Source organism: Lynx rufus, unplaced genomic scaffold (genome assembly GCF_022079265.1).
Source record: "Lynx rufus isolate CCGP_SWC_20201006 ecotype Redwood Valley unplaced genomic scaffold, mLynRuf1.p SCAF_12, whole genome shotgun sequence".
Taxonomy (NCBI): Eukaryota; Metazoa; Chordata; class Mammalia; order Carnivora; family Felidae; genus Lynx; species Lynx rufus.
Genome location: NW_025814826.1, coordinates 28,022,586 through 28,094,674, shown reverse-complemented (window position 1 = coordinate 28,094,674; position 72,089 = coordinate 28,022,586). Strand labels below are relative to the sequence as shown.

Sequence of the window (72,089 nt, the reverse complement as noted above, 5' to 3'; positions counted from 1 at the left end):
AATTGAGAACATAAAAATGAAGATGTGGCTGCTGCAATCACAGAGCTTACAGTCTAAAAGACAATAAAAGGCACACAAACAAATAAATATTGTAAATGGCTTAGTGGATGTTCTGGACTTAGAAGGGCATAAGTAGAAAGCAACTTTCTTCTTCCCCACCTGTGTGTTCACATCAGCTTCCCTGTTGGCTTTTCTGGCTTACAACTGGATGAAATTGTAGGCAATTTAATAATCTATTCATTCAAGCTCAGATAAATAAGTCAGTTTAGTCTAATTATTAAATAAGTTTTGAAATAACTCGTAAGAGCTGACAGTGAAATGAAATGCACATGCATCAGAGGGTTTACATCATTTCAAGTTTTACTAGTCATTTCAAGAGGATTAAACAACCACAAGACACAAAGCAGAGAGAGGCCTGCAAAGTGAGAGTGTCTCCTCATGTCCTTTCCTGCATCGAACATACATCTCTGGCTTGGAATAATGGAAGAGGTCTCTAATATACAGCAGGGAGCACTTAGATTATGAAATATTGTCATTTTTTTGTCCCAGAAGGTTGTATAGCTTACATGAAATTCTTCATGGAGACATGCCTCACAAATTCATGGATTCCAGATTTATTTATTATAAGTGAACAACTCTGTGGGCTAATTCTTTTCTTGCCACTGATGACACTTGAAGCAAATCTTATATCTTTTGGTCTTAGAAAATTAATAGTCCTGTCATCATTTTTTCATATTAACAGTCTCATGTTGCTAATTAAAATGTCCAATCCAGGGTAATAGTCAAAATTCTGAACTGTCAGCAATTGGCTTTTTCCCTCACCTAGATTAGTGCTACCAAACAAGTCAGAAAGTTTGCAAAGGGAGAGGTCTTTACCTAGCCATATGCTTTACTGACTGCACTCCCAAGTCACAGGATCCAGATCCTCCAAAATGAGATGCCAGGGGAAAGGACAGTGGGAAATGACGCCCTCTCCCTAGGCTTCTAAGGCTGGTCAGAACGGTCACTATATAGTACTGCTGTACTCTGGGTTTTGTATGCTCATTTAACTCTTTCTTTTGGCAGGTTTAGTGGGTTTCTCAGAGATTAGCCCATCAGATATCTCCAATTGCAGTCTCCATGATGCAGACAATGACTCTACTCCCTCCGGCAATTTAAACCTGGAATCCCAACCCCCAGGACTTCTGGTAGTCTGGTACTCCTCCAGGTGACTCCACCCCTCCCCTGTCCACCAGCTGCTGCTGGGACCTTCATGGGTGAAATCCTTTTCAAGGATTACCCTGATTACTCTCCCATGGGTCTACTTGACTCTCAGGAAAAACTCACATAAACTCTACCCAACTATGAAGGTGCAGTTTGCTTGCACAACAGTCTTCTTTCTCTGCATCTACTGTCAATCAGATGTTTTACCTACAGTCTCCAGCCTTTAAAATTCTCTTGTGAACAATCAGACACCACCTGTTCCTTAAACTTCAGAGATGGATGCAAATAAACCTTGAAGTTGTACTTACTGGCCTCAGTAAGAGTAAAACATCATACTCCCTTTCCCTACTGAAGAATAAATCTCTCTGAAGGTAACCTCTGCCAATCCTTCAACTCCATCCAATAAATTAGAAATGGCGAACATTTAGCATGGCTGCTTTCCCAAATTCTTAGTTTGTCCAGGATGTGTATGAAGGTAAGGCTAGTTGGTAAGGATTACATAGTTCTTGATCTCTGGAACCCCGGATAATTCTAAGAAAGAATGAGTTCCAAGACAACACATACACACACACACACACACACACACACACACACACACACACACAACTTTTAATATTTGGTTACACTATTAAACAAGGTAGAATCTGATAATTGTCAAAAAAAGAAGTATGATTTCAGTGCCAAGGGAACATGGGTAAAGATAAAGAAATGGTCATTTATTTTTAAATATTCCCACAACATGGATGTATCCATATATTATTACGTTGTTTCATCTTGCAGACCCTTTAATAGAATGTGATTTCTTGATACTGGGCTAACCTATGCCTCTATACCTCTCAGTGTTTCTGGTTCTACCCTTGGAAATCACAGGAAACAAGTTGACATTTCATCCATAAGACTGTCCTTCAAAATATGTATCATATTTCTATAAGTATTTATCTTTTTGAACTAAATACCACCCCCCCAGTACTTTCAGTCATTTCTCAAAGTTATGGTTCTCACTTCCCTCAACATACTGTGCACACACCTCTAAATCTATTATGTTCTGCCAATGTTTCTAAAAATAATGTGTCTGAAACTGGAGAAGTATTTAACCTGACAGAATTGTTCTGAATACTACATTTCTAAAATGAAATAAAAATTACACCATCATTTTTTGTTATATACATAATGCAGATGACTTTTTTGAGCTCTCAGTTAATGAAGTCCCCTCAAGTTATTTTATAAAATGTTGTTTATTAAAACATTTCAAAAATACTAATTCTATTTAATAAAGATAATGTTAAAATATGCAGTATTAAATATCCATGTGACTTTGAGTTTCGCTGTCCAATGTTTTTGCACTGGTAAAACAATATAATAAAACCTCCTAATACATACTTTTAAAATAAAATATTGAGGAAGGGCAGGTATTTCACCAGTTGACACTTCCCTACCTGGAAGCCGCAGCATCCAATCTTGAACCATTGTGCAGTATTTCAGAAAAGAGAAGTCAAAATTTAAAAAAAATAATGGTTTTGAGGATAAAAGCTGGAACTAAAATATGAAACTGATATGAAACTAAAATATAGCAGCAGGGTTACCTGTTATATCAACCCACATTATATACAAATTAATATATACATATGGGAATACAAAACTCCTAAGACACTTCCCACAAGAAACTTACATTGTTTTTTGAGAGGAAAGAATATTTGCATCTAAGACCATGTATAATAAAATCATGCATTGGTAATTTTGTCAAATGAGTGAAAGGAGGTCTTTAGAGATTAAAAAAAAAAAGAGAGGTGGAACTTGAGTTGAACTGAAGAATGACTAAAACTCAGATCAATGGTGATGATGAAGGTTTTCATTCTAAGTGAAGTAAATCCTGTGTGCAAAGGTCAAGAAAATGTGTAAGGCATACTGGGGCATTACAAATGAATTACTGTATTTGGAAAGAGGGAATCGTGTGTGATATGTGGGAAAAGATGGGGTGGGGCCAGAATATATGAGATTTTAAATGATGAGTAAGGAGTATGGTCTCCAATATATTAGGCAGAGATAGTCATGGGTGGTTTTGATCCATACAGTGGCAAGCATACAGCAATGTTTTAAGAGAAATAATCTAGCTGAAGGACAGGAACACCTCAGAAATATTGCAGGTTTGGTTCCAGACAATAAATAACACAATAACGTGAGTCATATGAGTTTTTTGGCTTTCCAGTGCATATAAAAGTTATGTTTACACCACACCATAGTCTACAAAGTGTGCCATAGTATTATATCTAAAAAAATGTACACACCTTAATTAAAATGTTCTTCATTACTTAAAAATGATAACCATCATCTGAATCTTCAGCAAATCATAATCACTGATCAAAGATCACCATAACAAATATAATAATGATGAAAAATTTGAAATATTGTGAGAATTACCAAAATGTAACACAGAAACAAGAGGCAGTCAAATGTAGGAAAAGTAGTGCCGATAGATGTGCTCCACGCAGGGTTGCCACAAACCTTCAATTAAAACAAAAATAAAGAAACGCAGTATCTGCGAAGCACAATAAAAGTGCAAAAAACAAGGTATGCCTGTAGTCCCTCTTTATCTTTAGGAATACAGTAGAAGACCCCTGTGGATGCCTGAAATCATGAATAGTACCGAACCATATACATACTGTGTTTTTCTTATACATACGTACCTATGATAAAGTTTAATTTATAAATTAGGCACATAAAATTTTAATAATGAATAAAAATAGAACAATTATAACAACATACTATAATAAAAATAATGTGAATGTGGTCTTTCTCTCTCAAAATATCTTATTCTACAGTACTCACCCCTTTATTTGTGATGATGTGGATGACAAAATGCCTACTGTGAGGTGAACAGAGGGCAATGCCATAGGCATTATGAGGTAAAGTTAGGTTGCTATTGACTTCTGACAATTCGTCAGAAGGAGCACAGATAGTTTACTTTCGGTGGTGGTTGGCTGTGAGTAACTGAAACTTCACAAAGCAAAAGAGCAGAAGCAATAACAAAAGAGAGACTTCAGGGGTGCCTGGGTGGCTAAGCATCCAACTCTTAGTTTTGGCTCAGATCATAATCTCACAGCTCATGAGATGGAGCCCGGGGCCAGGCTCCGTGCTGACACTGCAGAGCCTGCTTGGGATTCTCTCTCTCCCAGTCTCTCTCTGCCCTTCCCCTGCTCCCTCTTGCGTGCACTCTCTCAAAATAAATAAGTAAACTTTAAAGAAACAACAACAAAAGAAGAGAAACATAATATATATTTGTTGTGATGAGTTAGAATTAAGTTTGCTTGGTGAGCTAGAATTAAGTCAATGGATGAGGTGAAATAAGCAAGGACTGTTAAGAACTGACAAATCTTGCTATGGGTTGACGGGGGCGGGGGGGGGGGGGGGGAGATGGGCTAGATGGTAGATGGGTACTAACGAGGGCACTTGTTGTGATGAGCACTGGGTGTTGTATGTAAGTGATGAATCACTGAATTAACTCCAGAAATCAATATTGCCTGGCATGTTAACTAAAATTTAAATTACAAAAAAACGAACTCACATATCTGAGAGAAATTATAAAAGTAGCAATCTAGTAATAGCTTTTTTTAAGAAATTCTTTTTTTTTTTTTTTTTTAGTTTATTTATTTTGAGACAGAGAGAGTGAGAGGGGGAGGGGTAGAGAGAGAAGGAGGGAGAGAGAATCCCAAGCAGGCTCCACACTGCCAACATAGGGCCTAGCACAGGGCTCAATCTCATGGACCGTACCGTGAGATCATGACCTGAGCCAAAATCAAGAGTTGAACGCTTAACTGACCGAGCCCCTCAGGCACCCCATAGTAACAGCTTTAATGCGGAACAAGAGAACACTATAGACAGATTACGAAGAAAATACTGTTGTCATTAGCAATGATACAAAAGAACGGGAAGTAGGTAAAACCTATTAATTTAAGATGAGGGTGGAACACCCCCAAAAAACAAGTCAGGCAAGTAGTTTTAAATGTGGCTTGGAAGCTCAGAAGACAGACCAAAGCGGATATAGATTCAGTTGTAAAGAAGCAACTGAAACCATGAGCCATGGCGATATGATGAAGGAGGGAAATAAGAAGTGCATTAGTCAAGCTTATGAAACAGGAAGTAGAGCCAATGGAGGGGGCAGAGCACCCCAAAGAAGGAATAAAACAGGAAGAAATATATTACCTTGGCCCCTTTCAAGCCAGGGCACGAGGGCAGAAAGGGCCCAGCCTACTAGATAGCTTCTGGGGCAGTTCATGACAAAGTTTTTGAGACCAGTCTAGAAGTCAACTACTATGTGATCAAATGCAAAAGCCATAATCAATGAGGTAAACTGGTGGAGGCGAGTCACTGTAAGACAGTCTTGAGGCTTGGTTATGAGAATTCCTACTGAGAAGTGACAGTGCTGTTTTAATGTTGCCAGAGAGAATGTGGTGCCATAGGATCCAGAAAAGGTGAGTATTTAAGAAAGAGACAGCGTTTAGCAGTGCTAGAGCCTTAAGGAAATGGAGGGAGATAGCCTATTAGTGACCATTCTAAGCAAAATTACTACATATAGAAGAGTGTTTCCAGATCATTTCAAGTTTGTTCTATTATTTAGCTTAATGTTTCCATCAGGATTCAATTTTTGTGATTCCACAAAACTGTTGTGAACTTCATCCAAGTCCTAGTCAAATAAACAACAATGCTGAACTGGTGAAGTAGAAATTCATGATAATTTGCTCAAATAGAAGTACAGCATGGCTTCAGTGGAGTTTTAATTGAATAACAATTTCAATATTTAGACAGTTACTAAAACTGGTATTTTTAAGGTAGAAATACATCTATTAACATGCTACCTTTCAATATTTGGGAAAATTGTACTTACATCTTAATAAATAGGTGTCAGAATATATTAACTATAGGATGGAATATGCCGTCAAATACCATCAAAGTAAAATTGAATGACATACTTTCTAATTGTTTTCATAATTTCACAGAGTTCATATAATTTCATAAACTGCAGAATAGAGAAAGATAATTACTGGTTTTTTCCCTTGCTCTGCCAAGGGATAGTATAATAATCTTAAGAAAGTTGGATAATGCAAACAAATAATCTGATTAATTCACACTTTTCTGTTTTGTTATGTATGAATGACCACAGAAAATCTTTTCCATTATTTTATTTCTTACAAGTGCCATTGTATTATTTTTCTTATGAATTCAAAATAAATCCATATGAATTCCTTGATTTCTTTACTTCAGAATACTTGGTATATACCAACAAAGACTTAAGGGAGACTCAAGACTTAGGGGAACGATATTTAAAATTAGGTGAACTATTATCAAATACCATGAACTAATATAACAATAAAAAGAATCCTATAAACAATAAAATAATGGCCACCCTCTGACCAAGTTGCTAGACAAGTTACTTAAGCAATTATCAGAGAAAAAAAGATTCAGAAAATGATATATAATTGCTGTATTATGGGGAAAAAACATATTAGACTCTGCAGACAATTTGTTTTAGACTTATGAAAAACAAAACTTTCATTTATAAAGGAAAATGTATATTTAATGAGAATAACTATTGTTATTAGAGAATATATGTACATATTAAAAATGTATACTTGGAATCCGTGATAAAAATGTATTTTACTTAGTGTGATGGTTCATTTTATGTGTCACCTTCACTGAGCCATGGGGTATCCAGATATTAGTTTAAACATTATCCTGGGCAAATCTATAAGGATGTTTCTGTATGAGATTAACTTTTTTTTTTTTTTTAATTTTTTTTTCAACGTTTTTATTTATTTTTGGGACAGAGAGAGACAGAGCATGAACGGGGGAGGGGCAGAGAGAGAGGGAGACACAGAATCGAAACAGGCTCCAGGCTCCGAGCCATCCGCCCAGAGCCTGACGCGGGGCTCGAACTCACGGACCGCGAGATCGTGACCTGGCTGAAGTCGGACGCTTAACCGACTGCGCCACCCAGGCGCCCCATGAGATTAACTTTTAAGTTAGTAGACTGTATAAAGAAGAATGCCCTCCCCCATGTGTGTGGGCCTCATTCAATCTACTGAAGGCCTAAATAATAAAAGGCTGAGCAAGAAAGTATTTACTCTCTGTACATGGTGGCCTTCAAACTAGACCTCTTATTCTGCCTTTGGACTCAAACTCAGACTGAAATTTACATACAGGCTCTCTTGGTTCTTGGGCCCCAGACTTGGGCTGGAACTATACCATCAGTTCTCTGGTATTCCAGCTTGCCAACTGTGGATTCTGAAACTTCTTAGCCTCCATAAAAACATGAGTCAGTTCCTATAATAAATCTCTCTAAATGCTAGAAAGATAGATGATTGATAGATAGATAGATAGATAGATAGATAGATAGATAGATAGATAGAGCGAGCTATATATCTCCTATTGTTTCTGTTTCTCTGAAGAACCCAGACTAAGACACCTAGTAATACCATTTCCCTTCATTACCGTTTTAGTAATCCTTTTAAAAGAAATTTTAAAGAAATTTCTCCCTGATTACTGCATAGTTCAAGAAAATATTGCCAATGTTGTTGTCTCGATTCCTGAAGTCATCAACTAAAGTGAAAACTGAGATGCCATTCAGAAAGGAAGAGTGGAAATATCATGTAACGTGGAGCTGGGATTCTGCTGACCTGAAGTCCAGTCCTAACTACTTTATTATTAACTTTCCTGAGTTTCAATTACTGCATCTGTAAATTAATGACTTTGGACCAAGTGGATGTTTTTCAAGCTTCTCTTAGCAACACAACACTTTCTCAAAATGAAAATCGTGTGGAAAAGCAATATATTTTACATGCCCATAAACAAATAAAGCAGTGAAAGTGTCTATCCAATAATCAAGCACCATGGGAGGCAAATTGAAAAGTGCTGAACCAGCTGGTGCCACCCAATCCTACCACTGGGGAATCCTCAAACTGATGATGTTTTATTAATCATAAAAGCAACATTTATTGACAACTGGGCTCCACACTTTATATACTTTACTTCATTTATTCATCTAACACTAGATGGAAAATGAGGTCCACTTCATTAATTTGCCCAGTCATCACACAGCTAGTAAATGATAGAGCCAGAATTCAAACCCAGGACAATTCAATGCCAAAGCCCATATTGAATTTCACAACTGTCACCATTTGTTAAATATTTACTATGTACTAGGCGCTGTGCTTGATTAAGACTCATAATTATCTTATAATTTGAATATATATATATATATTTTAATTTGAATATATTAAACCCATTTTGCAGCTATGAAAAACTGTCTTATATAGGTCATGTCTCTCTTTTCTTTGACATCAGTAAACTATTCCCCAGCAACTTTTAGTATTTCAAGCCCACCTACATTCTGTCACTGTTAACAATAAACACTATTCCCAGAGGTTGGATATGCATTACGAATATTTCATTGTGTGTGTGCTGATATGTGTTTGTATATGTGTGTATATGTATATGTTTCAAAAGCGAGGCACTGTGGTGTCTTGTAGGGCTATAAAACAAACACAGTTCTTCCCTTTCAGGAACATTTAGTCTCATTCCTTTGTAACAGTATTTATAGACTGCTCAAGAGTTTAAAGATAATCATTATTATTACTCCGAGTCTGTAAATAAATTAACCCCACTGAGAATAAAAAATGATCACCCAATGACTGGAAACATTTAATATGAATTAGCATTTTTAAAAAATTAGTAGACATTTAAACTTTATTCCAAATTTTTAATAAATATATGGAAATAATATATAGTCCCATCTTCTATATTCTAAACATTGAATATTAACATTCTAAGCCCACAAGTAACAGCCTGAATAAAGAATGTTCAAACCTCCAAGAATAAACAAACAGGTCAGACAATCAGATAAATTATTTTTAGCATTCATAAATCAAAGAACACTTGGTTTCAGATTTTTCCTAAGTTAGAGCCTCTTCAGTTTCTTACAAATAGAACATAAAGAGAAAGTGATTTTAAAGAGATATTGAGCCTCATATATTAAAAATAAAGTGCTGGATTTCATCCAGAAGCAAAGCGGTAATTGTATTAAAATGTAGATGCTGAAATCTCTCCCTGAGCTGCCTCTTGAAGTTGACCAGGTCATGCTAGCAATTGCCAAAAATCCAAAATTGGCACTTCTGAAGTCAGTGTATCATGGTGGGCCAGCTGGAAAATTGCCTGAGGAGTTCCAATAATTTGAAAATCATCATCATAAATTTTCTCCCTAAAAAGAATGCTTCTTCTGGGGAAACTGAACCACTATTCCAGAAGGCTGTTGACACACAGGTACTTTACCAACAGCACATCCAGGTATTGGCCTGAATTTATGCTTACACGTCCAAAATTGACACCCACTTGGAAAGAATGCAAAAGAGTACAGTCTCATGTTTTAGGAAACAAGGAATCCTAGTTAAAAAAAAAAAGTCCATATTAATGTTTGAAATGAATCTTAATTTTGGGTAAGAGTTCTCTATCCGTGGTAGAATCTTTCCCCAATGGTTCTTAACAATAGCTTTTGGTGGAAAAGCACAGTGATTTCTGGTATAATTGAGAGTGGAGTTGGGGAGTTCACTTTTGCCTAACAAAGTTGCCATTCACTCTGCCAAAAAGACTTTACCAAGAGTAACTTCATGTTACCTGGTTGAAATGCACTGTACAGTATATTAAACACTAGCCAAGAAGATCTTTACAAAGACTTTAGAGGGTAGCCAAGATTCTTATCATTCAACTTGTGGAATGCTTTATCTCTGAAATCAAGTTATGTAACCTATCAATGGAACAATATTTCAGGGCACTCTGATCAGCTTATTCTCTCCTATCAGAGAATTTTTAATACAAAAATAAGCTTCTTTTTGAGCAGGGGGCTTGTTTTTATTTGCTCTGTGATATTTTGAACTCCAAGAAGTCATTTAAATGAGGTGGATGATAATCATCAAAAATTTCTAAAACATTTCCATGGAAGACACAGCCAGCCAAAGTGATGACAATCAGCTAAGGAGACAAAAATCTAAGAATTATTACTTGTATTCCCTCACAAACTGCATTTTAAAGGAATGCTAGCAAATGCTCTTTGTTTAATGTTAGATATGCACTGAATTAACTAGCAATGGAAAACAGTGAAGAATGAATGCCAGCATACCTATTTAATAAACTATGGCACCAGTGCATTAAAATTTTCTACAAACCTAGAGAAAGATAAAATAATGCTTTGTGATAATATAACATTTTCACATAAATCATGGCAATTGATTCGTATATTGGTGCTTTGAGTGAATAGGAAGGAGTTGTCCAAATTTATAGATGAAGAATAAGTAGAGATGTTTAATTGTGAATATGGAGGGGTGAGTTACACGGATGAGGTCAGCGAGGATGATAACACTAACAGTGTTGGAAAGGAAGAGAACAGGGAGGCGGCTAAAGCAGACAGACTGGGGAGGAGTGGCCAGAAGTAGAAGCCACAGCACTTACATCTGTGGCTAATTTTAAGTGCTCTATTTATGACGAAATTCTACTTTTTCAAATGTCTAGTTCATTTAAAAAGCTGACAGATTGAGTTATCATTCTGCCTGATGCCCAAACATATAACTTGATTGGATCATGAAAATCCTTTGTATATAGATTTAGAGCGATTTAAGCTGCTGAGCATATTTTACTTTTGACGTTAGGGTGTAAAATGAATTTAAAGATGAATCAAAAAATAAGTAAGCGAGCAAATGCATCCATTCAGTAAACACGTATTGAATGTTCTTTGCATAACTTGCCCCTCTCATCATGCAGGGTCATGTCAAGTGTTGCTCTTCAAATATACCATACCTGTCTAGCCAACATCATCAGCCCTGCCCCCTTGCGGTCTCTAGCTCATTATCCCGTTTAATGTCCTTCATAACACTTATAAATGTCTGAAATTATCTTATCTACTTGTTTACATGTTTATTTTCTGTCCCTGCCTGCCATCCACCTCCAACCAGAAGCTCTTTGAAAGCAGCGAGTGTGTCCATTTTCAGCAATGCACCCTCCACAGTGCCTTGAGAAGTATCTAGGTACTGTATGTACTCAATATATATTTAAGGAGAAATAAAGATCTGCCAAATTTTACATAATGTTTTATACAAAGTATAAATTTTATGCAAAGCAGTCATTTTACATACATCGTTGCAATTCTCAGAAAAGTACTATGAGTGGCTGCAGTTAGCCTACATGTTTCAGGAACATCCTCCTACACTTTCTCCAGCTCATAGTTCATACAAGAGAAAATCAGTGTTCACAGACTGTAATTGCTGAAAGACACCCATGCTCTCAAGATGTCTTCAGTACCATACACTCACCAGATTGAGTTCCATGTGCCTTGTTTATTCTATGTTCCAGATGTAGGAGGAAGCACCGACCTCACATAAACTTTCAGTGACGTTTTGTTTCCTAAACAGGATAAAGCACTGGCAACTACTAGAAAAATCCACCCACTTTGCTCCTCCAATTAGCCCAACTATGTGCAGATGCTAAGGCACGTTTCCACACATTAGGCTAAAAACAATTAGATCTACCAGGGAAAAACCTCTCTATGTTTTAAAAACCACTGATACACCCTAGTTAATTCTATTGTTAATTTTTCTTTAAGACAGGGTGCACATTATATATTTAGAATCTGGTTGTTTCAAATTATAACATTGTTGCTAGATTGCTCTTTTTTGTCAAAATACACTAAATGTTCTTCTACTATACACAGCTAGATTTCATTTCCTAGCTCCACAGTGAAGTGAGAATATGTGTCTGAGATCTGGCCTGAGGATGATGCATGGTTATGGGCAAACACATTAGGAAGCAACACTAATGGACTGAACTCAGAGGACGTCAGTGAAGGTGGAGCGTGGGAGCCCTGAATGATCACAAACAGGCACATCCAGCAAGGTTCACCTCACTGGACTATGACTTAAATGAGATATAAAATTTCTATTATATTAAGCCAGTGAGATCTTAGAGATGTTCTGCTACTTGGCTAATGTTACTTTCCATCATATTGTTTATGGTAGAAATTTTAAAAATACAAAAATATATTGCCTTTTCTCTCATGGGTTATTATTCTAGGTGATCTTCAGAATGATTTTGTTAGGATTTTAATTAGAATTGCAATTAATATATATGTTAATTGGAATATAGCATTACAGTTGTAACACTAGATATTGTCATCCAGAATAAGGCACACATACCCACTTATTCAAATCACATTCTGCATTTAGGAACTGCATATTTCTTGTTACATTTATTCTGAGGTATTTGGCTTATTATTTGCAATGATATTTTTATTATTTGTAATGACAATAGGAATACTTTCCCCTAAGCCACATTTTTGCTTATGGGTTTATCAAAGTTGCTTTACATATTTCATGACCAGTCACGCCTGAATCTTCTATTCTTTCTAATAGTACTTTTTCCTATCGATTCTCTTGGGTTTTTCAATTACGCAACCACATCATCTATAAATAATGTTAATATTGCCCCTTCTTTTCCAATGTATATAATCATTATTTCACTCCTTTGTCTAATTTAATTATCTGTAGCATTTCTAACAAATACTAAATAATAATGGGGAAACTAGGCACATCTGCCTTACTCCTGAGTTTACTGGAGATGCTTGAAGTGTTTCATTGCCAAGAATGATGCTAGCAACCGGTTTAAGAAATATGTATAATTTTTCTTACAGTAGTATCATTCCCTTCCTATTTTTTAACATATTTTTCTTCTTTGACCTGTACTCAATTGTACAAGAGATTTCATATTATTAAACATTTTTGCCTTCTTGAAATAAACCTCACTTGGTCATGGCATATTGTAGTATAGCGCTGGATTTTATTTACCGTTTTGCACTAATATTCATAAGTGAGATGATTCATCATTTTCTATTTTGTGATATCTTTGTCAGATTTTGGAGTTAATATCATACTAGTTTGGGTTTATTTTTTTAAGAATTGGATGGCTCTATTTTCTATGCCTGAAACAATTTAAATTGCATAGGAATTACCTGTTCTTTGAAGGTTTGAAAACATCCATGAAATTCTTTCATATTTTCGCATGCAAGGCCCTAATTTAACAACATAATTAATTCCTTCCATGATCATTGTTTTATTTAGTATATCTATATATTTTCAGTCAATTTTGGTTATTTGCTATTCTTTGGAAAATTTAGAAATGTGTTCCTGACTTTTTAAGTTGGCTACATATTGTGTAATATTGGTGTAAAAAAGTGGAAATTCAATATTTTTTTCAAAAAGGTTTTATAAAGGAGATATTCTTAAAAGTATGTTTCAAGGATGTTAATAGAATAATATAAAAAGAGGATCCATGGTCAATATAACTGGGAAATGCTTTAAAACAAATTTTCTTTTCTATAGGACTTCTCAGAGTCCTTAATATTATTATGAGCATTTTCTTTTTAAACGAGGCATTGGGCATAATGTATACAACACTGCCCATACTTAATTGTGTAACCTTCCCCCCTCCCCCACTATTTTCTTTCAAAGAGAATCTCATGAGACTTCTGTTCTCTGGTCTCACTTTGGGAAAGAAGTCTAAAGAAATCCAAATAACAACTGTATTATTGTAGAACTATTTTCAGGACCTATGAGACTAGAATGTTCTGGAATACAATCCCTTATAGAAAACGCATAACAATACAATAAAAATATCTAAACTTCAATGGCTCAGAAAGACTCTAGTTTTTATTTGACTCAAACATTTTTCATGGTCATACCTTTGCTTGCAAAGCACTCTGAGAATTTCTGAAGACCTTAAATTAAATACTGTGTAAAAGATGAAGCTGCAATTATTTGAATATTTTTAAATATTTAAATAAACTTAGCTTAAGTAATGAGGGATTCTGCACAATTTTTATATATATTAACTAAAATATTTATTTAAGCAGGGGGTATTTGGGGCGCCTGGGTGGCGCAGTCGGCTAAGCGTCCGACTTCAGCCAGGTCACGATCTCGCGGTCCGGGAGTTCGAGCCCCGCGTCGGGCTCTGGGCTGATGGCTCAGAGCCTGGAGCCTGTTTCCGATTCTGTGTCTCCCTCTCTCTCTGCCCCTCCCCCGTTCATGCTCTGTCTCTCTCTGTCCCAAAAATAAATAAACGTTGAAAAAAAAAAAATTTTAAGCAGGGGGTATTTTACATATCATAGATATTGGCCATAAAATCAAGGTTGTTTCCACAATGTTATGTTGTCTCCAACTTACAGATGAGGCAATGTCTTATTCTATCTAAGCAAAGCCTTTGTGTAACTCTTCAGGGACTTGATCTTTAGGAACAAGCCTATAATGACATCTGGAAAATTTTCAAAAAGCTGAAGAAAGAAAAGTAAGCGCTAATGTGTGACTGACTACACCTTGTCAATTACAGATGTAGGTTCAAACCAGCACATGCTCAGAGACTGATACTTCCTCCTTTTCTGAGACCTATCAAGGAAAACAGAATATGGGCCCCAATTTAAGAGCTATACTTAAGCAGTCAAGAAACAGAATGGATCAGTAAAGCATTCTTGCATTTGGAAATTTTAACATTATTTTTATAAAATTATTACAACCTCAGGCCTCGTTAGCAATAAACAAACAATCTTGAACTCCATTGCCTATAATTGCTTGAGGAAATTCACAGAGAGAAAAGAAGACAGTATATACAGTTAAAGCAATCTGCCTCACATATAATGACTCCTTTTATCATTTTGTTAAAAGTATCTAAATCAAAACAGTAAGTAAGCTTCTCCTGGAAATCTACAGAAGCATAAGAGTCTGGCAGTGGTGTGCTAGAGCTGGCTTGTATAGCTCTCAAGAGTCCATTGTGCACGTCCTTCCTAACTCTGCATTTGGTAATCCCACATTGTGGTAGGATGGGGAAGCATTTACATCATGAGAACTGACAAACTTTAAAATCAGAACTTTTTTCCCCAGAAAGTTGGTTACGAAACATTTACCAGCATAGTACTGTTAATTATCCAAAACATATTAATAATGTCAATATCAGTAACTGAATTATGCGGTTTGTGATAAATATGAAATATACAATAAACCATGAATTCACTCATTCTAAGAGTTTCAAAAAATTACATGTGCACACCATACATTTTATTAGTTTAACATACTGCAAATTCTACTACAATTGATACATATTGAAATTATGATAGATAATGTTATAGACTTGTTTCATTATTATTTATAAAACTTTGAAACAGATTCTAATATTTAACATAAATAGCTAGCTGTCTTTGGTGTGAAAACCAAATTTATCAAACGTTAGGACTTATGTGACTGGTTTGGCACATGTTTTTTATTTATTCTTTTTCCTTATGGTAATGAATTTGCACATCTCAATTTTTCCCAAGTTTCCCAGTGATCTAGTTCACAGAACTTAGACTTCAGAGTTTAGCACATTTGATTTATTATTTGATCTAGATGTTTAATTAGATATTTATAGGAGCCATAGATGATGTTTCTGTCAAGAAAATTAAAGTTTACAGAATTAAATATTATAATTATTCAAGATACTCACATTTCTGTACACTGATTTTAATTACAAATTTCAAAAAGGATAAAATGTGTTCTCTCGGTGCTATAATGATCTTTCTTTTGTGTAAAAACTTTCTTACAAATGTAATGGTAATATTAGTTATTTTGCACCATGTTAGAAAACTTTGGTAATCTGATATGCCTGTAAGTATCAAAAAGTGTCAAGGAAGGTATTGTTATTTTTGAAATAGTGCCTGTTGAAATAATTTATCTACCTCTTTCTATACACACACACACACACACACACACACACACACACACAATTTAGTTTTAAAAATCACATAATCTGAAGTTAATAATGTAAACTCAAGATACAGGAAGATAAATACTTCGAATACACCAACAATGAGGGTAAGTATAGCTAAAAACTTTTGTTCTCATACTTGACCCTGCCCTTCCCAATAGCCAAAGAAAAAGGCAGAGAGAAGGCATGAGAGTTGTGTGTGCCTTACGATTGGAAAAATTAAAATTTTACTTTTTCCAGAGAGACAGTACTTTCTCCTGCTTAATTCATTTAATAAATTCATCCAATAAATATTGATCAATTGCCGACTACATGTTAGGCACTACACTGAAGCTGAGCATACAGAAATTAAGCAGCTGTGGAGGTGGATATAAAAATCAAATAAGTAGAAATAAGTATAATGTGTGCCTTGCTGTAATGGATGTAGAACACTGTGGGGCACCAAACGAGTGAGTAATATATTTAATCTAGGGGGGTGACCATAAAAGTTTTCACAGAGACTTTTCCCAGAAAGATTTTAAAATTAAATGTATCTTTGTATGACAGGCATTTCAAGTAGAGAGTGTCACAAGCAAAGGAACAAAAACCCATAACAGCAGGGCACATTCAGGGAACTTCCAGTACTTTTAGTTCTGTTGGAGTATAGAGTTTGGGGAGACGGAGAGAGATTGAAGGTCACGGCGCACAGAGAGTAACGGATAATAGGAGAAGAGAATTGGGGATATTGACAGTGTCTACTCTGAGAGAAAATAAGCCTAAACCATAGGCGGTAAAGAAGGGAGGCTAATAGGGCGAAAGAAGAGATTTCTAGACAGAGTTCTCCATGAGTGAGTTAGGAAACAGAGACAGTGGTGAGAATGTGATAGTATAAGTAGACTTTCAGAAGTAGAGAAATTCGAAATTCTTCCAGACTCAGAGAATTTCTGCGGAGTGGGATGACCCTGATAAAATAGGAGTGATGGTAACTGGAAATGAGGAGCTCAAGAAATTGAGAGTCTAAGATCTGGTTCAAATACCCAATTTAATGGTAGGAACTGGATAAAATAGGAACTGGGAAATAGGAAGCCATAACCTACCTACCTATGCTTCTTCTGACTTTTAAAATATTGCAAATTATTTACTATTTAAATTCTTTAACTCCCCCCTCCCCCACCCCTGTCCCAGGCATTTTTGCATAACAATGGTGCTGGAGGATGGTATGCCTTATTTATCCTTTTACTTATCATTTATGACAAATTGTCACATCCCCTTGGGTGTACATACATGTATGTATGCATGAGTGCATGCGTGTGTGTGTGTGTGTGTGTGTGGTGGCATGCTCCAGCTTGAGATATACAAAGTATGGATAGAAGAAAAAAGGGTGGCATTTGCAACCAGCAGTGTTCATTATTTTCCAGGAATGGGTTTAGATCCAATTGTTATCACTGTTTTTCTGGTAAGGAAACTAAGACTTAGCAAGCTTAAATAAATCAGTAAGAAGCAGAACCGTGACTCAAATCTATACTATCTGACAAAGCCTCCATTCTCAGTATTACACTGGGCTAATTAATTAATCATTTAAATAGGAATAACATCTACCTCATAGAGATAGATAAAAGATTAAAAGTAGAGATTCAAAGTGGTTGCGTTGTTAACTCCTTTTGCCTGGAAGTAAGATTTGCTTATGAATGTGTGCATGTATTTATGTTTTTATGTAATGATTTATTTCCCAGCCCATTCAGAAAAAACTCCGTAAGTGTTCAATGAGTATGTAGTACATTGAACTACAATAACTGAATTTGATAATGCATAGGCACAAAAATAATTATATTCAGAAATATACACTTTCAAAAATATTTTATTCAAAAAACCAGCACTTTTTATGTATAGAGCAAAGTTCTAAGTAGATCATCTATGACTTCATTAACTAATTACTATTCATTTTAATATTATTAACATTAACATTACCAAAGAATCAATCAATATGAACAATAAGGACCCCCGAGCTTTTTTCATAAGAATTTTCTCTACTATTTACCTGGAGTATTACGGTTGACAATAAGTGGAATGAAGAGAGAATGTGAAAGTTGGGCCTGCTAATTGTTAGTGGATATTTCTACATCATGGAAGAAGAGTTATGGAAAAGGAGGAATACATTGTGCTGATAAAAATTATTCAATGTTTAACAAGATCTAATACAGCAAACAATGTCCAATCAATATCTCATTTTTTGCAACATTCCAAAGTTAGACAATCAGGTTTCAACTGTATCTATTTTCTTTTAATTACATGAGTCTTTTAAAAATTCCTTTTAGGTTTTTTATCTAATGTAGTGGACTACAAAGCCATTGTTTTTGTCTATGTAGAACAATTTCCCCACATTGCCCTTATTCTGGTAGCAGATAGGCTTTCCTGGTTAAAGAGATTGGACAGGTAAGCCATGCCTGGCCAATCATGATCTCCTAAACTTTTTGGCTAACTGATAACATAGTATACAAACAACAAGAAATTGCTTTATTTTCAAGTTTTTCATGAAGTTGGTAAGCCAGGAACACATGGCTCTGTGGCTACTTATGAACATCTTTATCAGCAGCATGAATGAGGGTAGTTTCCATTGAAAGAAAACAGGCCACCAAAGAGAGAAGCTGATTCTGGAGATGGAGAAAGAAAGACAGTTCAATGAAACTAAAACTATTGGTATTCACAGATCAAGCATTAATTGCAGTCTACCCACTTATTAATGCCATGAAATCCTGAATTGTTTTCTGTTTCTTAGTATTCAAAAGGTCATGGCTAACACTACAGACTTAGATCAAAAGCTGGTTTCTAATTCCAACTAGTTGGACAATCTTGGGGAAATCACATTGTGGCTTATTTCTTTTCCCCCTGGGTGTGAGACTCCTTACTCAATGATTGATATGAACTTAATCCCTTGGTCTTTGTTCTAATTTTCCATGATTCTATAACCTAAAGATACTATTAAATTAAAATGACTCTTTCACACTCTATCCTAGTTTTGCTCATATATCATTCCTTCTATAACCATTTCTCTGATTCCTACCCTGTATTAGTCCTACATAGTGGAACTGAAAGAGAAGAGAGTACAAAAAGAAAGTATAACCAGCGGTATTTTGCAGGGTTTAATTTTTGATTTGGCACTGTTTTCATGAATTGTATGATCTACAATATGAATTGTAGATAAGTTACTTAAATGAAAATTATTCATTCTCTATGGAAATAATCCAAATATGTTTATGTTTATTACTAAATATTTTATGTTAGAACTTATAATCTAAACTTAAAACCATAATAAAGTCTATACTAATCAGATTTTATTCAGAAAAGTTTATTAGACACTTTGAAAAAATGAAAAAGTACTTTACATATCACCCAAACTGGGTCTCTTTGGGTCTCATGCTTAGCGCTTTGCTCTACACATTAAACACTCAATAAATGTTTGTAAATTAAATTAAATTAAAGGAGTTGCTTTTACTGCAGCTCACATGCCCTCCCATGATTAATGAATCATCACTAAGTGAGAAATTAATGAGTATGCTTTGTGCATCAGGAAAGAAAAAATGTGTTCTGTTTTAGAGAGGGACAAAATTTCACAGCAGGGGAAGGAGAGAAGCAACTCCAGGAATTAACAAGAAAGAAGCTTGCAATTATAGCTACTGACATGTGGATAAACTCAAAATAGGTACTAACATCACTACCTATGAGCTGACATACACACTACTTCATATTAATCAAGACTCGACAAATCTCTTCTCCACACAATTTGGAAAGAACAGAAGGCGGAAGAATCTACCCAGGAGAGCTTCAAACAGAAACAACTCCAAAGTTAAGATTTCTCATGGCTGCCTACAACTTTCTACCTATTTCCCATAATCAAAGAACCAGAACACACAGGGACGATCAGACAGTAAAACTAGGCAACCCGAATGAAAAGAGAAAGCCAGTGGGGATGGACCCCAAAACTGGAAAAGGGGGTAATTCTGAATCCACGTGTAGGTATGTTAGAGAATTGCAGCAAATACAGAAATCTAAGCTGTCAGGCAGACAACTAGTATCTGGAAGATCCCTGTATAGAGCAGCTGATCCTGAAGGTCGAACATAATCATCAATGGGGAACAGCAACAGGCAATAAGAAGTCTGAATAAGCAAGCAAACAGGAAAGGATGCAAAGGCATGGAGGAGCCTGGGGTTCGGTAAAATTGGGCAAGATTCAGGGTTCAGGAGAGCAAGTCATGTAGAAAGTAAGTAGGAGACAGGGAAAGGTCACATTTTTGGTCAAAGGCTTGACAACACCACTTACTGCAACTGGGGCATAAGCAAGGGGCATCCCTTACAAAGGGATGGCCTGATGTTGAGTCAGCAAGTTATTGTCCCAAGGCCCATTAATATTTCTCAACTATGAACTGAATTGGTCTTGGGCCTGGACCAGCAGTAAATTGGTTGAGATAGTGTATGCCAAGTGTCAAACAGAAAAGAAACACTTCACTAACACCGTTTCCTTTTTAATTTTCTTTCAATTATTTTATTTTGGGGCCAGAAACAGAAAAATCACACAACTAAAATACTCACTCTACCTCTGCAATGTATCCTCAGTCCCATCACCATCTGAACACTGGGATTCTTAGGATAGCACTTCTATTATTTGTTTTACTGCTACTGATAGCACTATGCTCTTATGAAATAGTATGTGCTGTGAACAGAGGTAATGCAAGGAAGAAATAAGCAAGAGAATCTTGCCAGGATTTCAGAATCCTGGCAAAGTAGAGGGGTGCCAGGGTGGCTCAGTGGGTTAAGCATCTGACTTTGGCTCAGGTCATGATCTCGCAGTTGGTGGGTTTGAGCCCTGTTTTGGGCTCTGTGCTGACAGCTCAGAGCCTGAAGCCTCCTTCAGATTCTGTGTCTTCCTCTCTCTCTGCCCCTCCCCTGCTCATCCTCTCTCTCCCTCTCTCTCTGCCAAAAATAAATAAACATTAAAAAATTAAAAAAAAAAAAAAAAAGAATCCTGGCAAAGTAGCTTCAGGCCCTCTCAGTACATTTAAGGATCTCCACATGCAGGAAGGAGCCCACCGTTACTTCTCATGAACTCCACAATGGCTGCTGAGTGTGGTTATTGGAAATGAAACACTGGTTTTCATTCAGAATTACTTGCTGATGTATATAGATAAGGAGAGTAAAAGAACTGATTAGAAAATTATACCAGTGTCTCCTTTATGACTATTCAATTCCAAAATTTTTGTATCAAAACCCTACTTCCCCCCCTCCCTTTTAGATCTGATAAAATATAACACTAAATAATTTCCTTTGGAATTCTGTAGTCACTTGATATCAGTGCCCAATAAATACAAGTGGTTGCATTTTTTGGTTAAGAGATGTATGGGGGTGGACTATAGTTTTCAGATTTGACACTGACTAACATTGACATTGCAGTATAATGGCAATTAAGCATAATTCTGAAAAATAGAGAGAATAATGATCTACTGAAACAAATTCCTCCTACCCTTGTCAATTAATTTTAGTCTAACAAGTTTCTCCCTTGCTACAAAGTTATATCCACCCACAGTAATCTTTGCATAGATATAGAGTTTTCAGTATTTGAAAGTTTAGAAATCCATGTGAACTAGTTTTCTTCAAATATATTGGGATTTACTTATCCTTTCTAGTAAGATGCAGTCACCAAAGCATTTTTAAAAGCTATCTTTATTCTTTACTGACTAGGAACTTGATTTGGTTAAAATTATTATGACATGTTAATTTTATGCCCCTCAACTAAAAATGATGCAGAAATTTAAATCTACACTTTTTTTAAAAATACAGACTTGATATGTGATTAAAGAAAACTTATTAAATTTTACATCAAAATAACTGCTAAAAAGAAACTATGAACACATTTAATATAGGACGTTGTAACAATTAGTGTTCACTCCTGCCAACAGGTTATTTTCTCCATTTATGATTTTAGGTTTTACAATGTAATCATCAGGCCAGTAATAGCTAATCATGGCATAAAATAAAGTTAAAATGTTTTCCCAGTCTTATAAACATTTGCTCTCCTAGACTTTTCACTAGTTGAAAGCAAGGAGACAGCCTGTTAGGTAGCTGAATATAGAGTATATTGGAATTGCGCCATATGCTGTTTCAAAGAAACATCTGACTTAGCTAAGAACATGCTTTTGATTTATTAGTTGACTTCTGTGCAGACATATGTGATTTCTTGATTCTTTTATTCGTGTCACACTTTTGATGCAATCAACCCTCATGTTCTCTTCTCCTTTTCTTCAATTTCTGGGAGAAAATACAATCAATCACTGAGGAAATGTGGTAGGGTAAGAGCCCTTTTTCTAATACAATTTTCCTTTTTTTATCCTGCTGTTTTAAAAAATATGTTTTTGAAAGAGAAAATAAATGAGGTGATTTAGTGGTGATCTTCCTCTCTGCACATTTTCAAATTTGGCCTGCCTTGATTTGTCAATTTTGATATTGGAAATTGATAGAAAATGATAAAATTCCTCTTACTTTTATACTAATTTGTTCCTAAAAGAAGAAAAAAAAAACAGTTATAGTTTGTCATCTCTTCCAGTACCTAGAATTCTAAAATAAAAATGGGGTTTTAAAGACCAGACAGGCAACTGGTATATGCCTCAGATGCAGTGGCAAGCCCACTGCTAAAGGTAAAGGAAGTGCATTTTATTATCACTTAGCACTTGTTGAGAACATACTAGATGCTGAGGAATATCAATACCCTTTACCTGGATTATCACAAGTAATGTTCCCCACAGTTCATAATTCAAGTATCGGCCTTTGCCCCATTTTGCAGTTAAAGTAACAGAGTCTCGGGACTTCTAAGTTACTGTCCAAGGTCACACTGCTGCACATTCAAACAGAGGTCACTTGACTTCATGGCTTGCAATACTAAATTGCCCTCTTTCTTATCAACTTTAAAACACAGTAAAGCACCTAGACTCTCTTAGCTTTTGTTTTCTATTCTATTCTCTAAAGCATGAGTGATATCCCACCCCTTCAGACATTTGGGAAGAATAAGTTGATTAAAAAAAAATGCGTGGGCTCTGGGCTGATGGCTCAGAGCCTGGAGCCTGTTTCCGATTCTGTGTCTCCCTCTCTCTCTTCCCCCGTTCATGCTCTGTCTCTCTCTGTCCCAAAAATAAATAAACATTGAAAAAAAATTTAAAAAAAAATGCGTGAAGAGTTGAGAACAGTAAGGCATAGACTTCTATGGATGTGAGGAAACCATAAAGACTCTTTGGAGAGATTACATTTTCTTAAGTCATCTGCCCAGATAGTTTTACAACTAAGAACCTTTGCTGAATCACACAACTATTTTAGAATCGGGGCTCAAACCCAACTGCGCAACCAACTATACACTTTTCCCAACCATCTTGAAATGGAACCTGATAATTTCTGCACCTTAAATACTGGTCTGAGCAGTCATTTGATATAATAGGAAAACAAACCCACTGAATTGAAAGGATGGAACAAACTGTTACCATCACTAAAACTACTGAGGGCTAACCTTCATGCTAAGTGGTGAGGTGAAATACAGACATGGTTTCAGGGATTCTACAAACGGACCAGACCAATGGATGAGAGGGGGACAAAGTACTAAAATACATGTAATTATTCCCATTCTCCCACTTTCTGAGAAGGAAAGATACTCTGGCTACTGGTTTGGTTAATTCCAACTGAGATGGGTGTTAGTCACCAGTTACCTGTGTGGCTAAAGCAAATGGTCAATTTTCAGTCTACATCTGGCTTAACTTTTCAACAACCCTGAGAACAACTGCTATTTTCCACTTGGCATCCCTTTTCTTGCTTTCTCTCCTCCCTAACGGTTTCTCCTTCTCATTCTCCCCAACTGGATCTTCCTCTTCTCTCTGATACTTAAATGTTGGAGTGTCTCAAGGCCAGTCCTTTCTCTCCTTTTCTTAGGCATTGTGGCAGAAACAAAAATAACAAAAATATGAGCGAGTTTCTAGCAGGGAAAAGCTAAGGCAAATAGGCAAAAGTGAGGAGCTGGCCTAGATATCTGGCTTGTTTGTTGACATTTTGAAAATGCATGAGAGGAAAAATAAAGATATGGAACCCAACAATGGCTGAATGTCCAATTAAGAGGATTGTGTGCAACATGGTACTTCTAACACACAAAATGATCTAGTAATGATATTGCAAGGAGGAGGTAAAGGCCAAAAGGAGCCCAAGAACTAGAAAAATGAAAAACTGAGCAAACAGAATGAGGGTCCGTATGGGATCATGTGAGCAAATGCTCTGTGGCAGAATGAAGTAAAATCTTTAAGTTGGTCAAAATGGCTCAGAGAAAGACATCTAAAGAAGTAGCTCTCCCCTAGAAGAATGTACACCTAAGTTACCAGCAATTAAGTCTAGAGAAAGAGACATGTCTCAAAAGAGTCATGGGTGTGACTATTGGCCAAGAGAGCTAACCAGAATTAAAGATGCAAAGCTATGTTTTTGTGAGAGTCATACTGTCTGCAGCCTGGACTACAAGAGGATTGTGACCATTTGTTACTTAACGTGTCCACTGGTCTCCTAACATTCAGAAGCAGGAAGCAGAGGCTGAAAAAATTACTCAGTCCCCAGAGAAAGCATAGTTTCTAAAGCCTTCCTCAGGTGTAGTCAAGGAAGATGACACAGATGGAAGGGGACAGAACTAAGGATCATGGAAAACAGTAGAAAACTAGAAAGTAATCAAAGAACGTTTCTGCATACCTAGGGTAGAGGGTTATGTAAGTCTAGGTCCTCCAGATGCCAAGACAGGATTAAACATGGAACAATTTTATTAGGGAAAAATCCTATGTAAAAAGGGACGGATCCAGATGTAGCTGAGAGAGCCATCAGACCATGATACAAGTCTGTCCGTGACTGAAGGGGAGAAAGGGAGAATATCGGGAAGCATTCTCGACTGCTGTGCAGTTGAAGCAAAGTCTAACAAAGCCACAAGGGTACTACCAAGTCAACCCACTCATAATTCAAATTTGGGCTTTTTCTTCCTCCTTCCATACATAAATATTGTCAATTGTTCCATATGAATGTGAACTGTTTCTGGTCCTCTTTTATCAATGGAATGGAAAATAATGCATTTTACAAGGCAGCACCCATATCTTTATCCCTGAGGCCTTATTGAAATATTTTAGCAATAATACGATATCTAGCACAGCAGATTCAATTGGGGTTACTACTTGGTTAGACCTACAGTAGTTTATAGCGATTTTCCTGCATCCATCTGGTCTCTGCAGGGGCCAGACTGGGCAAATAACTTGATATATAATAGAGACCACCACCCCTGCATCATTTAGGTCTTAAATAGTGACACTAATCTCCACCATCCCCCCTGGGATAAAATACTGTTTTGATTTTCTATCTTGGCTGGGGGTTAGTGGGGATTAGTTTTCGAGGTTTCCATTTGGTCTTCTTCATTATAATATTACTTACTCCATAGGCCAAGGACCACTGTGGCAGTTAATCCTATTCCAAGTATGTATCAATTCTGATTATGTTCTCAGGACTGGGGAAATGACCACTGGGTGGGTTCATGGAACAAGTGGACACATCGTGAGCTGGATTTTAGTCAGGACTTTATTCACTACCTGGTCTCTATAGCCCCACTCCAACAGGAGGCCAGGAGGACATGTTGGTCTCTGGTTATCAATGTCAACTCAGAGTTGAGTCCAGTAGTCCTCCTAACTCTTGTTATTCTCCTTTCCCCAGTGTACTCTTACCCAGATAAATGACTGTAAGTCTCCTTGGGGAAGGCAGCTGGTGGTTAAGCACTACCACCTGGCCTCTACCACTGATGGGCCCCACAGGACATCAATTCATGAAATGAGCACAGCTCTTTGACCCCTACCATCGTCACTGGCCTACATCTCTCTCACCAGCACATTCCTGATGACTTTGGTGAGTGATCTGCCCTCTCAAGTATTTCATGGAACATAATCTCGTTGTGGATTTTTTGGCCTTACATAATATATCCACTCCAGCATGCCCACTTTTCTCAAGCATTTTTGCCCTTTCTCTACCACCTGCTGGGCCAACTCAGGCATTCCTAACTTACTGAGAGTTGGCCATTATTTTTCCAGGTTTCTAAGAGCCACCACAGGAACACATTGTCCCCTGCTCGGGTCTTTGCTATGGTGGTCACCCTTATTTCCCAGGAAAGTGCTCCCAAGTTAATATATCCTGATGTATTCAGACTTGCACTCTGGCCCCTTGACCAAGTACTCTTAAAAAATCCCATCCCTAGTTATTGGTCTGACAGCCAGGAGAGGTGAGGAGGGTAATGTGAACAGGGCACCAGTTGCCCCGCAGGGAGAGGCTTCTGCAGCATCATCCAGCACAGCTGAAGTGCCAGTCCTTTCTACAGAAGGGAAGGGTGGTCCCCTCCACATATCTAGAGGGTCTGGAGGGATTATAGACTGAACATCCTCAGATCTCTATACCACTTCTTAGGATCCCTATGTTTTCCCTACTAGGCCGCTGACTTTCCCATAACAGATCTACCTTGGCTGAGAATGCAACATCCCTATGCTTCTGCAAATCTCACAATTAGTTCTCCTCTCTGCCATTTGAGTATACTTGCCTTTCAATATGCGAAAACCACCCCAGCTTCCTAGTTTTCACACTTAGTCATTAACCATCCATTAATGGGAGGCAAACTTCCATTATCTTTTTCCACTGCCTCATTTTAATATAGCAGGTAGCCAGCCAGCTCCACTGTCTTTGTAGGTATGGTTGCCTGTTTTGGTCACCTGTGGCCATACCTAACTCTTTTGGCCAATGACTTCTGTCTTTAGTACAATGTTTGAGATGTTTGTGGTTGACTGGAAAAATAATTTCAGTTCAGTCCAGCTTCAATCTATGTGACCTGTGCAGAGCCCTGCACTCAGAAGGGCTCTGCTATTTGCATCATGAAATTCTCAATGATTTCATATTGGAACTTGTGTTTTGTAAGTAAAGTCCAGTGAGACAATGGTACATGTGAGCAGAGGAGATAAAGCAAATGCATGTCACCCTGTTTTCTTTCCTCCCTCCCAATTTAGATGTATGCTCATAAGGTCCACGAGCACAGGATTCCAGTGTGCCCACAATAAGTTAAAGTTTCGAGAGGCTCAAATTAAGTGCACAGTAAGTATGTTATGTCTACAACTGAGTAAGCAAGGACACCAATAGCCGCAAGTGGCTATGCTTTCTGTTCAAACCAGAATTGCTTCAAACACAGAAAGAAAACAATGGTGTTTTAAGAAATGTGAACAACCAAGAAACTTTATATTCTTTCTTACTCATATCAGTTTCCTGTATTAGTAAACTATTTTACATTTAAAATTATGACAGAGAAGGAAAGGAAAAGCAGGACAACCCATATTCCCTTCTCTTTTTAGTCCTTCCTTACTCTCCAGGGAGCCAGAGGTGGAAAGTGTTGGTAAAATGTGTGTGTATCAAGAAGTAAAATAAAAACAGTTGAGTTAGTTTTGTGTATTTTTCACTGTTCTGATAAGGAAAAAAGAAGATATTCAAATACAAGCTAAAAAAAAAGATATTCAAGTACAATTTTGGTGATTCCACATACAAATCAAATGTTCTTATATTTGCATTTAAAAGAGATATTGCACAATACAAAGATGAATGGCAAAATTCATGCTAGTATTTTAAACTTTTAATTTTCTTTTACTTAGAACACTGAATGGCAAATTAAAAAATTCCATGACAAGAGAGACCACGAAGGAAAGGTAAAGGCTTCATATTTTAGTAGCTTTAATGATACTTTTTTCCTTACTTTTTTAATAGGAGGCTCCAAATTTTCAATTTGAAGTTACTTCTGCAAATTATGTAGCCAGCCCTGGCCAGCAGCTAGTTATTTGACTTCTCCCTACCTCACTTATTTATTATTGATGGATTCAGTGAAAAACAGGTTGTGGCTGCTCAGGTCCCAGAATGCAGCTCCAGGCCTCAAAATGAGGGGAACTGATGTGCAGGCTGATTTGCTGGGAGGAAGCATGTCATAGTAATTAAGAACGCACGTGCCAGAGCTGAGAAAGCAAGTGCAAATTCTGACCTATTGCCTTTATGATCTGGGCCAATTTACTTATCTGTCTGTGCCTCATTATTTTTATCTGTAAAATGGGATTATGATTATAATAATGCCTACTATATACAGTTAGGAATATTAAGTGAGCTAATATAGGTAAAACACTTAGAATACTGTCTGGCAGATAATCGGTACTACATAAATATTAGTCATTATTTCACAAAATAGAGGGAAATAGCCTAACCTTAAGGAGAACTATGAGCCGTCTATACTTTATTATAAATTAGTACTGTATCATATACGTTAGCATTATTTTTAAAAATTACACATTAGAAACATTTTCCTTCATTAATACTACTTACACATACATGGATACGGTATAAGATTTTGATAGGTGAGCAGAAATCCATGATGATTACCCCAAAATGTATCTGGTCATCTTAAGCTTATGAGTAGTGCTCAGACACTCCTTCAGGTAGCCAGTCTATAGATAACCAGATGCATTACTGCTGCATTGTGTCTAAGCTACAATTACTTGGGGATGAGGAGAAATTTATGAAATTTTAAGTTCAATGTTTATTTGGTAATTCACTAACCACACAGAAAAAAATAACTCACAACAAAGCTAGCTGAAACACACTGGCCTTGATGTATCCTAGAGACTCCCCAATGTTTGGATGTTCCAGCACACACGGATCATATATTATATTGAAGTAACACAACTTGGAAGGTTCAGTACTACAGAGAATAGAGCCTGAATTTAGCTAGAACTGGGAAGTAATGTTTGTAATTAGAGAGACCTAAGTTCTCATTTCTCTAAACAGCTATGAAACTCTTCCATGTTCCAAATCCCTTTGGAAATATGTGAATGTAAGAAGGAAATAAGTGCCCAGCCTCAATAATTAAAAATACCACTGCAACATTTATCTTAAAAGAGACAGTTGCATGCTGGGAAAAGAAACATTTCAACCTGATTACTAAGTAAAATAATCTTTAACAAAGTATTCACACAATTATTTTATTTAAAAAAAAACAAAGCATGCATTTTCCCTTTTAAGTTAATTCCATTCTCCTGCAAAATGTGCCAGACATTTTGATTCTTTTGCTGTTGTTCATATTTTTATTTCTTTGTGCTTTTCTCCTCTCCTAGTATACAAGCTACCTAAGGGCAAGCACTTTCTCTTAAGTGTTTAAAACCTTCCAAAGTGATTAATATTGCATCAGATAAGCTGTAAAATTCTCATTTCATTATCATTGGATAAGTGAATTTTAAGATTTTCTAACAAAGATAATTTTAAAATGACAGAATTTGAAAGGAGTAAATACAGAAATCATAGATTTTATGCTATCTTTCTGTAATAATGGCTGAAAAGAACACTTTGAAGTTATTAAATCTCTGTAACTCGAATATTATAAAACAAAACACTTAAAAATGGTATAGCAATAGCAGGCCTAACTCGCTTGCCAATTCTCAGGGCTACTTTTCTCCTCAGAAGTTTGTGGAATCAAAGTGGATTAAAGCTGGGTTTCTATAACTCTGGATAATGTCAAAGCCTACCTAAGCACACCACCCTTTGACATTCACTCACCTCGGTATCTGGGTCTAATCCAAAGTGTCTAGAGGCATGTGGCAGCTGACGTTTAGAATGGCATACAAATTAGAACTAGAAAGGTTCTCAAAATTTATCCAGCCCATGCTTTTCATTTTCACATGTGGTACTGAGGCCCTTGGGAGTTCTATCATTTTCCCAAGGGCATTCAGCTCAAGAGTGATGGTGGATACAAGAGATCAAGTCTCCTTAACTCCAAGCCAGCTCTTTTCACCTGACAGCACTGCCTTATCCAACTTTCGGGGGATTTCTGTGACCCAGAGATAATCAGGAGCAATGTTTAGTTATTAGATCCTTCTAAAATGAGTCACGGGAGAAACAATGCACAAGTTCAGAAACCCAAGAGAATCAGGACTTCTGGATGCTTCCCAGACTGTTTAGAAATCATGTGAAATCCCCATGCACCTATATAAATCTTCATTCTACTTCCTACATTTTTGAGGTATATAAGAATATTGACTGCAGACTGGTCCTGAACCTCTAATGTAAAGAGTGAACAGTTCTTGTTTGGAACACCTTATCATGGTTTCCAAGGCTTCTTTTTGAAGAAGTTCCCTGACTCTAAGAGTCACTGAAATCCTCCAGGGTTGGGAGTTGGGCTGGGGATAGACGATATACTAGATGCTGAGGTTGCAGAGTTTAATGGTGTCAGGTTGAATTATTGCCATATTTTTTTCTTTTACTGACTTCCTCTGTTATAGGAGTAAGATATACAGTACAAATACTCAAATAGATGAAGAAAAGGGAGAGATTTTACAAGGAAATGACTTCAAGCTTATTCCTCTAGGGCTGGTATAGAATTTGTCTGCCTGAGAGGTAGAGGGAGTATCCTCTCCTAAATTATGAGATCAAAAACAACAAAAGGAGCCAAATTGGGACTAGGCTAAGAATTTAGGACTTAGCCTCTCTTATGGATGTAATTATGTTATTGCAGAAAATTTGCAGACATAGAAAAGATGGCTTCAAAAAATACACAGAGCAGCATAGAGGCCTACATGTTTAAGTGTAGAACTGGCTTGAAACTGCAGGCATACAGAATTGTCCTTCCGAATCCTAATCCATGAAAACAAAAAGAAATCTTAGAGGACATGTCAAACGGATGAGAGATTAAGAAACTGAGACTCATGACAGTTAAGAGACCATCCAAAGGTCACACAACAGTCAGAGACAAATCAAAGCCAGGTCTCTCTATGCTTTTCATATTTGCAATCACCTGCTTAATACTGTTGTGAAACAGAAGTTCAACCCCAAAATTTAAGAATCAAAATGTAATCTTCTTAAATCTATGGATTGGAGAGTTCTGAGACATGTCAAGGACACCAAGAGACTATGTGGAAAGAGAACACATATTTTCCTTTTGTCATTATTCAATGAGCAGTCCGTTCCTCCATGGCCACTGCTTTTGGCTAGGTATGAGCTATGGAAACATTTTTCCTGGATTCATCTATTCCCTGGAAAGGAAACTCAATCTGGCTTAAGAGAAAAAGTTTCTCTCCAAGTAATGATAAATTGTCTAAATTGAAAGCTCACACTATAAACAAATTTGAACAGTACAGACATCTCACAAAATTAAATTTCCATCTAGTGAACTTGAGTGATGTTTTGAGAAAAAGAGAGAATATTTTCAGCCGTGTTTTATATGACTTTCTTCCACGGTACTGTTTTTCAGGTCCACTCCCAGGTAATTGAAAACACAATCATAATGACCCCTTTTTTTTTTTTTATTTCTATGTGCTCTATTTTTAGTGAAATACTTAACGTGCTTTGAATGTAACCACTAACAGTTTTATTTTTACAAGGAAATAAAAAGGTTTGCAAATGTTGATATTCATGCAGTTTTACTGAAACCAAATACAAACTGAACACATATTTGAATGTGTTAAGAAATTTAATCACCCAAAATGTTCTGTGTGCATTCCTATTTTTTTTTTCATTTCATTGGAACTAAATTTCCTATTTTCATACAATCCAATCAGATTCTCTGGATTTCAAACTCACCAGCATATTATCTCTATAATAGTTCGGTTGTATAGTTTAAACTAAAGTGTAGTTGATTTCAACTACTAATCAAAAACCTCAAGAATCATTTTTTTACAGAAAATATTCATAATCTTGTACAGAACTGTAAGCAGGCTCCAAATTACCTTTCTAATGCGTCTCCCACTACTCCTCATCCTGCCTCAGCTCTAGACACTCCGGTGGTGTTTTCTCATCTGTCTCATGCTTTTCCACCTCTTTTGCTCAACTGATATACTCCTTCCTCTAACAGCCACAAACCTAAATCCTACCCAGCCTACAGGAGTCAGATCAGATGGCTCCCCAGCAGCCTAGTGTTTCCTAGCACCCTGATCAGGATTGACCTCACTGCTGATAAACCCTTGGAGCCCTTCCCTCTCTTCCTGCTACATCCATAGCCTTTTGCCTTATAACACAGATCTTGAAGGAATAATTTATAAACAGTCCCTGACTCACAACAGTTTAAACTTACGAGTTTTGACTTCATGATGGTGGGACAGCATTAGACATTCAGTAGAAACCATACTTCGAATTTTGAATTTGGATGTTTCCCTGGGCTGGTGACCTAAAGTACAATCCTCTTTCATGAAGCTGGGCAGCAGCAGTGAGTCACAGCTCCCAGTCAGTCAGGCAATCACGAGGGTAAACAGCCAACACATCTGTGACCATTCTACACCCACCCAACCATTCTGTTGTTCACTTTCAATACAGTATTCAATAAATTATATGAGATATCCATACTTCATTTTAAATTTTTTGTTTACATTTATTTATTTTTGAGAGACAGAGATAGAGCACGAGTAGGGGAGGGGCAGAGAGAGAGAGGGAGACACAGAATCTGAAGCAGGTTCCAGGCTCCGAGCTGTCAGCACAGAGCCCGATGCGGGGCTCAAACCCACCAACCGCGAGATCATGACCTGAGCCGAAGTCGGAGGCTTAACTGACTGAGCCACCCAGGCGCCTCCATACTTCATTATAAAACAGAGTTTGTGTTGGATGATTTTGCCTAACTGTGGGCTGGACACATTTAAGGCAGGCTAGGCAAAGCTATGATGTTTGGTAGGTTACATGTATTAAATGCATCTTTGACTTAGGATAATTGAAACTTACAATGTTTTTATCAGGACAGATCTCTATTGGAAGTTGAGGATCTGTAGTACCGTGGTTAAGAATGAAAATTCTGGAGTCATATGACCTGGGTTCACATTCTACCAAAATGTTAACTGGGGATCTTGGGATGTCCTTTAACCCCTCCATGCTCCAATCTCATTAGTTATAAAATGAGATAATCATAGTACCTATCTCATAGAGTTGATGTAATAATGTAAGAAGACATACAAAAAATTATTTTAGGCACACTAGATGTGCCTAACATCTAGTGAGTACTCAATAAATGTAAGTTACTACCAATATTCTAACTTTAATGTTACCATCATCATTATTTGTGGTAAAAAGAGCTTTCATTAACAACAGGGAGACCTACAAAGTTGCCTTATCATGTCAATTCTTTTTTCCGCATCTGTACTAAAACAGTATTAATATCTTAGTACAGTTATGTATTGATGCATAACAAATTACCCCAAAACTTAATGGCTTAAAGAAATATCTCTTATCACTTAAGTTCCCCAGGTCAGGAATCTGGGGATGGTGTAGCAGTGCTCTCTGGCTCGGGCCCATTGCACCAGCCTGCAATCAAAGTGTTCACTGGGGTTGCTGTCATCTCCAGGCTCAATTAAAGAAGGTCCACTTCTAAATTTGCTCTGGTTCTTAGTAGAATTCAGTAGGGGCGCCTGGGTGGCACAGTCGGTTAAGCGTCCGACTTCAGCCAGGTCACGATCTCGCGGTCCGCGAGTTTGAGCCCCGCGTCGGGCTCTGGGCTGATGGCTCAGAGCCTGGAGCCTGTTTCCGATTCTGTGTCTCCCTCTCTCTCTGCCCCTCCCCCGTTCATGCTCTGTCTCTCTCTGTCCCAAAAATAAACATTGAAAAAAAAAATTAAAAAAAAAAAGAATTCAGTTACTCACATGCTATTGGACCAAAGGCCTTGGTTACTTCCTGCCTATTGGCTGGAGGGCACCCTTGGATCCTCGACATGTTAGCCTCACTATCAGGCAATATACCACACTGTAGCTTTGTTCATCAAAACAAGCTGGTGAAAGGGAAACAGCCTATAAGCAAGACAGAACTCACTGTCTTCTGTAACCTAATCCCCAAAATAATATCTTATTGCCATCGTCCTGCTCCGTTTATTGAGAGCTCTCATTTATTGAGAGTCCACAGGTCCAGCCCACATTCAAAGAAACAGATTACCCAAGGTCATGAATGCTAGTGGTGGGGATCATCGAGGGTCATCTTAAGGCTGCCTACCATATGTTATAAAGTTACTGTGGAAATTAAATGGGACTAATGTATCTGAAATGCATTATAGAGTGCTTAGCCTCTAGCAGATATTCAAATATACGAGTTTACTTACTAAATAAAAGTCCTTGAAAACAAGGACATTGATCAGTGATACCGCAGTACCTTAACTCTGCTAAGCAGATATGGCTCTCACCAACCACTGAGGAATAAATGATAAATGATACCAACACAACTGCTCACATTTTAGTTAATACTGTCTCCGTTTTCAGAAAGTACAACCTATATACCCTTTAGCAGTAATTCATTTTACAGTACTAGGGTATGGTAGGCAGAATAATGGTCCCCTAAAAATGCCCTTACCTGAACCCCTGCCCCCAGAACCTGTGAATAAATTACATGGCAAAACACAGGACTTTGCAAATGTAATTAACTTAAAGACCTTGAGATGGGAGATTGCCCCAGATTATCCATGTGGACCTAATTCTTACCACAGAAATCCTTAAAAGCAGAAAGACTTCCCTGTCTGCAGTCAGAGAAAGAGGTTTGACTGCAGATTGGTCACAGATACAACACTGGTGGCTTTGAAGATGGAGAAAAAGGACCACTAGCTAATGAATGAGGACACTCCCTTACTAGCTGGAAAAGACAAGAAAAAGACTCTGAGAGTCTCAAGAAAGGAATGCAGTTCTGCTGACAACTTGATCTTAGCCTGGTGAGATTAGTGTTGGATTTTGGATCTACTGAACCATAAGATAATAAATGTGTATTATTTTAAGGCATGAGTTTGTGATAGTTTGTTACATTATAGCAGGTCATAGAAAAATAATACAAAGAGAAAATATGTGAAGTATTCATGAGAGGAATTATACACAGTGATCTCTAAATGGTTAATGAATATATATGGTCATTCTATAAGGTAAGATATTAAAAATCATTGAAAGTTAAAACATCTCTAAACATCACAATCACAAAACTCTGGGCTACTTTTTTTTTAAATCACTGTATTATAAAGAGATTAGCTATTATCAAAAGCAGTGAGAATATAAACTATGGTATTTATTCTGCAAACATTTCTAGAATATTTACTATGTGGTAGACACTATTATAGACACTTTAGAAACATTAAATCATTGATCTTCTAACCCCAAGAGATGGCTACTATTGCCATCCCTGTTTTACCAAGAAGATACAGGGTTCACTAGATGCCCAAGAGTATATAGGGAGTAAGTGGTAGAGCCACAAATCAAAGCTAGGGACTCTGGCTCCAGAGTCCATGTTTTAACCACCAGTTATGTTTCTTCTAAAATCATATCCTTATATATTCCCAGTAAGTTGCTTTGTACACTGTTTTAGGCTTAGGCAGAATTTTTCAATTGTAGGTCTTCTGAATTCTTTTCCCTTTGTATCCATTCAACAATTACTAACCACCTCCTCTAAAGAAATAGATAAAACAATGAGCTTCCCCTTCAAGAACTCACAGTTTAGTGACAAGAAACAGACATGTAAATAGATAATGACAAAATAATATAATATATTCATTCAAGCAAAACCATCTCCTATTCCCTGTCAATGAGTTTCATGATTTAGAAGTAAAGTGCTTAAATAAACAATTGTGATACCTTAAATGCTACAGTAGAAGCACCGAACTGGTGTTAAGAGACATAGAAAAAGGAATAATATTTGCAGGAACAGGGGTATGCGGGAGACACTGAAGGGTTTGAAGAAGGAGAGCAACAGAGTAACACGTGGAGTTGAGTACTTTAGAAAGATGACTCTAAGTGAGTAGGGAAGAGAGTAGTAAGCCTGAAGGGAGGTAGGGCTGGAAGCCACAGATCTGCTGGGAGATGACTTAAAGTGCAGAGATGATGAGGGCTTGAATTACCGCAACGGCAGCAGAGATTATTAGAAGACAGGGTGAGGTTTGGAGTGGTATTAGAAGACCTTATGGCCAGGGGCCCAGGATATGCCACAGGCCTCCCTTGAGAAATAATAGCGAAAGAGAACAGCGAGAAGTTAGCAATGATGGCTGTGTAAGTAGGAGGCAGAGGAATGGCAAGAGGGAAAATTTCAAGTTTGTGTCTGCTGCCTTTCTAAGTCATTTGGACATTAACCTGGGCAAGCAGAGTCTGGACAAAGTGTTTAAAGTGTACAATCAGATAACGCCAGAAAATAACAGTGTTAGAAAGATGCAATCTAGACTGGAGTGGGGAGAAATCAGTGGCTGAGAAAGGAGATAACACAGAGGTATATTAAAAGAAAACGTTTAATTATAATTTTTTTTTATTTTAATGAAATTTAAAAAATTGCATTTCATAAAGAGATTCAAGTTACCTAAAGGAAACATTTCTTGTTACAGTGAACTACTGTTTTTTAGGTTGAAATTGTCAGGGCTCCTGGGTGGCTCAGTGGGTTCAGCATCTGACTCTTGATTTAGGCTCATGTCATTATCTTATAGTTTGTTAGATCGAGCCCTGCATGGGGCTCTGTGCTGACAGTGTGGAGCCTGCTTAGGATTATCTCTCTCCACACCCTCCCCGCCCCCCCCCCTTCTCTTTGCCTCTCGGTCATTCATGTGCATGTGCATGGTGCACACATCCCCTCTCTCTCAAATAAATACACTTAAAAAAAAAGAAGTTAAATCATCACCAATAATTATAGCTAGCAATAGCTTATTATGTGGAGGTGCTGTTCTAAGTATTTCACATATAGGGCCTCATTTAATTCTCAAGCATTATTATTAATTCAGTTTATTGTTAAGTGAGATGCCAGAGGTTGAGTAACTTGTCCAGGGTCATCCAGTAACCAGTAAGGGTAGAATTTGAATCCAGATATTGTGACATGAAATCCTGCGCTCATTATTATATCACTAAGCATGTTTAGTAAATGCAGACATTCAGAAATTATTTTTACTATGTTGTGGTTCAAAGCACAAAGAGGCTCTGGACCAGACCGTGTAAGTTCAAATCCTCATTTCACCACTTAACAGCTGTGAGATGAGACATTACACAAGCGACTTCCTCACTCCACAACTGTTTTCCTATCTAAAAATGGGGATAATAATAGTGCATGTCTCCTAGGGCATTTCTGAGCCCTAAATGAGTAAATGCAGAAAAGGTTTAGAGTAGTGCCTAGAACATACTACACATCCCATAAAATTTACCTGTTATTATAAACATTATTCAATCCTAAATGCTGAGAATACTGGTAAGTAATGCTGTATATACTGCATGGCCCCAGTTAAGACCTGCAGTAGGCAGAATAATGGCCCCCAAAATGTCCATGCCCTAATCCCTGGAACCTATAAATATGCCACCAAACAATGGCAAAACGGACTTGCCAGCTGTGATTAAGGTTATGGACCTTGAGATGGAGAGATTATCCAAGATTATCTAGGTAGCCCAATCTAATTAGATTCTTAAAAGACGGCAATTAGAGAGAAAGCAACGTAAGAAAAGGTAACAGAAATCAGAAGGAGGAGAGGCTTCCAAACCAGCAGTGCTGGCTTTGAAGAGGGAGAGAAATGACCACAACCCAAAGAACACGGATGGCTTACAGAAGCTGGGAACATGTCCTCAGCTGACAGCCAGCAATGAACCAGGAACCTACCACAGCAAGGAACTGAATTCGGCCAACCTAAATGAACAAAACACCAAATTCTTCCCTATACCTTATAGGAAGAAACACAGACCTGTGGATAAACTGATTTGGGCCCAGTGAAATCTGAGATGGACCTGTGACTACAGAACTGTTTGACCATACATTGGTGTGGTTTTGAGCTGCTAACTTTGTGGCAGTTGTTACAGCAGCAGTAGTAAACATAAGATCCATGCTTAACTTTTTCTTAATAGACTCAAAAATATTGATTTAAGAACTATGTAATATGCTAAAATGGATTTAACTTTTTAAAGTCAGCAATTTTAAACTGTTAGGGGCATAAATCAATGTCTCCTTTACATTTCTATTATTAAATTCCTTAGAACCTAAAAGTTCCTGAAAGGCTAGAAGAAAGTCATAAATAAGATGATATTATAATTCTTTTCATCTTCTCTTTATATTTAAAGAAATATTCTATTTTTTTCTTAAGTTCTCATAATTAATGGATGAATTCATTATACTTTGATTTTTTACTAATACATTTTAAGCCCATAGCCAAATCCTAGTAAGACTCTTCATTAACATGTTGGCAGGGATTTATAAATTCTAGGTTTAAACAATTAACATGCTGAATTTACAGAGCTAAAACACTTACATGCCAAATACACTATGCCTGGGTTATCTAATTTTTCACTGTCTCTGAATTGGTACTCATTAGCTCCAAGAAAGTAAGGGCCATGTCTGGGTGTTCACCTTTATATGAAAACTGCTTAGCAAAACTCCTGGCCCCCAGCAGGATTCTGGTAAATAAATGAATGAAAAACAAATATATTTTTAAAGAAAGTATAGAAAGTGGGAAATAAAGCTTCCCTGAAACCTCAGCTTACTAGCTCCCTGGCAAATTAAAGAGGTATACTATATCTAGAGGTTAAATGATACAAATTGGAGCTTATTTTAAACATTTTCAACAAAAATCTTACATGTTCTACAGTTTGATATCCTTAATCAGATTCAGTAAACATAATTCAAGTATCTTGATAGCTTGGTACATATATTTATTATTAACAGCTCATGCGATGTTCACATGACATACATAAAGTTCCATGAATTAGAACCTGCTCTGAACATGTCATCTATATTATGGGGGGGGGGGGTGTATGTTTTTCCCATTTCCATAAAAATTGAATGAAGCACAGTGTATCTGCTGGTCTACCTGAGAAGTACAACATGGTTGTCTTCCTTCACAGGTGCTAAATGAAAGCCTTGGTCTTCTTGAAAAAGACTTTCTTATCCTCCAGAACAGCACCATTCAACATAAATATAACACAGGGAACATATGTAATTTTAAATTTTCACACACATTCTCATTTCAACATGTAATCAGCATAAACTGAAACAGTTTGCATCCTTTCCTTTTCATACTAGAACCTAGAAATCCCGGGTGCATTTTACACAGACCTCCATTCGACCTACCCCGCATTTCAGGTGGCTGGGAGCAACTACATTGGCCAACTGGAGCTCTAGAAAAACCTCCCCTCCCATGCCTAAGTGAGCTGCATACCCTGTGAACTTGTAGCTCCTACTCTAGCTCATCTGTACTGTTGGTTTATGTGGTAGAAAGGACTTTTTCGTCTTTGTTTTAACTAATTCAGGAAACCATCAACATCATCCTCCTTAGGACTGTTTTTTTCCGAGATCTCCTTAGTGTATGGAAGACAATAAATATTGCCGGTATAAATGATGTTAAATTGTACACCTTGAATGCAAAGATGAATTTGAACACTATTAAAATCCGTTAATAAACGTTCTTTTGTCCACGTTTCATCCTGAGTAATGCCTGTTTCACAGAAAAGTTATTTAAAAAAAAATAAAAATCTTTCTTGTAACGCTCCTTTAGAGGGTAAGCTCTAAACATGTAACAATACAGTTGTCGTGGGAGTGTGCGCTCCTGGGGAAGAGAGGTGAGGCAACAACTGAAACGTACTTAAGACCTACTATGTGCAGGAAGGTTCACCTACCTGTCTTCAGCTAAAGCAAACCCTCCAGCCGAGACATTGCTATCCACACCACAGAATCAGTAGGCAGTGGAAATTCACGCAGCTACACATAACTGCCTGGTGAAGCTCAAAAAATACCTTCCCTCAGGCCCTAGTCTTAGAAAGTCAAACTCAGCTACCCAGGGGTGGGCGACCTCGCCTTTCCGCGGTTTTCAGAGCTCCTGGATGTTTCAGACGGACCCCACGGCCAGGTGCTCGCTCCCCGCGGAAAGCGCGAGCGCGTCCGGCCCGCCGGCAGGGCCTCTCGGGCCGCGGCTGCGCAGGACTGACGGCCAACGAGACGGGGTTCCCGGCCTTCCTAAGCCTGCAGGGGTCAACACGCTACCCACCCTCGGCACGCACGCGCCACAAATCTGCCCCAGCCCCGAAGCTGCCGCCCTCGCCCACCCCGTCCCGGGACTTTCCTCCCCAAGAGGCCATCCCGCAGCGAGCCCTCCACCCTGGGCTTGCGAGAGCCCGGCAGGCGCGGAGGCGCCCCGCTGCCACTCGGCGGCGCTTGTCCGGCGGAACGCCGCGGCGTCCGAGGACAGGGAAACCCTGCCCTCGGAGAGCGCCGACTCCTCCGCGGCCTCTTGACACAGCGGACTCTTCACCCACGAGGCCCCGACCCGGGGCTGACGGGCTCGCGACTGTCTTGCCAATCAGATACGTTCTTCTCCGGATGGCCAGCCGACCAATCACCGCGCGCGGGTGTCTTCTTCGGCTCTTCGGCTCTTCGGCCCTTCGGCCCTTCGGTTCGCCGGCGTTCGCTGTTGCTGGGCCCTCCCCGGCCTTCCGCACCGCTCTAAAGCTTAGTTCTCCTTGTTTAATTTCCTCTTTTTTCTCAGACACTTCCGGGTCCTGCGTCGCTCCGGAAGCCCGCGAGTTCCGGAAGCCTGGGTAATCCAGGTTCTGCTAGGAGAAGTCAGGCTTCCCAGAGAATGTTTCAGAAAAAGTTACGTGGAACGGGGGCGTTTCTCAGACTCGTAAGGTCAGTGTCTGCTGGAGAGAACCGGAGTGCAAACCTGAGGTCTTGGTTACAGCTGGGAGGGCGTGGAGTTTCACGACCTTGTCGCTGTCGCCCTTAGCTTCAGTTTCCCCGTTTATTGGCTTCCTGTCTTCCTGGAAAAAGCAAATCAAAGTGTGATTTTTGGGAAAGGCAATGAAGCAATCCCGAGCTCCTAAAAATGATCTTAGAATCGCACCATTAAAAAGAAAAAAAAATAAAAACACTGCTAGACTTGAGTTCCTGTGCCTTCCTCGAGGTGACTAAGACACTTCGAAATCACCGCGCATTTGGCGTTGGTGAGGTTTAATTCCTTATGAATGGCTTAAGAATTATGCAGTGTTCAAACTACTTAATATCGGATGGCTCATGTAAAGTGTTATATTTGGTACAAAAATAAGTTGAGTATGCTTAAGTTTCTAACATTTTTGAAAGCCTGTGAACTTAGAACTAGTTTTAATTTTCTTGAGGAGGAAGAGCTGTCGCGAATGTTCTTGCGTAATTGCTTGCAATGAGTTTCTTATATTTAACATTGATTTCTGATAACTGTGAGAATAATTGACATTTTTCTTCTGGTATTTTAAAATAAAAGTCATTGTTTCTTTACTTATTTCTTTAGGTCCCATTTTCCAAAACATCACATTTAGTGAAAGGGCTTTTCACGAGACCAAGTTGTGTTGTTGACCGTTCACATCTAACACGTTCTGGTAGTCTTGATGCCCCTTGAGAATTTTTTACCTTAACAATTTCAAGCAGTTACAGGGAGATTGAGACTTTATCCACACTACAATTTGCAGTCTAAACATCTTCCCCTAATACATTAACTTTAGTTAAACCTGAAAAAAATAAACTTGGGATGGCTGACTTCTTTTTCACTTTATCTTCTCCCTGATCTGCCCATATTTTCAATTACTTGTATCCAGAAACATTAGAATTTAATGATCTTGAGTCAGAAGGAGATTGCAAAGAAAAGAGGTAATGGAATTATTTACAAAGTCAAAAAAAGGGCTTTTATATATACGGAGTATATATTACATATATGTGTAATATAGATACATACTACAGATACATATGTAATATATAATATGTATCTATATCTATATCTGTATTCCCCCCCCCCTTAAAAAAAAAAGGAAGAAAATGGAAATAACAGGACATAGTAAAGAGAATACTAGACTAAGTCAAGAGAATTGAATGCTAGTCCTGACTCTGGTTTCGTTCGACCCACCGTACCTTGTGGTCTTAATCTCTTCATTTTTAGAAATTAGGAGTGTCAGTCAATCTGTGGTTTTTAAATCTGTTCTGTAGAAGAATTCCTGTAGAAATTTCCTGGAACCACGCAGGGGAGAAACAAAGCAAGCCGACTCTCAGCCATATTTTACAAGAGCAGCTATTTTATGTGTTGTTTGAAAAAGTGTTTTCTGTTAAGAAAATTAAATTCATGTCTTTGAGGAGATGATCTGCGTTTCCTTCTAGCATTAAGATTCTGTTTCTTAGGGTATTATTTGTATCCAATGTGCATTCATTCGATTTGTACAGTTTTTTAAATAGTAAAAGATAAATTCATGGTTAATTCATTACTGAAAGCCTGGAACCTCTGTGTTGTCTCATTGTTTAGTAAGTACAAATTTCAAATTTAATTCTTCATGATCAGAATCATAATTCTTTATTTTTCTCTCTTCCTCCTACCCTTGTATTTTAATACCAAATTTTTATGAATAAATTTGTGTCTTGAGTCCTAGCCCCGTGTTTTCCTCAGAGCGTCATGTAATTTTAAAGTGTCTTTCTCTCTTGCACTCCACTGTGCTCAGGTTCCTGTTGCACAAGGAAATGTATGGCATATGCACAATCTTTATTTCTGGACAGAAGTTCTGCTCTGAATCACTTGCTCCTTTTTTTCCTCCCTTGATTATTTTGGGCAACTTAGAAGCAAATTGGATGTCCCCTTTATCTCCTTCCTGTGAAATGACAGCAGTTTCTAAACATTCCATGTTCCTCTTCAGTTCCTTTGGAATGTGGAAGAAACCTCTGGAGAAAAGCTCTGTCCTGCTCCATTTGCCCCATGTAATCCTGGCACTGCAAATACCAGCACTGTCATTTCTCTACATGGAGGTGGAGGCAGGGAAAAGATGGCTAGCACACACTCTTCTTCCCATTGTGCACTGTTTATCAACTTTTCAACCTTTACCGTCTGTAAAATCAAAATGCCCTTTTCTGTATTGCTTTCTATTCTTTTAATATATTTTCCTTTTTTTTTTTTTTCCAGAGCTCTTCCTTCTTAACTGCCTGTCAATAAGGTGAGATAAAATTCCATCCAATCTGTGTTTTCTTCTTACGGTTAAAACAAAAATACCCAAGAGCTGTAGAGTAGTTCTGTTTTGATTATGCATAACCGTTCCCTTCTAGTAATAGATGAATTGGCATTGCCTCTACTTTGCATATAGTGTGTGTTCATAACAGTTAAATGAATGTTCACGCCTCATTTTTTTCACCCACATATTCCCTTTGTTCAGATTTGACTTTCAGTCTCTTTGAATGGTTCTCTGACCACGTGTATAGAGTCAGGGAGAGAGAATGTAGACAAGATGCATCCCAGGCAACACGGGCAACTTTACCACGTTCCTTTACTTTCTTTCCCCATTTTACAGTCCTGAGAGCTTGACTGGCAGTCTGGTCTTGTGAATGATCATGAGGGGAAAAAAATTAGCTTTGAGCTCTGCGGGATTGAATCCATACTACTTACTAACTCCCTTTGTGTGTTCCACAGTTTCTCTAGTGTTTACCAGAAATTTCCTGATTGTCAGTCTGACCTTAAACAGGTGCTTAATCTTCTCAGGCCTAACTTTTGTCTTCTTAAAATGGACGTGATAGTACTTACTGTGTGATAAGGATTATATGAGATAAAGAATGTAAAGAAAACATAATGCCTTGCACATAATAATGTATCACGTGATACTTCTTCCTTTTCCATTGCTAATAATACCTCTTCTGCTTTGTGGATATTTCCATATTGTCTTGAATGCCGTAAAATATGCAATTAAACATGTATGCCAGTAATATGAAAGTCATTTAAAATTCTCTTCTTAGGTTCTAATTTTATAGCATACTAAAGATCTAGTTGCTTCATGTGTTTCATGTGGCTCTTTGTTTATCCTTGGATTGTAATTTCTGCTGTAGTCCATGCCTACACTCTTAATGGTGCTTAGCCTTTAAAATAGCCCTATTTGTATGTCATGTTGTGCTCCTAAAGTGTTTATGTTCATCTTTTAGGCCCGTCACCACCTTGTCAGTCGAAGACACTAGTTCAGAGCATGGCTCTGCCACTTCTAGGTGTGTGATTTTACACAAGTCAGCAAATCTCTTTCTCTCTATGCTTCAGTTTCCTTGTTTTAAAACATAAATGATAAAAGAACCTCTTTGATTAATATTGCAAGGATGAAGTTATTTAATACTTATTTTTCAAAGGATACTTAGCCATGATAGTTCCTTATTAGCACTTGATAACTGGTAAATGGTATATATTTACTACAGTCGTAAACTCATAAATTGGTAGGGAGTATCTTCCATAATGCTTTGCTGGGTTTTTTTCTCTATGATAGTGTCTTTGTCTCACATGTTCTGTTTTGATTTCTCTACTTTCTCTAGCCTTTTTCAAACTCATGTCCAACATTACCATTTCCGCAGTTGGAAACGGCTGTTCTTTTTTTTTTTTTCTTCCTCTTCCAAACTTTCCTAAAACAGTCCCTATGAGGATTCTAAATAGGTAGACTTTTCATAGTTAATTTTTTAAATTGATTCTTATATCTTTTAACTGCTAGAGAGTATAGTGTGGTAAAATGACTTGTCCAGAGGCACACAGCCTGTTGATGAACCTGGGCTAAAATACAGAACTAATCAGAACCAGTTGAACTCTCTTTCCCCATATTCAGTTAAACATCTGCTCTTTATTTTCACAACATGCTTTCTCTCTTAAAGACTCAGAAGTATCAGCTTTCTGAAAGAAAAGATTATGAGTGCCATGCTTTTCTCTTAAAAATGTATTTGTAAAGCTAGGCCAACGTATTGGAAATTCTGTTTTAAGGTTTGAAAAAAACCAGAGGGAAACTTTTCTGTTTGTTTTAGGTACTTGAATAAGTACATCATAAATATAATAGGGAGAATGCTCAATTGTGTAAGACTCACTGTAGTCTTGAAGATTGTAGTATTTGAGTTGAGTTTCCTTTTCTTCCTGAATTAAAAAAAATATGTATAATATGTATACATATATATATATATATGTATATATACATATATATATATATATTCTCATCTGGTAGGGCAAGTTGTTCATCTTTTTGAGCAATTTATGCTATTGTGGAGTTTATCCTTCAGATATATTTTAGAAACATTTTGTTGAGTACTCACTACCACTCCCCAAAAGAAAAATCCTGTTTGGATTTTGATGAGGGTTACATTTAAAAGTAATTTAGAAGAATTTAGTGTCCACAACAGAATTTTAAAATTTCACACGTCTTGTCCATACCCCAAAGAGTACAATTGGGATTTGTAGCATTGGATATCTATAAACTATTGAAACTTAGTTTATATTTGATGAAAGAGAGGAACAACAGAGTAGTGACAAGTCATTTAGCAAGCCTGTGGCAGAAGTGGGATTTGAACTTCTTGTTGTTGACTTCTAGGCCTATTCACAGTGCCAGAGGTCGCAGTGTCCTAATGGATCTCAGTCATAGCTTTTTCTCTTTTGCTCGTGTTTGAAATGTGCTCTGGGAATCGGTGTCCTGTTAAATCCCTCTTTGATGCATGTCCCACTTGTTAGTATTGATTTCAATACAATGGACAGTAAATCTATCTGACTACACAAAGGAAATAAAATAGTAAGGTGTAGGTTCAAAGCTTAAGATCTCCAGTTATAGGACTTTATTCACATAACCTCATAATATGAAACCATTCATTTACAATTTTTTCAAACCTAAAAGGAAAAAATGAATGTATTGTCTCATCCATTTTGATTACTAGAACCTTTGGGATAGGGTGGCAGTGACATTGTCATACTAAAAATTAGTTGATTGTTGTGGATCTGGGAAAGGATGGCCTGGCAGTGGTTGCACAGATGGTTTGATACCTTAGAGATTACTTGGGAATCACATGTTTCTGCTGACAGAGTTTACAGGACTGTAAATTTAAATGTAGAGTTTTTGTAGGCAGCATGCATTGACAAATATGCCTAATGGTAATACATCTAGTACTGAGAGTCTCGGAACAGGTCAATAATAATGTGTATATTGATAGCAGCAATGTAGGAGATGTTACTTGGTATTATAGCTAAAAATCCATGTTATCCCCTTAATCATAATTACATTAATATTGACAAGCCCTTGACAATACCCACATTATTATTGATAGATTTCTGTCAATAACCTGTTTTAAATAAAATACATTCATTCATAATTTGTACTATACTCAATAAAAGCTCTGAAATACATCCTGAAAATTCTTCCTTCTTTAGTGAGATGCAATCATTTGATTTGGGTTTGGAATGTGATATAGATGACAAAGTTTTATTTGGGGGAATGGAAAGCATGAAAGGAAAAGAGTAGTTATTTAAGGGATAAGCTCTTAGTAAATGAATTTCGGGTTTTTTTCTTTTTTCTGTGAAAGAAAAGCAGTGTGACTTGCCTAGTGATAAAATGTTAGCAGGAGACCTTTTTAATAGTTTTTAGTGTTAGATCATTTTGTCTTTTTTTTTTTTTTTTTTTAGATCATTTTGTCTTAAACATATGTATGTGACAGGTTAATCACACTAACCTGTAGATGCTATACTTTGCCTTGAGCATCTTTTTCACATACTCTTAACATAGTAGTGTCCTTCACTAGACACATATTGTTTAGTGCCAATTATACTTCTAATTATTTTTAAAAGTCTCTTTGCATGACCATAAATATATCCCCCTGGTTGGCCCTTTAGATCTTAAATTAGTATGGTTTGGGAGGTGGGGATTGGGAAGGGAATTATAGAATTGTGTATTAGAAGAATGAAATTTCATGGTAGAATAGGAAAAGGTATTGCCTGTTTTTAGCATTTTGGAAAAATCAATTTGAATTAAATCTGATGGTGTTTGTTTCAATGCTGAACAATCCCAGCTTTAAAAAAAAAAAAAAAGATTGTTTTGTATTTTTTTTTAAAGTATTCAAGTTGGAGCCTACTTTTGAGAACCTAGATACTAAACTACAAAACCCAATAATATGGGGATTGTTAAACCTTATTTAAATTAAATTCCTGGGGCGCCTGGGTGGCGCAGTCGGTTAAGCGTCCGACTTCAGCCAGGTCACGATCTCGCGGTCCGTGAGTTCGAGCCCCGCGTCAGGCTCTGGGCTGATGGCTCGGAGCCTGGAGCCTGTTTCCGATTCTGTGTCTCCCTCTCTCTCTGCCCCTCCCCCATTCATGCTCTGTCTCTCTCTGTCCCCAAAATAAATAAACATTAAAAAAAAAAAAAAAATTTTAAATTAAATTCCTGAAATAGACTGGCTATTAGTTGGGAGTGGATGGCAATCACCGTACCAGAGTCAGGAAGGTATTGGTTTACCAAAAAAGGATTGGGGTTTTTTGATTCAAAAATGCAGGGGTGCTGTAATCTCCTTTTGATTTTTATTAGTTCTTAACTTTCATTACTTTAGTTCATTACTTTAAGTTGTTCAGAAAGTTATTAACACCTCAGTTAAGGGCCTTGCATTGTTGCAGGAATCCTAGAACTGGTCTTCATGAACTGCAGCCTTCATTTTCTTCAGTCTTATTGAATTTTGCTATCAGAGTAATCTTTTAAAAGTGTATCTTGTTATGTCTCTTCTCTTCAATGATTATTCATGTTCATGAAATCACTGCAGTTTCCTTAAAGTGGGCTTTTTGCAGTGGGTTAACTCTTCAGCCAGTCAGTCCTGTCAGCTTGTTGTGCTTAGTCACAGCAGATGACTTGATTCTTTGCTTGTAGGTAACAAGCACAGCACAGTGATGGGGATTAAATAACCACGGATGCAACTCGTGTTGGAACCCATCCCAATATCTCCCAGATAAACTATGGCCATGTTTCATGGCTTGCACATTTCTGGGGTTTGCACACAACCTGTTCTTGTGTCTTAAATGACCTTTTTTTCTTTTCTGCCTGGAGAGTTTTGTGATCCTTCACATTTCAAGATTCATTCTTTGCTTCAGAGATCAATGGCTAGTCTTGATCATAGTAGCATCCTATTTCTTTAAAAATGATTGACTAAAAGGAAGTTAACTGAGAGTTAAATTTTTGGATTGAATTCCTGGTACCTAGGAAATTGCCTGGCATTTGGTAAGTGCTCAAAAAATGTTGGTTAAATTGAGCCACTTGTCAGAGAATTAGGATTCACTAAAACACTCTCCTTACATTATATTGAGAATAACTTTATGTGACTTTTACAGGTATTTATGACATTTTGCAATGCTTCACACCTGTTCTGAACAATTATTGTTGTACAGCAGTGGAGGGAAGAGGATTCTATAGTCAGATTAATTGAATTTCTAGTTATTTCTGTTTTATCAGTTTCTTCTCCAGGGCCTTCCCCTTCTCTAAAGCTGACATTCTAGAATAACTGTATCTGCGCAAAAAGGGAAACAAAAGGAAGAGGAATGGAATGTCACATGTTGGTGATGGACTAAGGTTGGATGCCCATCTGGACTGCCTGTACCATGTCCTGTTCAGCAAAGCACTCTAGGGTCAGATAATCAGTGTGCATTCCTGAAGTTTTCTTACTTCCAAATGACAGGCATTACCATATTGATGAGGGTTAAATAACCAAGGGAGAGGGTCCTGCTGGGACCCATCCCCATTCTCTCAGAATTCCACGGGGGCGCCTGGGTGGCGCAGTCGGTTAAGCGTCCGACTTCAGCCAGGTCACGATCTCGCGGTCCGTGAGTTCGAGCCCCGCGTCGGGCTCTGGGCTGATGGCTCAGAGCCTGGAGCCTGTTTCCGATTCTGTGTCTCCCTCTCTCTCTGCCCCTCCCCCGTTCATGCTCTGTCTCTGTCTGTCCCAAAAATAAATAAATGTTGAAAAAAATAAATAAATAAATAAATAAATAAATAAAAAAAAAAGAATTCCTCCTCCATCTCCTTTCAGATAAGATACAAGAGTGTGATGAGTTTCACTGAACCATGTCCCTGCCCCTTCTCGCCTAGCCCCCGTACACGTACACATCATAGTGATGTCATGTTCACTATTTAACTGCCACAATTATATTTTAATTTTGTAGTCAGTATTTCCTGGAAAAAAAAAAAATCCCTTGACCACAGGTTGATTGAGGCATTAGTATGAGTAATAATGAAGATTTCAGTCTTTTGAAATAAATTTGCCAAAAACAACTCAGAGTCTTTTTCTTCTTATGCCCATCCCTAGCCAAAGAAGCAATAATATAGTAATAATAATACTTGCCAGTTTCCAAACCACTTTCATAACATTATCTGGTTTAATCTCAACAACTTTGTGTGGTAGCTGTTATTTCCAACTTTGTGAAGAATCCGAGGGTAATGACTTTTTTTTTTAAGATCACATAGCAAGTAAGTGACAAAGCTGGAACTTGAGCTCAGGTCTGATTGGTTTTAAATCTGCTTTTTTCTACTCTGTCACAGTTGCCTAAATAGGAATGTAGAGCATAGGGAGGGGTATTCCACTTGAACTTACTATGGTGTGTAACGGACAGTGTCTGTTCTATGTTTACAACTAAAAGAAGTCACAAAAATGACTAAAATGTTGGAAAGTAAAACCTAAAACAAAAAAAATAGAGAAATTATTCATCTGGAAAAGCAAAGGCTGAAGAACAGTTTAATGATAGTCTTTTGGTCCATTACGTAGGGAGGAGATCGAGCCCAGCTGTTCTTAATCTACAATGAGGCCAGGCCTGGGGAGAAAAAGAGGAAAGGGAAAAAAAAAGTTAAACTGTAACAGAAGGGATAAGAAAGAATTTTTCGATAATAAGGATTGTTAAATATTGGATTGGTTAGAGAGTGTGTTAAGTCTCCTTTTCTGGCAGCCATTAAAAATTCCTGTCTTTGCTAAATGTTAAGTATGATTCCTCCAGAAATGAGGTATTTGAAATAGATGATTCTTCTGAGAAACCACTCCCTCTGACCAGTTTTTCACTAAATATAAGTAAGGAACCTGAATGGAGAAGGCTCCCTTCACCATCCAGTTCATCTAGATGCTTTCCTACAGTATTCAGTCAGTACACTCATTAACTACCAAGCTACTCATTCCGTTGCACATAGATTCAACAAATATTTATTGAGCAGCTACAATGAGCCCATGTTTGTGGTAAACTCTATAATTAATAACGTACTCATCAACCACAATGCAGAACTGATGATGACTCTAGTATTTAAAGATACATAAATTGGCACAACTCATCCTCCAACTTAGTAAGCCATAGATTTCATCTGATACTCAACTGAAAAAAATAATCGATCCAGTCCAGTTTTGGGGGTGTGAGAGACGTAAGAGGAGGGAACTGGTAGTGTGGACTTATATCCATGTACAGTAAGGTCAGAGCTTTTCAAGGGTTATTTGACAATAAGAGAGCTTCCCTTATCTTGCTGACCACGGAAGGTGAAATCTGGGGAAGGTGCAGAGTTGTAGCCACTATTATAGTAGTCACATTTGCCATATGTCCACATACCATGGATGATTGTAGAATTTTGCATGAGGAAGACTTAGCTAGAAATCAGTCACTTTGTAGGTGGTGGGTGCTTTGAGCAAAAAGTATAAGATAAGGCACTTTTCCTTAACTGGTTCAGGGAAAGAAGATGCACTGACGTGACTGAAATTACAGGACAGGTGGTTGAGGGCTCAAGTGAGTGGCACAGACCATCGCTGCCAGAGTTGAAGGTGGTGATAATAGGAGTTGGAGATAGTTTTGAAGGTTTCACAAAAAATGTTGAAATAGAGTTGGAATGTGAAGGGCAGAGAGTTGAGGGCAGTGGGGATAGTTGGGAGAAAAGGTAAGTGTTTAGGTGCCTGAGAAAAGGCACAGAGTCAGGACTGAAGGATGGCATGGAATTCAAGAGCCGGAGACAGAATTGACTAGGTTAGGTCTGAGAAGTTTGTACTTTATTCCAGAGGTAATGATGAGGTGAGAAACCGGTGATTTGGTAAGTGTAGGCAAATACACTTTTGGTTTTGCTTACGGGTTTTTTTTTAAAGTTCTAGTTTTTTTCCTCAATTACATAACTGATGTAAGTTAGAAAATTTGTAAACTGCAGAAAAAAGTGAAAAAAAATCTTACTGATGATTTTTTGCATGAATTTTGGAATTCTTTTTCTATTGAGATAACTTCAAAGTGTTATATATATACTCTCTTTGAGGACCTGTGATATCATATACCTCTGTTACTAACCTAGTTGTCTGTTTACTTGCTTGCCACCCTTGCTAGACCTTGGTTAGGGTCCTGAAGTGAGAATAAGGATTTAAAAAAAAAAATTTTTTTTAAGTTTATTTTTTTTTATTTTGAGAGAGAGAGAGAGAGAGAGAATGAATGAATCCCAAGCAGGCTCCTCACTGTCAGCACAGAGCCCAATGCAGGGGTTGAACCCACGAACCGTGAGATCATGACCTCAGCCAAAATCAAGAGTTGGACACTTAACCAACTGAGCCACCCAGGCACCTTAGGATGGTTTTTTATCTCTGCATCCCAAGCACCTAGCAGGTCTAGGATATATCGATGGTCATAGAGTGTGTGATCTCTAATCTCACAAGGTCTACTTTAACCAAAGAAAGGGAAAGCCAAAGACCGTGTAGGATTTCTAATATCCACTGTGGATGTAGAAATGAGAACTAAACAGAAATGAGTGAAAGGGCAGGCAGGCAGCACGGCGCCATATGGATGATAGATGTGCCAGAAAAATCACGAAGTTTGCTTTGGAATGGACCAGCCCACTCATTCTCAACATCACCAGGAAACTGGTTAGAAATGCAAATTCTTGGCTCTCGTTCCAGGCCTACTGAATCAGAAACTCTGGAACTGAGACACTGTAGTCTAAGAAGTACAAGCGATCATGATAAACGCTCAAGTGTGGAAACCACTAGCAGAGAAGAACAGTGAGACAACAGGACTGATGTGAAGACCACAGTATAGGAAGATTGGAAACCCACAGATGTGTGTGATGTCAGTGAACATAACCATTGAACAGCCATGGTAGCTGGAACGGGAAAACTAGGACAGTAAGATTATGTTGTTACAGAGAAAGCTGAGTATGTTGTAAATGGACAGGATCTACTGATCTTGTTTAGTTCACTGCCTTCCTGATCTTAGCATTTAGGTAGGGCAGGTAGATTTAAAATAGATTAGTCCTAGGAGAGGGACCCCACATTCAAAATCTACACTCAGATTGTCTCTCCTATATCTCCACACACCTGCCTACAAACTCTAGCTGTCTCATCGGAGCCTCAGATCTCTAAAACTACTGTGGTCATTACCTTTCCCTTCAAACCTGTATCACTGCTTGTGTTTCCTATTTCAGCAAATTGGGTTATCATCCACTCAGTTCAGTTATTCTTGGCTTATTTCTCCCTAAATCGTGTCAGTTCTACCTCTTCGTAGCTTTAAAGATACCTATTTTTCTCCAGCCCTGCTGATATCTTTATAATTTAGACCATCATTATTTTCTCATTGATCACTTTAATAATCATTTAACAGTCATCTTAACTGGTCTCTAAGCCTCAAGTCTTTTCACCCTCAAATCTATTGTGAATATGGCCAGAACAGGCTGTCACAAATGCACATTTGATTAGTTCTTTTCTAAAAACTCTCCAGTGACTCCCCATTAACATAAAATAATGTTGATAAAATACAGCTTCCCCAACTTGGCTATTAGGGGCTTTACCACTGGTCTCCTGTTTCCTTTCCAGCCTGTTGTCCTTGCACCTTCAGGCCTTGCAGCTGCTCACCCTGTCCTTGGAATGCCATTCTCACCGTTCTCTACCGATCTGACACTGCTAGTCCTTCAGGTAGCCACTTAGATAGTACCTCTCCACGAAGCCTTCTCCGACCTCCTGAGGTCTAGTGTTAAGAATAATGCCTTGAATTTCCCCTTGCGTATCCCTCGTTGCACCTATTATTGCCTGTTTATTATTTTATATAGTGCATTCTTCCCCGCTCCCCACCACACTACATTATAGTCTCCACAAGGGTTGAGACTGTGTCAGTTCCACCATTACATCACAAGCTCTGACACATTAACTGGCAAATAGCAGATGTACAACAAACATATTGAAATAAGTAATAATCAACAATCTGGATATGGTTGTTTGAAATCATTTTGAAGGCTAATGGGTAGGAATTTGTCTTTTCTATCCTTCACCTACCCCTGACTTTATCCTATTCATCTAGCATGTGTAGCTTACATCCTGTGTACTGGGCACTGTGCAAGTTGTGAAGATTCACCTGTGACAAGATTCAATCTTTGCAACAGGCTTTATCCTCTAGTGGAGGAAATAGTTTTAAAGTAGTGTGTGTATAGTACATAAAGGCCAAGAAGGTGAAAGAACAGAGTGCTAAGGGAACAACTAGAAGAGGCACCAACCCAAATTTGGGGAGTCAGGAGGAAGTTATGCCTAAGCTATTAATTAAAAATTTAGTACTTAAAAACTGAAAACTGAGTTTTTCAGTTAAAGAACAGGAACATACTGTTCCAGATGGAGGGAACAGACCATAAATGTTTACTAGGGAACTAGAGAAGGGGGCACCTTATGACTGCGGGTCATAAGATTGTGTGTTCAGAAGACTTTAGTGTGGGGAATGCACCGAAAAAGCACTGAAATAGGATAGACCAATTAGATGTAATCCAGCAGAGAGATAAGGGCAGCCAGAATTTAGGAAGAGGCTTGCAGGGGAAAGAGTAGTGAATGGATTAAAAAAATATTTGGGGCAAAGAGCAGACCTTGAAGATTGATGCGATTTATACAGAGAAGAAAGGGAACTCTGTCCTAACCTCCTTCTTTTCCTGTAGTTCCTGGCTAGTATGAGGCAAGGATTTTACAGAATTTGCAGCACAATCCCCACTGCCATAGCTCTGGGCTGTGGAATTTTGAGGGAGCTGCAGGAAGGGGGCAAAGGTGAGATCACCCCAGAAGGCAGATGACATTTATGGGATAGAAGTATTCCTGTCAAATGTCTGGTTTGGGAGGAAAGCGGCACTAAACAACCTGTTATTTAATAGGCACTTTTGTTTTCTGTACCTGAACTTGTAAAGCATGCAGTCTGCCACTGAGTCATCTAGGATCTGTGAGTAATTTAAAAACATCCCTCTTAAAAAACCTCTTTAATTGTCAAAACAAACAAACCTCTTTAATTGTCAAAGATATTCTCTCTTTCAAGAGGTGCAAACTCTATTATAGGATGTACTTTCAGTTCTTTAACTCCTAGCAAATTACATGTAATATCTTTTTAGTAAAAATCATAAATAGTATTTGAAAGGACTTTAGAGGTCATTTTATCTCAGCCCTCAGTTTTGTAAGTGAAAAAAATAAAGCAGAGATTAGGTGAAACAACTTGTCCAAGATAACCATTGCCACACCATTGGTGACAGTGAATTTCAGTGGGACACCTGCCTCCCTCTGTAACTTAGTGTTCTGTTAGTACGCCAGGCTTTTTGAAGGCCCAGCGATCATTCATGATCAAGCTCCATGTGTTCAGGGCCCATTTTAGAAACTGAGTTTAAATAGATTGCTTGTCATAGTTTGGATTTACCAGTTCTTTAATAGTAAGTAAAATATCTATACTGGTCTGTCCTTGACAACAGCAGCCACTGGGTGGCTTGTACATTATAGGCATTTAATAAGTCAGTCATACCTAATTAACTACTAGTCAGTTTTTTCTATTTCTGTAAGGGATTTTTGTCCCCTTAGCACCTATATGATTCTTTAGTGTATTTGTGAAATGGTCCTAGTATATATTTTTACATCATAGTTTTCTTAGAAAACTGTATGGGGGCTCCTGGGTGGCTCAGTTGGTTGAGTGTCCGACTGGCTCAGGCCATGGTCTCATGGTTCGCAATTTAGAGCCCTATGTTAGGCTCACTGCTATCGGTAGAGCCTGCTTCAGATCCTCTTCCGCCCACTCTCTACCCCTCCCCTGCTCACGCTCTCTCTCTTTCTCTCCCTTTCAAAAATAAATGTTAAAAAGAAAAAACTGTAGGATGTGTACCTTCTTAATATCTTAACAGCATTTCTGTATTCATGTTGCTTTGTGCTAGTATGTATCTTCTACAATAGTGTGATAGCATAATAAACCCTGATTGTGCATTTTAATTTTTTCTCCTAACTTCCTTTATGGACATAAAACATATTTCAGAAAGATTAAATGACTTGTTAAAAAATATACCTTTGGAGTTAGAAGTGCTGGCAATTAAACTGGGGTCTTGACTTACATTCCATGGAATGTTCCATAGAGTTCACTGTATTTATTAAGTTCATGTATTTCTCCATTCCTCATGTTATTATTTAGCATAATCACTGTTAGCATCAGGATTTTATGATCTCTGCTAAAATATCTGACCAAGGAGAATACTTGGAGGTAATTTGTGGAGAAAAAGGTGCAACTTGCTACACCAGTTATTCCTTTGATGAAGGGTCAAAAAAGGAGGAAAAAAAAAAAAAGAAAAGAAAGGAAAAGAAAGAAAAGCAAGGAAAAGAGCAAAAGGAGAAAGTAAAAGAAAGAGAAGGAAGAAGGTTGCAGTAAGAGGTGATCGCTCACTGCTCTCTGACACCTGCCAGCCCCGTCTGTGTGTCTTGGGTCATTGGTGTACCACAGTCGTAGACATGTAAGTTGAGGAGATGGTATGAGCTCGCAAACGTCTGATGTTCCTTAATTGTACTTTACCCTAGAGACCTTCAGAGAAGACATGGCTTCCAGAGAAGAGAAGACAAAGAGGACAAACAGAGTGCTAAGAATAAGTCAGTTGGATGCACTTGAACTAAACAAGGCCCTGGAGCAGCTGGTCTGGGCCCAGTTTACTCAGTGCTTTCATGGATTTAAGCCAGGGCTGTTGGCCCACTTTGAACCAGAGGCGAAAGCATTCCTGTGGCTCTTCTTGTGGCGCTTCACCATCTACTCGAAAAATGCCACCGTGGGACAGTCCGTTTTGAATATACAGTACAAAAACGACTTTTCCCCGAAGCAGAGGTACCAGCCACCGAGCAAGAATCAGAAGCTGTGGTATGCTGTGTGTACAATCGGTGGCACGTGGCTGGAGGAGCGCTGCTACGACCTCTTTCGAAACCGTCATCTGGCGTCATTTGGGAAAGCCAGGCAGTGTGTGAACGTCATGGTTGGACTTTTGAAATTAGGTGGGCTGATTAACTTCCTGATTTTCCTTCAGAGGGGCAAGTTTGCAACCTTGACAGAACGTCTCCTAGGCATCCGTTCTGTATTTTGCAAGCCCCAGAGCATGCGTGAAGTTGGCTTTGAGTATATGAATAGGGAACTTCTCTGGCATGGTTTTGCTGAGTTTCTGATTTTTCTCTTACCACTTATTAATATCCAGAAGTTGAAAGCTAAGTTATCCTCATGGCGTATTCCTCTGATTGGTGCTCCTAACGGTGACAGTACCTTAGCCACCAGCGGCAAACAGTGTTCTCTGTGTGGAGAGTGGCCCACCATGCCTCACACCATAGGATGTGAGCATATCTTCTGTTACTACTGTGTTAAGAGTAGTTTCTTATTTGACATGTACTTTACGTGCCCTAAGTGTGGCACAGAGGTACACAGTCTGCAGCCACTGAAGTCGGGAATCGAGATGTCAGAAGTGAATGCTCTTTAGAAACTAAGACTGTGTCCTCTGAGGAAAACTGTATTGTGTTTAAGTCCTTAGTATTAGTCATGCTAAGCATACCATTTAGGTGTTTTTCTTCTGAGGGGAGGTGCTTCTCTGCCACTGTCTTCTGTTCCTTTCCAGGCATGACTAAATTCTAATCACTAGAAACCACATCGTTCTAAATACATTATGTAAAGAATAATGTACTACTTTCTCTAAATCATTGCATTCAATTTTTAGTGTTGAGAGGAGTGGACAGTTTTTGTCAGTATACTAAAAATGCTCTTTCATTTTGCTACTTCCTGGAAAGAGGTTAGATTCTAAAACAATTTTGGAGACTCTGGGGTGAGTGTGTATTTATTTTCAGAGATGGCGTTGTAACATCATAATCTGACATTGATAAAGCCCTGTTGTTTTAAACCTTAGGATCTGATGCCCCAGTTGTAATTTTAAGCTTTTCTCTAAAACCTGATTGTAGGGGGTTCGCTTGGCTTCATTCGCAGGCAAAATGAAGGCCACCAGAAGCTCTAGGCTGATGTTCTGCCAACTTTCTGATCCGCCTGAAGTGAGGGCTTCCTGCCTAATAGTTCTAGGTAAATCTAGGACTCACTGTCATTGGTCTGCCTGGGACTATGTCCACATTTGTGAACCAGGATAGAAAACTACTACTCTTGATTACTCAGATGTGGGTGACATCCTCACGTGTGTCACATGGACCCGTAGTAGGAGAGTAGGCAGTTCACCACAGGAAGCTGAAGTGGCTTTGAAAGAATAGTGGACATGGGGTAGGTAAAAACAACAGATCCCTATTAGAGTTTACATTTGCCTTTTTTACCAAAAGTCTGCATGCGGTTTTTAATTTTACCGGTGATCTAAGTTGATGAGGACATAACTGAATGATTAACTTACTAAATTGCAGATTTGAAAGGATTAAATAAATAAAGTCAACACATTTTGTTATAATAACAATTTGGTTACAGTGTTAATTTTGGTAAAGTGTGTTCTGAGTAGATGCCCATACTGTCATAATTTTAACATGAAAATAGTATTTTACATATATGCTAACTAATAGAGCTGTCAATATCATGGGGTTTTGTGTTTTTCCAGACACTAATGGCAGTACAATGTATTTTTTTTAATTTTTTATTGTTATTTAACATCTCCCACCTCACTAAGTGATTACCCACATGGAGTCAGGGAGTATGACTGTTTTGCTCATCACTGGATAACATACCTCTCCAATAGAGACATTCTGTTAGCTGAACAACAAAACCTAATAATCACAGATCGGGTTTTGTAGAAGCAGATGTTGCAAGGGTTTTGAGGTTCTTTGGCCTGGATTGGGCCAAAGTAGTCTGACCTTCTTACCTACACCTCTGGGTCACTGGCCATGGGCTTCTCTGGGAAGGGTGTGGCCTAGAGCATGGTGCCTCTCTGCAGCTGAGGCAGACCCTAAAGGAGCTGACCCCATCCTCCAGCTGGGCAACAGATCCATCCTGGGAAGAGCTGGGTGTCCAGCCTAGTGTTTACCACACCTAATACTGTCTCTCCGTTGTTTTCCTTCATAGTTTTCCATTTTTGTTTTTCTTGCTTGCAAGCATGCAGACATCACACTAATGGCAGGTAGCCGTTCAACTTAAAACCATTGGGTTTCGGACTGACTTGTGCACTCAAGTGCTTCAGGGAACTCCAGCTCACTGCAGAGACCTAGGCCTGCTGGCTAAGTTGCTCTGACAGTCCCAAACCCCATTCAGTCCCTGCCTCGCTGTGCACTGCCACGAGACTTGCTTTAACACTGGTGCTTCTATTCCTGTTCCCCAGTGGTCTTAGGGCTCAAGGTGCAGTATAACTGGGTCATATTTAGCTGCATGATGTATTTCTGCTTTAGCCTCAAGAACCTAACTATCATCTGTGAGTATCTCCCCTTGGGAAGATAAAAACTTTTACACTAACATTGTTTTTCCTCTCCCATGTAACTTGTTCTCAAATCAGATTTGCTACTTGTGTATATAATGTATCCAGTTGCTTCAGTGATCGTATCTAAAATAAGTACCAGTCAAAGCTAACCCAAGGCATGTCCTGCATCCTTGCTCCCAACAACCCCCGCCTCAGAACTCAGTTCTTTAACTCCTCTGAGATTCAGCTTGAAATGCTTGCTTCCTGTGAAATGGACATTCAGTTATATCTACCTTTTAGGACTGTGATGGGAATTAAATAACATCATTCTTTTAAAAATTACTTACGAAGCCCCTACAGGCATTCTTCTATATTCAGAGATTTACTCATAAATAAAAACCCCTGCTCTCATAGAGTTTATATTCATGGAGGAATAATAGACAATAAAGACATATGGAAGATCGTTTCAGATGTTGGAAGTACTCTGAAGTATAAAAGAAATGGAGAGTGACAGGGGATTCTGTTTTAAACTGAATACTCATGGAAGGCCTCTCTGAGGAGTTGAAGTTTGAAAAGACATCAGAATGAGCTGAGGGAAAAAGCCAAGTAGGGGACAGGTGCTGGGATAAAGATAGGGCAAGTGCCCAAGCTCCTAGATGAGAGTCCATTCCTGGTTGAGGAACAGTAAGAAATAGAGTGACAAGAGAGAGGGGTAGGAGGTGAGTGAGGTGAGGGGGCCCAGGGTCAGGCCACGCAGGCCGTAGTGAAAAAAATACCTGGATTTATTCCAAGTACAAGGAAGCCACTGGAAGATTTTAAGCAGAGAAGTTACAAGTTGAGATTTTTAAAGGATCCCTGTCATTAATCTATGGAGAGGTATGAGGAAAAGCCAGAAAACCTAGTCAGAGTCTACAGCAAATAATCATTTGGTATGAACAATAGTTGTTATTATTTCCATTAGGTTTGTGGTACATTAACAGTGTCACTATCTGAACTGGTCAGGAACCTGGAAGTAAACAAAGCTGTAGGAAACCAAAATACATTTTCATGGATTCCACACAGCAAAGCTACACTCGAGGTATTTCCTTGAGTCCCCATTTAGAAGCTGCTTTATTTTGAATAGAATTCTAATGAACTTTCAACAACAGAAGAAAATAACAGGTAAGAGGGAGGGAGAAGACTGATGAAAGCAAGCATGTTCACAGTAATAAATAATTAAAAAAAAAAAAAAAACTTGTATCAGTGAGCAACAACAAACAAAAAAAACCCTATAATCTGGCGGCAGAGCAGGGACACACAGTCTCTGAGGACCAAATGAATAATGATAATAGTTTAAGAAAATGACCTTGGATCATCAAAGTATACCTTATATTCTGTATAATTTGGTTAAGAAGGCAGGGACATTAGTATTCTTATATTTGAGGATGCCTTCAAGTTATGTTGGCACTTACAGGCAAAAACTTAATTCACTCAGAACATTTGCTTTTAACAAAAAGCTGTTTTTCCTAACAGCACTTAACAAGTGAAGTGTTACTGAATTAAGATCTTTTCAGCAGCAGAACAATTCCAAACACATTTTTTTAGCCAAACCAGTTGGCCATATTATCTATAGAACTGATGCTCCATGGTTCTCTCCAGCTAAAACTAGTAGATACAGCACATTTATATTCATCACAAGTAAGTTGACAAGTATTTCACTTATATGTCTGGGGTTTTTATTCCTTCAAAAAGCATTAAATCGTGAAATAAGACACTATGCCTTCATGTTTCCAAGTAGTCACTTGTTTTCTCTTGATATTTTTGAGAAAAAGCTGATGGTTTTAAAATGTCATTTTTCTTGAAAGTAAGCATCATTATCATTTTGTCCAATGGCCTTCATCGAATACTGCCTTGAGTTGTTTTCTGGCAATTGGGACAATTCAAACAAGATTAATATGGGTAACTCCTGAGGCCAGAAAATCCAAAAGCATGGTATTCAATAGGTAGTTCACTTTCCTTCTCATTAGTAATAATTTCTCACTAACAGATTCAACCCATCCATTGCTGATATTCCAGAGCCAATAAAACTGAAATCTGTTCAGTAAAACTGATTTTAAAATCAAATGGGTGTGGACATGTTTATATGCATCGACTTTAGAATTTATCTCAAGGAAATGGTAAGAATTTGGATATAGACTTATTGAAATGAATTTCACCATAGCATGATTCATAATAAACATGGGAAACAGCACAAATGCTTAATAGTAGGGAAATAAATAAAATAGTATAGCCATTTAATTGACTCAATGTCATATATAAGTACCTTGCAAAATTTGTGCAAAATTATATTAAGTGGGAAAAGTGCACACAATGTAATATTGAAGGAAGTTGGATTTAAATATGATCTCTCAACACCCATATCTGTATCTTGAAATGAGACAAACAGACACCATGAGCTAATAAGCAGACACATATGTATATTACAATAAATGTCTTAGGGTAATTCAACTATTCATTAATCTTCTTTACGTTGCCTTTTATTTCCCAAATTTTCTACATTGAGCATATAATATTTCTTGATTACACCAAAACCAGCTGTTTGTTTGTTTGTTTGTTTGTTTATTTGGGGGCGGGGGGGGGGGGTGGAGAGAAAGAGAATCCCAAGCAGGCTCCTCACTGTCAGCATGGAGCCCGATGAGGGGGTTGAACTCAGGAACTGTGAGATCATGACCTGAGCTGAAATCAAGAGTCAGACGGTTAACCAACTGGGGGAACCAGTTATTTCTTTAAAATCTTGGCCAATTTTGTTTCACTCAATTAAAAGGTAAAACATCTGCACAGCTAGTAAGCAAGTTAATGTGACTTTAGAAGATAGAAGATCCTAAAAACCTGAGAGTATCCATTTTTTTTTTTGCATGACAATAAAATCCTGCCTTTCTGGCCAACCATAACTTGAAATAGTCTGAATTATTTCATACATTTTGAATTAAATATTAAACTTGATTCCACATAATATATACATTTCTTAACCAGCTAGAAGTATATAGGCAACAGAAAGGTAAAAAGTGCCCACTCCCTTTTCCAAAAGTATTTGATATTTTTATATAAATGCATGGTATTTTTAAATAAGTGTAGTTTACTTATTTTAAAATATCTAGAACTCATACACCAGATGAAAACAATTGACATGAATATATTATCAATTCGCCTAAGCCTGTAAGATGCCTATGTTTCCTCAACTAAGAGTCAAGACCCAGGATCTGACCCAAGATTGTATATTCCTCCCAGATATGGATACAAAAATGCTGATATTTCTGAGGTATTTTGGGGGGTTGGTTACTAGTAAGACATTGCAAACTTGAACGTCAGTTGAGACTTTATCTAAATAGACAAAATTCTGAATTAGTGGAAACAGAGAGTTTACTGCCCTGAGAGGTGTCCAGGATGGTTCCCTAATAACCAACCGTATCTCACTAAGCATTCAGGAAATAGTATGCCTGTCCTGACAGCCTCTATCCTTTTAAATCCACACCAAATTCTAAGAGCGCCTTTTTAGTCAACAAAAATTATAAAATACCACAGTATGGTCAGTTGTTTTAAAAATGCTTTGCTCCATGGGGCGCCTGGGTGGCGCAGTCGGTTAAGTGTCCGACTTCAGCCAGGTCACGATCTCGCGGTCCGGGAGTTCGAGCCCCGCGTCAGGCTCTGGGATGATGGCTCAGAGCCTGGAGCCTGTTTCCGATTCTGTGTCTCCCTCTCTCTCTGCCCCTCCCCAATTCATGCTCTGTCTCTCTCTGTCCCAAAAATAAATAAAAACGTTGAAAAAAAAAATTAAAAAAAAAAAATGCTTTGCTCCAGACCAAATACAAAGAACAAAAATACATTCTTTGAGAGCAAGCACCCCCTATCCAATATTGCATGTGATATTTCTTACTGCCCTTTCTCAAACCTACTAGAATATTCAGTGTCAACTAGAGAACTCTCTCAAAAGCAAAATTGACTATGAGCTCAGTAAGGACAGACTCTTACCTCTTTCTCTCTCTGTCTCTGTGCCGCCGTGCCCCCGCTCCCACCTCTCCTCTCTTTTCTTCTCTCTCTCTCTCTCTCTTTCTCTTTCTCTCTCTTGACACTGCAGCCAAAAACAGTGACTAGCACAATACAGTTGCTTAGTAAGTGTTTAAAGAAGGCCAGAGAGTTTGGGGTTTGATCATGAAGCACCTCACAAACACTGAGCAGAGCAACTAATGGAATTATTGTGGGGAAATTTCTACAGGCACTTCTTTAACAGTGTAGAGAGGACAGCACCCCCAGTTTGTCTTTTGTCGTGTATCTTAGGAGTGCCATTTTTAATTTAAAATGTTCTGTGGCATTCTTGCTTTGAGGGAAAACACAGTTGGAACTCAGGAGCACAATAAGAGAATTAATAACTTTTCATTGAAAATACATGCAATTTTGGAGCTGTCAATTTCAGCTATGTCTCTTTAAATACTTTTTCTTCTAGAATCCAACTGGGTAGATGAGATTTTTTTTTTAATTCCATTATAGAAGTAATAACCCTGTTTTGGTGTTTTGTAAGCAGATAATATTCTGCTAGTGACTGTCTTTGCAGTAATGCATTGCTCTGAATTCTGAATTCTATTATTTTACATCTACAGCAGCTTAAAGTGTATTTTTTTATAAACAGCAAACTTCACCTCATAAAAATTCATTACATAAGGGCATAAACAAGTGCTTTTCCTTCTAGTCATTGGCAGTAAGTGATTCATCAGTTTTCCACAGAAAACCAATTTCGTTGCAGATGTTCTGTAATTTCCAATCTCCCTGAATTGTGGAACCATATCACACAATCCCAATGCAAGGGATGTAAAGATTTTTTTTTTTTAAGGTCTGTGCTTAGCCTCTTTAAATAGGATTGAATATCATTTGCTGTCTCATCAGTTTTATTTTTAAAAATTAAGTAATCAGGCCCCTATTCTTTCCTTTCTTGCCTGTGTTGATTCCACACATGGATGGATAACTGGAAGAAGACTCAAAACCCCAAAATGACTTAATGTCTGAAAACTTATTTTCCCAAAGTCAAACTAGAAATATTAACAGGAACAAAATTTTTCCCAAGTCTAAATTCTTTTTTTTTTCTTTCTAGATATTTACTTTTATTCTTTCAAGCCCACAGTGAATGAGAAACGAAAGTAAGGGCGATGGAAGGCTGAGGTTATGTCCACCTTTCTATTAACAATACAGCCCCTAACAGATATCCTTGGGAAAATCACCTCCAAGACTCGCTTGAGTTTAGTTCAGTCCAGTGTTTCAAAGTTGACATATGGGAAATGGGCATTCAAGTATTAAATAGGGAGTTGAGAGGGAAGAAATGCCTGTAGATTCCATGATAGTCTAAGGCCATATAGTATAAAATAAAAAAATTCTCAGAAATGCTGGCAAAGAAAAGGTTAAATATCTTCTTAAAGTCCAGTCTTTTTAAAAACGCCTCAATCTTTAAATTGAGAGTTTGAATCAAAAGCATGGTAATTAAATTTACTAACAATACAAAGCTATAAGGTATAGCAAGGGTGAAGTGACAGATTTTCAAGACCACCAATTAGATTCTGAAGCTGATCCTTATTCACCTCTCTGCCTTGCATTGCATCTCTGGTTACCCACATACTTCTTTTAATGAGTTACATAAGGAAGGGCTGTGGACTTTTCTCAGCAGGGCCATTTTCCGCAGAGGCCTCTGAGTGTGTTTTGAGAAGCATAAATATCTGCGTGAGTCTGCCATGCTCCCTGGAATCCCATCATCAATGGAGAGTAGTGTGTTATAAGGGAAGAGCATTGTCTCTAATATCTAATACACTAAATTACATGGAATGTGCTGCCACCTCTAGTGTGTTTCCTGCTGGCACCAAGCAGAGACTAGAAGCAGCCAGAGAAAGGGCAAAATTGGCCACTATACATGCAGCCATAAACTTTGGAGACATCAGTTAAAACCTATTCTATCTTGGGACACCTGGGTGGCTCAGTCAGATAAGTGTCTGACTTCAGCTCAGGTCATGATCTCACAGTTCGTGAACTCGAGCCCCGTGTTGGGCTCTGTGCTGACAGCTCAGAGCCCGGAACCTGCTTTGGATTCTGTGTCTCCCTCTGTCTACCCCTTCCCTGCTCAAACTCTGTCTCTCTCTCTCTCTCTTAAAAATAATAAATAAAGCATTAAAAAAAAAACAACCCTATTCTGTTTTCTCATCCCCTGAACTCCTCAATTATTGCACATTTCATCTTTTTACTTACTGTTCAAGTGCATTTTAAACTGGCTTCTCCTTTATACAAACTGAAATTTAAAGCAATGAGAATGATTAACCATAGCCTTCCCCCTCCCTTCAATTCATAAAAATGATTATTGAACACTTTCTTCAGTATGTTGAGCACTAGGAATCCCAAGATAAGTAAGAGATCAGAGTCTACCAAAGGAGAAGAAGATACTGAGAGTGATTAGACAAAATGCCTGGAGAGCCTTGAGATGTGATAGTTTATTCCATGGGGGACCTGTAAAAAGCCTTGGTAGGAACACAAGACATCTTCGGGTGAAACAAAAGGGCATTGGCATGAAAAAGAAAAAAAAACAAAACACTCTTGAGAGTTAACACATAAATCCTTAAATCCAAATTCAGATGAATACTCATTCAATAGATAATCTTTAAAGATCTACAGAGTACCAGACACTGCTAGGTAAGCACTGTGGATGGAAAGAGAGAGAAAACACAGGACATGTTTCTGCCCATAAGGAGCTCACAGTTTTCTTGAAAACCACTGTGGAAAACAAGATCTGGTTAGAGCAAGGGTTTGTACATGAGCAGGGTGAAGGCAGGTTCATAACATAAGGCGTCATTTTGAAAAGAAAGCACACATTGGTCATCTCAAGTGGAGAGCCATGGGGTCCAACAGGAAAGCTAAGGATGCCTGGGAAGACACAAGTGGAAAACAAGAGACAAGATCCATGACAGGAGACAGACCGAGTAGCAAATAAGGTTTGACTGAACCCCAAAATCTTTAGCTCTGCTCAGTGGCTGGTACTCTTCTGGAAGTTTTTATTCGGTGAGAGGAGTGTTATATAAATCACACTTCACAAAAGAAACAATGAAGTAATTTGTCCCAGGTTACTGTGCAAGTATGGGAACTAAGATCTTTCTGACTCAAAACCCACCTCTTTCTACAATATCAAACTGCTATTCAATTTTATTTCTCAATTGCTCCCAGAGGCTCATTGTGCAACTGGTTTGTCCATACCTTCTGCATTACTTCAGTCTCAACAAAAATCAGGAAAGTATCAGAAAGAAAAAAAGCTTGAACTACCCTTTAGAGTATTGGCCACAATAGAGCAGACACTGGTTAGAATGTCCTATTTGAGTGACCATACTATAATTGAGAAATAGAGAAGGTACAATGTATTCTTGAGCTACTTGGATACTTGAGAGGAAAAGTCTATGTAAGAATCTCTTTTCATCCAAGAAATGGAGATGATTCAGAAAGGAGGGAGTATTCTGTTTCCTCAGACTCCACACTATGCCTAGTCTGTGATGGTATTCAATAATTATTTAAATAAATAGAAAAATAAATGTCAAAAGGTAAAGCATCACAGAAGTTTATTTTAACCTACAAATTGTCAAAGTCATTTTCTGGTGGTGCTGTTTTTAATAATCATACCAAGTATTGTTGGCAGTATACAGAAATGAGCATCTTCTTATATTACTGTAGGACTGTAAATTGTTTGGGGGAACAGATTGGTTATATGTATCAAAAGCTTTAAAATATGCCTCCTTTTTCATGATAAATTACAGTGTCTGTGTGTTTGTGTATGCACGTGCATGCACGCTTGTGTGTGTGTGGAGAGAGAGAAAACGAGAGAGAGAGGGAAATTTTAATTGGCTTACATGATTATAAAGGCTGGAAAATCCAAAATCCGCAGAGTAGGCCATTGGGCTGGAGACCCAGGAGAGCCATTGCTGCAGTTCCAGTCTGAAGGCCAGCAGACTGGTGAATTCTCTCTTGCTTGGAGGAGGCTGGTCTTTTTGTTCTACTCAGGCCTTCAGCTGATCAGATGAGACCCAACCACAGATTGGAGGACAATCTGCTTTACTCAGTCTGCCAATTTAAATGTTAATCTCATCCAAACACCCTCACAGAAACACCAGGATAATCTTTCACCAAGTATCTGGGCACCCCATGGCACCAGCCAAGTTGACACATATTTTAACAAATACAACCTTGTGATGGAGGGCTGTCAGCAGAAGATCAAGGAAATATTCTTAGGAAGATCCTCATTAAACATAGCCATAAGCAATGTGTCTCTGAGGCCAGAGTGGAGTGAGGGGCTTTTTTCTAGTTGTTAAGGAAAATGTAGCAATGATCTGATGCAATGAATGCTTAAAGAGTCGACACAGTTTTGTTACCTCAGGCATTTGCATTTCTGGGAACTGGCCCACAAGGCCCAATCTTCAACTGGTAATTTGTTACGCAGCAATAGATAGCTAATACAATAATACTTTATAATACTGAACCTGATTTTAGACTGTACTCATGCCAAATGGCAATAAACTATGAAAGGTAGCCACATAAGTCAGAGTTAACATTATTTTCATTTTTCTTCTGCATGTTGAAATAAGGTACTTTTAATTAAGTAGTAGTGATAGTATCCTAAATTCAGTAATACCTGGTATACCATAAAGATGCACATTTCTAATCACTTAAAGCTACTTGGATTGAAATATTGTTTTAAGCAGTTAGCTTGTTTCATCAAATTAATGACAATGACCGATTAAAAAAAAAAAAAGGCATTGGGTGGTTTCTCTTGCTGCTATTGCTGTTTTCATCTTAACTGCCTGTCACGTGGTAGGCGTTCTATAACTGAGTATTGGTGAATGGGTTTCCCATAAATTAAATGAGAATTCATTTTTTTTAATGATAAAGTATTTGAGTTTCACCGAGTTCACGGGTTTACTATACCACTGATCTTTTGAGTATTTATTTTCCTTTATTTCCTATAATTCTGATTACACAGCTATCATTAAAAGTAGGTATAAGGCATCCCTGGATTTTCTAAAGTTCACATGATGCCTGTTCCAGTCATTTTGGGGAAAGACCTACATTAGTACCTGTTTTCGCTAAGCTCGATAAATCCCAAAATAATCTTTGCTATTATGAGAAAAAGGTGGAAAGCAAAAATAGCATTCAGCATTTTGTTTGAAGCAAACCCGTATGAAGGCATCATGCACCCCAAACAAGAGTGGCACCACCAAGCTCCTTACCTGGCTGGGAGCTACATGCTGCATCTCAGCATTGAGCCACCATAGCTTTGAAGTGTGTCTGTAAGCATCTGTGCTTTATCTTGATTTATGTTGTGCATTTGTTAGCAAGATCTGTCCTAAAGTCTCAGAAAAGCCTCGGAGAGGTTATTTTGGGGGTCTGGGAAGGCTCAAACTTTTTTTTCCATATAAATTAACAGTAACTACATCTTCATTTTATGCCATTTTGGCTTATGAGGGATTTCATGGGAATGCTCTGCTTCCAGATAGCAGGGCAACCTGTATTGTTTATGTGATTGCTAGAGCCAATATTTTACTTTGCTGAAAACATTAACTCCTAGGCCCTCCCATCTGTTAGAACTTGTTTCTAGTGTCCAATGAGGCTTAATTAGTTGGAAGATAGAACATGTTCCGAGATGAGCGGCAACCTCCTGAACTAGGAAACTGGATTTTTATCTCCTTCTATTTATCCTTTGAAAAGGCAGAAGTCACATTAGCTGTGTAACTAACCTGCTGGCTAAGTTCCTCTTGTCTCTCTTAGAGAGCTGTTTTCCTTTGTCTTTTTTTTTTTTTTCAACTTTCTCCATTGCAAAAGTCTTTGAAAAGAAACTTGACTTTTATCAACTTACAGTCTTTTTCAAACAAAGTTTATTTTCCTTAGATTCGTTGGATTCATTAATTTAAATTAAAACGAGATCTGTGATATTTATCATCGTTACTTTCTTGCTTCAGTTAAATATAGATACTTTATATCCGAATACTTATTTATAGTCAGGCCGAGTAGCTGGGGCAGGGGATCAAGAGCAGCTGGCTCCAGGGGTTCCCAAACAGACCAGGTTGGGTCACCTGCTGCTGACAAAATCCAAAGGCAGTGAAATGAGCAGTGGTGAAACAAGAAAGAAATTTCTTTCAGTGAGGCCAACACCGGGAACACAGTAGACTAGAGTCTCAAAGACTGTCTCCAAAGCGCTGAAAATACTTCCGGATTTACATAAGGAAAATGTGGGGCAAAGGTTAGTGGGTAGGCTCAGGTAGGTGGTGAAGGTTAAGTGGATCATTGTCTTAGAGTCAATTACCAGTGGGGTTTTGCTGGCTCAGGGCAGTTCTTCTGACTGAGAGGGTAGTTTTGGTTCCCATCAGGGTATGCTTTGCCCTCAGGGTCTTCCGCCTGAATGGAGAGAGGAGCTGGAAAGAAGAACCCGCCTAGAAAGTTTGAGGTCAAAATGGAGGCAGCCAAACTCCTCTTTCAGCATACTGAACACCTCCATTTTGAGATAAAATTGATGTGGGAGATGTAAAATATATCAAGTCAAAGCAACTGAATTCAGAAACACAGACAACAAACACCAGGCTATGCAATTGTTTACATTAGAAAAATCTGGGGAATCCAAACAGTCTAGCCAAAGTTAAATCAGAATTTCGTCCACCACAACTTGTGCTAGAGTAATCACTCCATTCAGGTAGGACTTTTAGGCCAAGGCAAATCTGGTACCTTTAGCAGAGTCGTAGTGAACTGTAGAGCAAATATTACACAGCTATGCAAATATTGAAAGTTAAGTATCCTCTGGGGCTTTTATATTTTTTCCCAAATCTTTTTATTTGAGGAAATATTCCTATTACAAGAACCAAACCAAGTTCTGCCTCCCCCATTCCAGTCATAGGTTTACTGGCCATGACACTCATTTGGCAAGTAATTATCAAATCTCAGGCTTGAGAGATTTTTGCAAGAATTCCTCCATAAAATTTTTGTCAGGTGGATATCCAGACTCTTATTTTGTTACTTCCAATGATTGGACTCACTGTCTCCCGGGAAAGTACCAGTCATGCTTTTGATCAGTTTTATTTACTTAAGAAATTTACGTGCTATTTTGAAATAGGTGCCTGTTGGTCAGAATTCTGCCCTGTAAAATCATTAGAAATAAGTCTAATCTTCCTTCCCCAAGAGAATCATGTATCTCCTTAAAGTGAAAACAAAACATGGCTCTCTTCCTTTTCTCTTATCTAATCAGATGGCTCCAGGCTTATCTACCCTCACTCTGGCACCAACACCCACACACCCACACTGCAAAGGGTAGCTGGGTCAAGGTGTAAATTGGGGGCAAAATTCGGGCCACACTCCCAGTGCTAAGTGTTGAACCCCCAACATGGGGCTGTAGCCTCCCATAGAAGGGGTGCCTTTTATAATACTTACAAAGGCACCCCCTGTCAGGTTCACCTGCCAGGCCACTTGCAGAACTTGGTTTATCTGCAGAAATTAACTTCTTATACAGACACAGATGTTGTGTAGTTGGGGGATCTGTGTTCCTTACATGACATGACATCAAATCTCCCCTCTGTGGGAGATTTTTCTATTGCCAGATATTTCTATTGCCGTCGCCATGCCTGCATCACCAGCTTCTCTAAGATGAATTTTTCTTAATCTATGTTTTCTTCTAAAGTTACATATGTATGGGACACCTGGGTGGCTCAGTTGGTTAGACATCCGACTTCGGCTCAGGTCATGATCTCGCAATCCGTGAGTTCGACAGCTCGGAGCCTGGAGCCTGCTTCAGATTCTGTGTCTCCCTCTCTCTCTGCCCTTCCCCCACTCATGCTCTGTCTCTCAAAAATGAATAAACATTAAAAAAATTAAAGTTACATATGTATAGACAATAAATTGTACTTTCACATCCTCTTCAGTATTCCATAATTTAGCTCTTCAATAGCTCTTGTCTAATTACTTCATCAAAGTTGAACTCTTTGACCTGATTTTGAAAGCCATCATAAATTGGGTCTAACTTGAGACTTTAACTCTGACAGGTTCAAAGCTTAACTATCATTATCCCCAAACCCACTTCTTTACTATGTTCTTTTCACTGTATCACCTTCTATCCAGTCACCAGGAAAGGAAACTCGGGATCTGTCTCCATTTCTGCTCTTCCTTCACTCTCACATTCAACTGGCTCCCTAGCCTGGGGGAATTCTACTTTTGCCTTCTTACAAGTCGTTTCTACCCACTACCATTTCTACTCCCTGCCTGAGTTTAGATTGTTCTCTCTGACTTCCTTGCCTCCAGTCATCCAACCCGTCCTTTACAATGAGGATTGTATCCAAATTTCAAATTCATCAGGCTTCCACACTTCTCAAGTCTCTGATGGTTTTTTCTTTTTTGTAAAAGGAAAAATAATTAACTTGGCACTGCATTCAAGAGTCTTTGATTCTATCCCCCATTTGCTCCCCACAATGGAAACACCATCGACTTCCATGGTTGTGCACTTCAGATGATTCAGCTCCCTTTGTGACTAGTGCTTCCTAATTCTTCCCAAATGCCAGCAGCCATCAAGGCTATAAGAGCCTGATTATCTTTGTTCTAGTGCATGCCAGTTAGCAGACTTAAATAATAATCACTCTTAATAATCAAATTAGGAACTAATAGTAGGGATTAATTTATTGTGACAAGAATAAGTCCCCTCAGAATGATACTTCAGATTTTAACATGATTTCTACTGTTATTCTGTCCTTAAATGTCTGCTATAAACGTATCACTTCCACTCTTAGTAGACTCTGCCCTGCTGTAAATGGCAATGTCGTATTTGAGTACTAGTTATTTGTACCTTTGCTTGTTATCTTTCACTTTGTGATTTTTATATACTTTCATACATTTTTCTTACATTTCTCTTCCTTCTCTGCAAGTCCACAGAATATGAAATCGTCACATAAGAGCAGGATCACATGGGGATGCCTGGGTGGTTCAGTTGGTTGAGTCCGACTCTTGATTTTGGCTCAGGTCATGATCTCATGGCTGTGAGTTCAAGCCTTGCATTGGGCTCTGTGCTGACAGTGTGGAGCCTGCTTGGGATTCTCTCTCTCTCTCTTTCTCTCTCTCTCTCTCTCTCCTCTGCTGCCCATGCCTGTGCGCATGCTCACATGCACTCTCTTTCTCAAAATAAATAAATAAACATAAAAAAAAAAAAAAAAACAGTAAGACCACAGACTTTTAACTATGTTGGAAAAAATATTTACTAACCATTTCCCCCCCAAACTAATAACTTAAGAGAATTTTACCCTGTGAAGAAGTTAAGCCAGAATCTGTTTTAAATTTGCTTCTAATATGTTATGTTGAAATATTGAGATAGTTTAATGAAAAAAAAAATTAAATAAAAGTTCTTATCAGCAGAAAGCTTACTTGGCTCCTTGTCATCAAGCCTTCCTGACAGTTCAAGTAGATAGAGGGTAGAAAAAAAAAAAATCTCCTTAGAGCTTAAAATAATCTGAAACCCACAGATAGGAGGGTGGGTTGAGTCAGATCCAAACCTAGACTATACCAGGGTATCTAGATTTCCTACATTTTTCAGAATGGATGGAGATCTGCTGTCTCAAGCCCAATACCCTCTTGCTTGATCAACATAGTACTTAAAAA

General features: G+C 38.1%; 1 protein-coding gene across 5 annotated transcripts; it reads left to right on the top strand.

The window, feature by feature from the left end:
• Positions 1 to 40,540: 40,540 nt before the first annotated feature.
• PEX2 (peroxisomal biogenesis factor 2) lies at positions 40,541 to 58,884 on the top strand. 5 transcript variants are annotated; one of them, XM_047074060.1, is made up of 4 exons: positions 40,541 to 40,683; positions 42,965 to 42,995; positions 48,264 to 48,380; positions 55,594 to 58,884. In XM_047074060.1, exon 4 carries the CDS (start codon positions 55,611 to 55,613, stop codon positions 56,526 to 56,528), a length of 918 nt encoding a protein of 305 aa, XP_046930016.1. In that variant the 5' UTR covers positions 40,541 to 40,683; positions 42,965 to 42,995; positions 48,264 to 48,380; positions 55,594 to 55,610; the 3' UTR covers positions 56,529 to 58,884. The 5 variants fall into 5 exon arrangements, with proteins under 5 accessions (XP_046930016.1, XP_046930014.1, XP_046930015.1 ...); XM_047074058.1 differs by lacking the exon at positions 48,264 to 48,380; XM_047074059.1 differs by lacking the exons at positions 42,965 to 42,995; positions 48,264 to 48,380.
• Positions 58,885 to 72,089: the final 13,205 nt, after the last annotated feature.